Source organism: Taudactylus pleione, unplaced genomic scaffold, assembly GCF_031769625.1.
Source record: "Taudactylus pleione unplaced genomic scaffold, aTauple2 ptg000009l, whole genome shotgun sequence".
Lineage (NCBI taxonomy): Eukaryota > Metazoa > Chordata > Amphibia > Anura > Myobatrachidae > Taudactylus > Taudactylus pleione.
The window spans coordinates 10,726,061-10,798,149 of record NW_028284412.1 but is presented as its reverse complement, the minus strand read 5'-3'; the positions used below and the strand labels follow the sequence as shown (position 1 = coordinate 10,798,149).

General features: G+C 43.6%; 2 protein-coding genes across 8 annotated transcripts; one reads left to right on the top strand and one right to left on the bottom strand.

The window, feature by feature from the left end:
* Nucleotides 1-16,155: 16,155 nt before the first annotated feature.
* On the bottom strand, nt 16,156-36,618 carry RBM18 (RNA binding motif protein 18). 3 transcript variants are annotated; one of them, XM_088467208.1, is made up of 6 exons: nt 36,490-36,618; nt 28,923-29,051; nt 27,275-27,401; nt 26,956-27,042; nt 24,885-24,970; nt 16,156-17,409 (listed from the first exon to the last, which is right to left on the bottom strand). In XM_088467208.1, the coding sequence occupies exons 2-6, from the start codon at nt 29,033-29,035 to the stop codon at nt 17,250-17,252; spliced, it is 573 nt and encodes a 190-aa protein (XP_088323334.1). In that variant the 5' UTR covers nt 29,036-29,051; nt 36,490-36,618; the 3' UTR covers nt 16,156-17,249. The 3 variants fall into 3 exon arrangements, with proteins under 3 accessions (XP_088323334.1, XP_088323327.1, XP_088323344.1); XM_088467201.1 differs by lacking the exon at nt 36,490-36,618 and adding an exon at nt 36,257-36,461; XM_088467218.1 differs by lacking the exon at nt 36,490-36,618 and adding an exon at nt 29,510-29,527.
* MRRF (mitochondrial ribosome recycling factor) lies at nt 35,953-61,135 on the top strand. Of its 5 annotated transcripts, none has more exons than XM_088467181.1 (7): nt 35,953-36,110; nt 38,040-38,198; nt 41,306-41,461; nt 45,314-45,432; nt 55,368-55,459; nt 55,912-56,071; nt 59,474-61,135. In XM_088467181.1, exons 1-7 carry the CDS (start codon nt 36,059-36,061, stop codon nt 59,549-59,551), a joined length of 816 nt encoding a protein of 271 aa, XP_088323307.1. In that variant the 5' UTR covers nt 35,953-36,058; the 3' UTR covers nt 59,552-61,135. The 5 variants fall into 5 exon arrangements, with proteins under 5 accessions (XP_088323307.1, XP_088323311.1, XP_088323320.1 ...); XM_088467185.1 differs by lacking the exon at nt 35,953-36,110 and adding an exon at nt 36,543-36,647; XM_088467194.1 differs by lacking the exon at nt 35,953-36,110 and adding an exon at nt 36,589-36,676.
* The last annotated feature ends 10,954 nt before the right edge of the window (nt 61,136-72,089 follow it).

Below are 72,089 nucleotides of genomic sequence, written 5' to 3'. Positions count from 1 at the left end.
GTACTGGGCAAATTGAAGAAGTTGACCTCTTACTCTGGGGTCAAGCTGAAGGTTTGTCCTCAGATTTGGAAGCAGGACGTCGGGTGGTCCAGGTCTGCTTGGTCCTTGGCTTGGGGGCCGTTGTGGAAGCCGATTGCCGAAGAAAGTACTGGCCCTTAGGCTTTCCGTGGGGACGAAAAGGACCTGTAGGACGTTGTCCGAGGCTTTGCAGTAGTTGCTGAGGGCAGAAAAGTAGTTTTTGATGCTGCCAAAGTGGCCACAATCTTGTCTAGATCTAGATTTAAGGTGTTTCAATCTTTCTATCCATAGGGTCCTTTAATGAGGAAGCTGTAGGGATAGGTAATGTGGAGCTTTTAATCAATTGCGTAACATGGGAATCTACTGCTGGGGGAGCCTCCCGTTTTGTACAATGAGCTGCAGGAAAGGGGTAACAATAGGTCAGGCGTTTTTGCAGCTGAAACCTCTTACCAGGCATCTGCCAAGTGCGGCTAGCTGATCCGAGAGAGAAAACTCTGCTGAAGCCACTTTTTGTCATTTAAATAGTGGGTGCTTTGATTTGGAGGCGGGCTCATCGTCTTCTATTTGGAGGATATTTCTGACAGTTCGCACCAAAGCAGGTATATTAATTTTAGATTGATGCTCTCCTTCCCAAGGGAGATTCAGTATCTGACAGATCATCGTCTTCTGCCTCAGATGATATCACAGATTCTGTAAGTTGCATAGACTGTGAAGACAACACAGTACGCTTGGTAGGTTTACTAGGTAGGGGCTTTGCACCTTGCAACATATTTTGAAAGGCTGTAGAGGAAGTTGCTAGACTCTGTACCAAAGTAGAGAGGACATCTACCCATGGAACTACCAGTACTGCCTGTACCTGTTGAAGCAACCCCATAGGGGGAATTACTGCCGTCTCTGTCAGGCGGTCCGCAATAGTAGCTAGCACCTGAGTCAGGGACGCCCAAGGAGGCTCCTGCGCAAGGGCAGTAGATGTACCTGGTGTAATATAGCATGTTGTACATAGTCCGTCCTGGACAACATCCTCCTCATTTAAGCTTGCTGCACAGGATTTGCATGAGAGCAATGTAGGTGCAGTCGCTTGCTTGCTACTTTTGCCTTTGTTAGACATAGTCGCAGAGTATACACTAATATGCGTCAGAATATACCAAATACAAATGGGTATGCAAACGCTATTATGCGACAGAATACACCAAATACAAATGGGTATGGAGACATGCTTACATTATATAGTTAACGATGTAAGCCCTATCACCTGATCGTCCGGTAGTGCATACAAACTGCACGATCTGAGATCTGAGGGGAATAGTTAACGAGATTGACAGATCCTGCATGTACAAAAGATCTGAAGATGAGACGAACGGCGAAGCGGGAGTACACATAATGCGTACACACCTTACGATTTGTCGTTCCAATGAGTTGGAATCAGACAAATTGTTCAAAATATCGTCTAGTGTGTAGGGGCCTTTAGAGACTCTATGTAGTTACAAAAACAGTTGGGTACTAATGCTTGAGAGACATTTTTATCAAAATGTTAATGCACTAAGCTCTCACTTAGGTAGGCTTCAGCCAGCGGGAGAGCTGAGAGGTGTAAAGGCAACCAGGCGGAGGGTTTTACTCTCAACAGAAACTCCCACCTACTTAATCATGGTCCTGAGACACAACGTGCTCACCCCCCAACTGGTTTCCTGCATACAGATGTGCCCTCATACATCTATCCTTTTTGCGCCATATGATGGATAGATGCCTGGTGCATCTTAGACACTTTCCACTCTTCACTGATTCCCGGAAGAGAGTACTTTTCCAAAGATTTTGCAACTTAATTTGTTAATAGTGTACCAAGTAGCTAGTGGTGTACTATAGCCTTAGCACTTGTGACAAATGTATTGCTATAAAGTAACATTAAGATGCATATTTTAAGAAAATTACATAGGGCCTGATTCAGACCCGGTCGCAAGCGCTGAGCGCTCGCAACCGGGTCGATGGTGGGCCAGACTGCATGCGCACGACGGAGCCGGCTCAGTCGTATGCATGCGCGAGACCCGGATAGCGACGGGCACTCGGTCGCTCCGGGTCTCGCAACAAAGGGGGCGAGCTGTCGATGTTGAGTGACAGCTCGACCCCTTTGGTGGGCGGGCGGGCCAGGGGGGGTGGCTGCCCAAACGGAGGCGTTCCCATGAGAACACCTGTCGTTTGGGGGCGGCCCCACTGACGTCACAAGTGATGTCAGTGGAGAGCTTCCGGCTCTGTTAGAGCCAAAAGCTCTCTGGGGCTTGCGGCCACGAGACCCTACCACAAGGGTCTCGTCGCAAGCCCGATGGTCTCGACCATCGCGACCATCATCCTGGCCGCTCGCTGTAGCTGGTCACCCAGGAGGTTAGGTTTAGGCTAGGAGAGGGTTAGCGTTAGGCACCCCCAGGGGGGACTTAGGTTTAGGCGGCGGGGAAGGGGGGGTTAGTATTTAGGCACTGGGGGGGAAGGTTAGGGTTAGGCACCGCTAAGGGAGGGTTATGGGGTACAAATAGGTTAGTATATACTTACCTTTGACGATCGGGATTTCCTCCTCTGTCGGGATTCCAACCGCCGGGCATGGGTCCTGCGGTAAATCATACCGATTCCGTTCAAGAGTGGTTTCATTTTTAAGGTTGACATGTGTTAGGCAAAATACATTCAGACTTAGTCAGGAGGTCACCCCATGTGTGTGCTTTATTGTCTGGATATTCCCACAAGGCTGTGCATTTTTAGAAAACAAATACAATTACTTTCTTGCATTTCATAGTCCCTGAAGAACGCAAAGAAGTGATAAACAGACTACCTAATTAAACTAACCCTAAATCATCCTATAGAAATGATGACATTCTTATACCTCTGTTCTTCAGTATTGCTATCATTTTTATAAAAATAAAAAAAATTGTATTCAACCAACTTCCAATGAAACAGCCTTTCACACTATCCAGAAATAAATATCTTGGACAGGGTGTGGTTAAAATGCAAAATTATGTAACCCTGGAGGTGTTTCGGCATTTTACAGTCATAGGATACAGTGAATAATACAGTATTTACACTTTGGAACCTAAAAATGAGGGTTATGGTAAAACTTGCCTTTATTAACGCTCTTTCTTCGAAGTCCATAGGGTCCACAAGGATACCATGGGAGGTGAAGGGGATGATAAGGACTAGACACCAAACAGTTAAGCTTTCAACTGCCAGGATGCAACGGTCCCTCCCCCCTAAGGCAAATCAGTTTGTTAACAAGCCCAAGGCAGGAGGAAGAGAAGAGGAGAGAAAGAAGACTGGTACACAGAAGAATCACATTCTCACATCAAAGAGACGGGAAACCAGTGACCAGGAAATTCAACCCAGAGAAGCCAGCAGCGTCAGGGTGGGCGCACTGTGGACCCTATGGACTTCGAAGAAAGAGTTAACAAAGGTAAGTTTTACCATAACGCTCATTTTCTTCTTCACGGTCCTTAGGGATCCACAGGAATACCATGGGGATGTCCCATAGCAGTATTCAATGGTGGGGATGCTCCTGAGCTGAGAGGAGTAGCCTGCATCCAAATGAAGCATCCTGAGGAACAAAGGTATCGAAGGCATAAAACCTAAGAAAGGTGTGGACAGAAGTCCACGTGGCTGCCTTGCAAAGCTGTTCAGCTGAGGCGCCATGGCGATCTGCCCATGAGGGTCCCACAGAGGGAGTGGAATGAGCAGAGATGGTAACAGGCACAGGAAGGCCGGTCTGCGTGTAAGCCTGTGAGATAGTCATGCGAAGCAATCTGGCCAGAGTCTGTTTGTTAGCTGGCCAGCCCTTCTTGTGGAATCCATAGAGGACAATTATGGAATCTGTTTTCCGAAGAGAACTTGTATGGTGCACATAGATCCTGAGAGCATGGACCACACCTAAGGAGGCCTCATCTGCTGAGAGGTCTAGTGATTGGAAGGCCGGGACTACGATTTCCTCATTAATATGGAAATTAAAAACAACCTTAGGAAGGAAGTCAGGACGAGTTCAAAGAACAGCCCTGTCCTGATGAAAGATCAGAAATAGGAAGCGTCAGGAAAGCGCCCTTAAATCTGACACCCTACGGGTGGACACAAGAGCCAGAAGAAAGAGTCTTTGCTGTGAGCCACTTGAGTTCTACAGCGACACTGAAGGGATGAAGGGAGGTTGAATATGGAGGACACCATGAAGGAAGGTGTGAACATCTGGCATTGGAGCAATTCTGCGCTGGAACCAGATGGACAGAGACATGCACTTATAGCGAGGCCAGGCAGAGTCCAAGGTCCAATCCTGCTTGAAGGAAGGCCAGGACTCTAGAGACCCTAAAAACTTAAGGGTCAAAATTTCTGGTAGCACACCACTGGAAGTATGTGTGCCACACTCTGTGATAGATCCGGGTGGAGGTTGGCTTACGCGCTCTGAGCACCGAGCTAGAAAATCCTTTGGACCTTAGGAGGGATGTCTCAAGAGCCACACCATCAAAGACAGACGGGCCAGGTCCGGATGTAGACATGGACCTTGAGACAACAGTAAGGACGTTGAGGAAGTAGGAGAGGAGCAACTATGGAGAAGCTGTGAAGATCAGCATACCAATGTTGTCATGGCCAGGCTGGAGCCACCAGCAGGACAGTGCCTCCATCTTGCTTGAGCTTCCGAAGGACTTGAGGAAGAAGGGAGACTGGAGGGAATAGGTATGCCAGAAGGAAGGGCTACTTCACCGACAAGGCGTCTATGAAGACTGCTTCGGCGTCCCTTGTTCTGGACCCATACACTGGCAGCTTGCGATTGTGTTGGGAGGCCATCAGGTCCACCTCTGGCTTGCCCCACTTGTCCACTAGGAGTTGAAAGACCTCTGGGTGGAGAGACCATTCTCAGACATGCAGGTCGTGATGGCTGAGGAAGTCTGCTTCCCAGTTGAGAACTCCTGGAATGAACACAGTGGAGATGGCCGGGAGGTGACATTCGGCCCGTGGAAGAATGCATGACATTTCTGCCATTGCTGACCGACTTCAAGTGCCTCGTTGGTGATAGATGTAGGTCACTGCTGTGGTGTTGTCGGACTGCCCTTGTACAGGCTTGCCCTGAAGAATGTCCTAAGCCAGAGCTCTGTAGATGACTTGGAGTTCCAATACATTGATTGGCAGGGTCGACTCGACCGATATCCAACGGCCCTGGAAGGAGTGTTGACTGGTCACTGTGCCCTAGCATTGGAGGCTTGCGTCCGTTGTAAGGAGTACCCACTCCGGGATCCAAAAGGGGTGACCCTTGGTTAGGTTGGACATCTATAACCACCAGGAGAAGGACAGACGAAACTCTAGAGAGAATCATTGCCTGGGATCTGATGGGGCAACCCGTTCCATCTGGAGAGGATTAGGTGTTGCAGAGGCCTGGAATGGAACGGAACGTACTCCATCATGTTTAAGGTGGATCCCATGGATCCCAGAATATGCATTGCTTAGTGAACTGAGACTCGGCGACTGCGGAGTAATCTGCACACTCGTTGTTGATGTGTGGAGATCTTGTCCATTGTCAGGAAGATTCTCTGAGCTTGAGAATGCAAATATCCCCCGGATGAACCATCCTTTCTGAAGGGTTCAGAGAGGACTTTTTTCAGTTGATTAACCAGTCGTCTCTCTGTAGGCAGGCAATGGTTATCTGAAGATGGCAATGAATAACCTCTGGGGAGCGTGGTAAGAGCAAGAAGTTGCCAGGGATGGTAGCAGCCTGACTCCCTGACAACGCAGGTGGGCTGCCATGACCGCCATAATTTTGGTAAAGACCCGTGGAGCTGTAGAAAGTCCAAAGGGCAGAGCGTGAAATTGGAAATGTTGCTGTAGTACAGCAAACCGGAGATAACACTTATGACAGGGCATTATAGGTACATGTAGGTAAGCATCCTGAATATCCAGAGATACCATAAAGTCCCCCGGCTCCATAGCTAGTACAATAGAGCGCAGGGTTTCCATCCAAAATATGGGCACCCTGATGAATTTGTTCAGGTATTTGAGATTGAGGATAGGCCGATAAGACCCATTTGGTTTCTGCACCAGAAACAGGGTAGAATAATAACCTTTCTCTTGCTGCGATAGTGGAACTGGAACTATTACCCCCGCTTGAAGCAAGGACTGAATGGCTTTCTGGATAAGCATGGCCCTGCTCAGGTCTGATGGAGGGCCTGTGTAGAAAACTGGTGGGGTGGCTGTCTTAGGAAAGAGAGGGCGCACCCGTGAGAGACCACTTCTTGTACCCAAGCGTCTGTGATGGTTTGACACCAGTACTGGGCAAATTGAAGAAGTTGACCTCTTACTCTGGGGTCAAGCTGAAGGTTTGTCCTCAGATTTGGAAGCAGGACGTCGGGTGGTCCAGGTCTGCTTGGTCCTTGGCTTGGGGGCCGTTGTGGAAGCCGATTGCCGAAGAAAGTACTGGCCCTTAGGCTTTCCGTGGGGACGAAAAGGACCTGTAGGACTTTGTCCGAGGCTTTGCAGTAGTTGCTGAGGGCAGAAAAGTAGTTTTTGATGCTGCCAAAGTGGCCACAATCTTGTCTAGATCTAGATTTAAGGTGTTTCAATCTTTCTATCCATAGGGTCCTTTAATGAGGAAGCTGTAGGGATAGGTAATGTGGAGCTTTTAATCAATTGCGTAACATGGGAATCTACTGCTGGGGGAGCCTCCCGTTTTGTACAATGAGCTGCAGGAAAGGGGTAACAATAGGTCAGGCGTTTTTGCAGCTGAAACCTCTTACCAGGCATCTGCCAAGTGCGGCTAGCTGATCCGAGAGAGAAAACTCTGCTGAAGCCACTTTTTGTCATTTAAATAGTGGGTGCTTTGATTTGGAGGCGGGCTCATCGTCTTCTATTTGGAGGATATTTCTGACAGTTCGCACCAAAGCAGGTATATTAATTTTAGATTGATGCTCTCCTTCCCAAGGGAGATTCAGTATCTGACAGATCATCGTCTTCTGCCTCAGATGATATCACAGATTCTGTAAGTTGCATAGACTGTGAAGACAACACAGTACGCTTGGTAGGTTTACTAGGTAGGGGCTTTGCACCTTGCAACATATTTTGAAAGGCTGTAGAGGAAGTTGCTAGACTCTGTACCAAAGTAGAGAGGACATCTACCCATGGAACTACCAGTACTGCCTGTACCTGTTGAAGCAACCCCATAGGGGGAATTACTGCCGTCTCTGTCAGGCGGTCCGCAATAGTAGCTAGCACCTGAGTCAGGGACGCCCAAGGAGGCTCCTGCGCAAGGGCAGTAGATGTACCTGGTGTAATATAGCATGTTGTACATAGTCCGTCCTGGACAACATCCTCCTCATTTAAGCTTGCTGCACAGGATTTGCATGAGAGCAATGTAGGTGCAGTCGCTTGCTTGCTACTTTTGCCTTTGTTAGACATAGTCGCAGAGTATACACTAATATGCGTCAGAATATACCAAATACAAATGGGTATGCAAACGCTATTATGCGACAGAATACACCAAATACAAATGGGTATGGAGACATGCTTACATTATATAGTTAACGATGTAAGCCCTATCACCTGATCGTCCGGTAGTGCATACAAACTGCACGATCTGAGATCTGAGGGGAATAGTTAACGAGATTGACAGATCCTGCATGTACAAAAGATCTGAAGATGAGACGAACGGCGAAGCGGGAGTACACATAATGCGTACACACCTTACGATTTGTCGTTCCAATGAGTTGGAATCAGACAAATTGTTCAAAATATCGTCTAGTGTGTAGGGGCCTTTAGAGACTCTATGTAGTTACAAAAACAGTTGGGTACTAATGCTTGAGAGACATTTTTATCAAAATGTTAATGCACTAAGCTCTCACTTAGGTAGGCTTCAGCCAGCGGGAGAGCTGAGAGGTGTAAAGGCAACCAGGCGGAGGGTTTTACTCTCAACAGAAACTCCCACCTACTTAATCATGGTCCTGAGACACAACGTGCTCACCTCCCAACTGGTTTCCTGCATACAGATGTGCCCTCATACATCTATCCTTTTTGCGCCATATGATGGATAGATGCCTGGTGCATCTTAGACACTTTCCACTCTTCACTGATTCCCGGAAGAGAGTACTTTTCCAAAGATTTTGCAACTTAATTTGTTAATAGTGTACCAAGTAGCTAGTGGTGTACTATAGCCTTAGCACTTGTGACAAATGTATTGCTATAAAGTAACATTAAGATGCATATTTTAAGAAAATTACATAGGGCCTGATTCAGACCCGGTCACAAGCGCTGAGCGCTCGCAACCGGGTCGATGGTGGGCCAGACTGCATGCACACGACGGAGCCGGCTCAGTCGTATGCATGCGCGAGACCCGGATAGCGACGGGCACTCGGTCGCTCCGGGTCTCGCAACAAAGGGGGCGAGCTGTCGATGTTGAGTGACAGCTCGACCCCTTTGGTGGGCGGGCGGGCCAGGGGGGGTGGCTGCCCAAACGGAGGCGTTCCCATGAGAACACCTGTCGTTTGGGGGCGGCCCCACTGACGTCACAAGTGATGTCAGTGGAGAGCTTCCGGCTCTGTTAGAGCCAAAAGCTCTCTGGGGCTTGCGGCCACGAGACCCTACCACAAGGGTCTCGTCGCAAGCCCGATGGTCTCGACCATCGCGACCATCATCCTGGCCGCTCGCTGTAGCTGGTCACCCAGGAGGTTAGGTTTAGGCTAGGAGAGGGTTAGCGTTAGGCACCCCCAGGGGGGACTTAGGTTTAGGCGGCGGGGAAGGGGGGGTTAGTATTTAGGCACTGGGGGGGAAGGTTAGGGTTAGGCACCGCTAAGGGAGGGTTATGGGGTACAAATAGGTTAGTATATACTTACCTTTGACGATCGGGATTTCCTCCTCTGTCGGGATTCCAACCGCCGGGCATGGGTCCTGCGGTAAATCATACCGATTCCGTTCAAGAGTGGTTTCATTTTTAAGGTTGACATGTGTTAGGCAAAATACATTCAGACTTAGGCCCTCATTCAGAGCCGCTCGTTAGCGGCAGTACGCTCGTTCCGAGCGATGTTTGCACATCTGCGCATGCGTACGCTTTTTAGTACGCATGCGCGAACCAGTCAGTGCGGCCGAAAATCCTTTGTACGCTATATAGCGAGTGCCTGCTATTTTGAGTGACAGAATGAGGCGTATGTGGGTGGTAACAGGGGAAGGTGCTTGAAAATGGGGAGTGGAGATCCGAACGCAGGCGTGCTTAAAGGTCAAAACGGGCGTTTTATGGGTGTGTATATTTAAAACAGCAGCGTCATTGACCACGTCACTGGGTTATTTTATAGCCAGAACTGCACGCAAATTTGTGGTAGCAAACACCAACCACAAGAATAGCGAGCAGTTCATACGCTGGTCGATGTACTCGATTAATCTAATAAATAGCGGACATGACGTAGGATGCGTGCGGCCAGGGGGCGTTTTTAACAAATAAACGAGCGTATGTTTTGATCGTTCGTTCAGACTTAGAGGTGTGAACACACTGCAATGTGCGTACGGATCATTTAAATAGCCACCCCTTGATTTTAAACGAACGACCGCAAATAGCGTGCGGCTCTGAATGAGGGCCTTAGTCAGGAGGTCACCCCATGTGTGTGCTTTATTGTCTGGATATTCCCACAAGGCTGTGCATTTTTAGAAAACAAATACAATTACTTTCTTGCATTTCATAGTCCCTGAAGAACGCAAAGAAGTGATAAACAGACTACCTAATTAAACTAACCCTAAATCATCCTATAGAAATGATGACATTCTTATACCTCTGTTCTTCAGTATTGCTATCATTTTTATAAAAATAAAAAAAATTGTATTCAACCAACTTCCAATGAAACAGCCTTTCACACTATCCAGAAATAAATATCTTGGACAGGGTGTGGTTAAAATGCAAAATTATGTAACCCTGGAGGTGTTTCGGCATTTTACAGTCATAGGATACAGTGAATAATACAGTATTTACACTTTGGAACCTAAAAATGAGGGTTATGGTAAAACTTGCCTTTATTAACGCTCTTTCTTCGAAGTCCATAGGGTCCACAAGGATACCATGGGAGGTGAAGGGGATGATAAGGACTAGACACCAAACAGTTAAGCTTTCAACTGCCAGGATGCAACGGTCCCTCCCCCCTAAGGCAAATCAGTTTGTTAACAAGCCCAAGGCAGGAGGAAGAGAAGAGGAGAGAAAGAAGACTGGTACACAGAAGAATCACATTCTCACATCAAAGAGACGGGAAACCAGTGACCAGGAAATTCAACCCAGAGAAGCCAGCAGCGTCAGGGTGGGCGCACTGTGGACCCTATGGACTTCGAAGAAAGAGTTAACAAAGGTAAGTTTTACCATAACGCTCATTTTCTTCTTCACGGTCCTTAGGGATCCACAGGAATACCATGGGGATGTCCCATAGCAGTATTCAATGGTGGGGATGCTCCTGAGCTGAGAGGAGTAGCCTGCATCCAAATGAAGCATCCTGAGGAACAAAGGTATCGAAGGCATAAAACCTAAGAAAGGTGTGGACAGAAGTCCACGTGGCTGCCTTGCAAAGCTGTTCAGCTGAGGCGCCATGGCGATCTGCCCATGAGGGTCCCACAGAGGGAGTGGAATGAGCAGAGATGGTAACAGGCACAGGAAGGCCGGTCTGCGTGTAAGCCTGTGAGATAGTCATGCGAAGCAATCTGGCCAGAGTCTGTTTGTTAGCTGGCCAGCCCTTCTTGTGGAATCCATAGAGGACAATTATGGAATCTGTTTTCCGAAGAGAACTTGTATGGTGCACATAGATCCTGAGAGCATGGACCACACCTAAGGAGGCCTCATCTGCTGAGAGGTCTAGTGATTGGAAGGCCGGGACTACGATTTCCTCATTAATATGGAAATTAAAAACAACCTTAGGAAGGAAGTCAGGACGAGTTCAAAGAACAGCCCTGTCCTGATGAAAGATCAGAAATAGGAAGCGTCAGGAAAGCGCCCTTAAATCTGACACCCTACGGGTGGACACAAGAGCCAGAAGAAAGAGTCTTTGCTGTGAGCCACTTGAGTTCTACAGCGACACTGAAGGGATGAAGGGAGGTTGAATATGGAGGACACCATGAAGGAAGGTGTGAACATCTGGCATTGGAGCAATTCTGCGCTGGAACCAGATGGACAGAGACATGCACTTATAGCGAGGCCAGGCAGAGTCCAAGGTCCAATCCTGCTTGAAGGAAGGCCAGGACTCTAGAGACCCTAAAAACTTAAGGGTCAAAATTTCTGGTAGCACACCACTGGAAGTATGTGTGCCACACTCTGTGATAGATCCGGGAGGAGGTTGGCTTACGCGCTCTGAGCACCGAGCTAGAAAATCCTTTGGACCTTAGGAGGGATGTCTCAAGAGCCACACCATCAAAGACAGACGGGCCAGGTCCGGATGTAGACATGGATCTTGAGACAACAGTAAGGACGTTGAGGAAGTAGGAGAGGAGCAACTATGGAGAAGCTGTGAAGATCAGCATACCAATGTTGTCATGGCCAGGCTGGAGCCACCAGCAGGACAGTGCCTCCATCTTGCTTGAGCTTCCGAAGGACTTGAGGAAGAAGGGAGACTGGAGGGAATAGGTATGCCAGAAGGAAGGGCTACTTCACCGACAAGGCGTCTATGAAGACTGCTTCGGCGTCCCTTGTTCTGGACCCATACACTGGCAGCTTGCGATTGTGTTGGGAGGCCATCAGGTCCACCTCTGGCTTGCCCCACTTGTCCACTAGGAGTTGAAAGACCTCTGGGTGGAGAGACCATTCTCAGACATGCAGGTCGTGATGGCTGAGGAAGTCTGCTTCCCAGTTGAGAACTCCTGGAATGAACACAGTGGAGATGGCCGGGAGGTGACATTCGGCCCGTGGAAGAATGCATGACATTTCTGCCATTGCTGACCGACTTCAAGTGCCTCGTTGGTGATAGATGTAGGTCACTGCTGTGGTGTTGTCGGACTGCCCTTGTACAGGCTTGCCCTGAAGAATGTCCTAAGCCAGAGCTCTGTAGATGACTTGGAGTTCCAATACATTGATTGGCAGGGTCGACTCGACCGATATCCAACGGCCCTGGAAGGAGTGTTGACTGGTCACTGTGCCCTAGCATTGGAGGCTTGCGTCCGTTGTAAGGAGTACCCACTCCGGGATCCAAAAGGGGTGACCCTTGGTTAGGTTGGACATCTATAACCACCAGGAGAAGGACAGACGAAACTCTAGAGAGAATCATTGCCTGGGATCTGATGGGGCAACCCGTTCCATCTGGAGAGGATTAGGTGTTGCAGAGGCCTGGAATGGAACGGAACGTACTCCATCATGTTTAAGGTGGATCCCATGGATCCCAGAATATGCATTGCTTAGTGAACTGAGACTCGGCGACTGCGGAGTAATCTGCACACTCGTTGTTGATGTGTGGAGATCTTGTCCATTGTCAGGAAGATTCTCTGAGCTTGAGAATGCAAATATCCCCCGGATGAACCATCCTTTCTGAAGGGTTCAGAGAGGACTTTTTTCAGTTGATTAACCAGTCGTCTCTCTGTAGGCAGGCAATGGTTATCTGAAGATGGCAATGAATAACCTCTGGGGAGCGTGGTAAGAGCAAGAAGTTGCCAGGGATGGTAGCAGCCTGACTCCCTGACAACGCAGGTGGGCTGCCATGACCGCCATAATTTTGGTAAAGACCCGTGGAGCTGTAGAAAGTCCAAAGGGCAGAGCGTGAAATTGGAAATGTTGCTGTAGTACAGCAAACCGGAGATAACACTTATGACAGGGCATTATAGGTACATGTAGGTAAGCATCCTGAATATCCAGAGATACCATAAAGTCCCCCGGCTCCATAGCTAGTACAATAGAGCGCAGGGTTTCCATCCAAAATATGGGCACCCTGATGAATTTGTTCAGGTATTTGAGATTGAGGATAGGCCGATAAGACCCATTTGGTTTCTGCACCAGAAACAGGGTAGAATAATAACCTTTCTCTTGCTGCGATAGTGGAACTGGAACTATTACCCCCGCTTGAAGCAAGGACTGAATGGCTTTCTGGATAAGCATGGCCCTGCTCAGGTCTGATGGAGGGCCTGTGTAGAAAACTGGTGGGGTGGCTGTCTTAGGAAAGAGAGGGCGCACCCGTGAGAGACCACTTCTTGTACCCAAGCGTCTGTGATGGTTTGACACCAGTACTGGGCAAATTGAAGAAGTTGACCTCTTACTCTGGGGTCAAGCTGAAGGTTTGTCCTCAGATTTGGAAGCAGGACGTCGGGTGGTCCAGGTCTGCTTGGTCCTTGGCTTGGGGGCCGTTGTGGAAGCCGATTGCCGAAGAAAGTACTGGCCCTTAGGCTTTCCGTGGGGACGAAAAGGACCTGTAGGACTTTGTCCGAGGCTTTGCAGTAGTTGCTGAGGGCAGAAAAGTAGTTTTTGATGCTGCCAAAGTGGCCACAATCTTGTCTAGATCTAGATTTAAGGTGTTTCAATCTTTCTATCCATAGGGTCCTTTAATGAGGAAGCTGTAGGGATAGGTAATGTGGAGCTTTTAATCAATTGCGTAACATGGGAATCTACTGCTGGGGGAGCCTCCCGTTTTGTACAATGAGCTGCAGGAAAGGGGTAACAATAGGTCAGGCGTTTTTGCAGCTGAAACCTCTTACCAGGCATCTGCCAAGTGCGGCTAGCTGATCCGAGAGAGAAAACTCTGCTGAAGCCACTTTTTGTCATTTAAATAGTGGGTGCTTTGATTTGGAGGCGGGCTCATCGTCTTCTATTTGGAGGATATTTCTGACAGTTCGCACCAAAGCAGGTATATTAATTTTAGATTGATGCTCTCCTTCCCAAGGGAGATTCAGTATCTGACAGATCATCGTCTTCTGCCTCAGATGATATCACAGATTCTGTAAGTTGCATAGACTGTGAAGACAACACAGTACGCTTGGTAGGTTTACTAGGTAGGGGCTTTGCACCTTGCAACATATTTTGAAAGGCTGTAGAGGAAGTTGCTAGACTCTGTACCAAAGTAGAGAGGACATCTACCCATGGAACTACCAGTACTGCCTGTACCTGTTGAAGCAACCCCATAGGGGGAATTACTGCCGTCTCTGTCAGGCGGTCCGCAATAGTAGCTAGCACCTGAGTCAGGGACGCCCAAGGAGGCTCCTGTGCAAGGGCAGTAGATGTACCTGGTGTAATATAGCATGTTGTACATAGTCCGTCCTGGACAACATCCTCCTCATTTAAGCTTGCTGCACAGGATTTGCATGAGAGCAATGTAGGTGCAGTCGCTTGCTTGCTACTTTTGCCTTTGTTAGACATAGTCGCAGAGTATACACTAATATGCGTCAGAATATACCAAATACAAATGGGTATGCAAACGCTATTATGCGACAGAATACACCAAATACAAATGGGTATGGAGACATGCTTACATTATATAGTTAACGATGTAAGCCCTATCACCTGATCGTCCGGTAGTGCATACAAACTGCACGATCTGAGATCTGAGGGGAATAGTTAACGAGATTGACAGATCCTGCATGTACAAAAGATCTGAAGATGAGACGAACGGCGAAGCGGGAGTACACATAATGCGTACACACCTTACGATTTGTCGTTCCAATGAGTTGGAATCAGACAAATTGTTCAAAATATCGTCTAGTGTGTAGGGGCCTTTAGAGACTCTATGTAGTTACAAAAACAGTTGGGTACTAATGCTTGAGAGACATTTTTATCAAAATGTTAATGCACTAAGCTCTCACTTAGGTAGGCTTCAGCCAGCGGGAGAGCTGAGAGGTGTAAAGGCAACCAGGCGGAGGGTTTTACTCTCAACAGAAACTCCCACCTACTTAATCATGGTCCTGAGACACAACGTGCTCACCCCCCAACTGGTTTCCTGCATACAGATGTGCCCTCATACATCTATCCTTTTTGCGCCATATGATGGATAGATGCCTGGTGCATCTTAGACACTTTCCACTCTTCACTGATTCCCGGAAGAGAGTACTTTTCCAAAGATTTTGCAACTTAATTTGTTAATAGTGTACCAAGTAGCTAGTGGTGTACTATAGCCTTAGCACTTGTGACAAATGTATTGCTATAAAGTAACATTAAGATGCATATTTTAAGAAAATTACATAGGGCCTGATTCAGACCCGGTCGCAAGCGCTGAGCGCTCGCAACCGGGTCGATGGTGGGCCAGACTGCATGCGCACGACGGAGCCGGCTCAGTCGTATGCATGCGCGAGACCCGGATAGCGACGGGCACTCGGTCGCTCCGGGTCTCGCAACAAAGGGGGCGAGCTGTCGATGTTGAGTGACAGCTCGACCCCTTTGGTGGGCGGGCGGGCCAGGGGGGGTGGCTGCCCAAACGGAGGCGTTCCCATGAGAACACCTGTCGTTTGGGGGCGGCCCCACTGACGTCACAAGTGATGTCAGTGGAGAGCTTCCGGCTCTGTTAGAGCCGAAAGCTCTCTGGGGCTTGCGGCCACGAGACCCTACCACAAGGGTCTCGTCGCAAGCCCGATGGTCTCGACCATCGCGACCATCATCCTGGCCGCTCGCTGTAGCTGGTCACCCACAGCTATGCGAGTGGCCAGGAGGCCGTTCTAAAAAAAAAAAAGCACGGCCCTGATTCAGAGCGAGCGCTCTTTCAGAGCATCCAGCTCTGAATCAGGGCCATAGTCCATAGTAGCAAAGTCATTGGCCCGCCGCACAGTCCTATTTGGCGTAGTTTGAAGATAGGTGTATGTGGACACATCTTTACCTCTCTGCTTTCCTACTAGGTGAAGCCTGCCTAGGAGGGAGCTCAGCGCATTAACAGCATTTGAAATAAAATGTTTATTCCTAGACTTCCTGTGACATAGGGCAGAGCTCCCCTCTGTGTATTTCTGCATACTATGCCGTGCACATGACCTCATGTAGCAAAGAAAATAAAAAACATCCTGCTGACAAGTTTGCTTTAATATAAACTCATCATCATCTAGATGTAATGCCTCTCTGCTGTAATCAATCTGTGATGTGTTATATCTGCGGTCTACAAAGAGTTTCTCCATAAATAGTAAATACATAAAACTTCACACTTTGTATAATAGCAGCAAGAAATTTTGTATAAAAAAACAAACAAACACGAATAAAACAAATAAAATAACAAAAACAAATTAAAATCCGAAGTTATGGATTTATCATTTTACTAAGAAAAGCACAAATTTATCCAACAATGAAACCCTACAATACACAACTTGAAGTGTAAATGTTTATAGGATTTACACCTTTCTCGGCATATTCTGCTTTTAAATGTGTTGACTAAAATGAACATGTCAAAATTGCACAACATACAATATAAAATAAAGCCATTTAAAACATTCAGTCAACGCTACAATATATTCTCCATTCATTCAGCAAACGCTACAATATTTTCACCATTCATTTAGCAAATGCTACAATATTTTCACCATTCAAAGATTCTTCTTGAAAAAGAAAAAAGCAAGCAAGTCCATCTGCATCATTTAAAATCTATTGCTAAGTAACATTTGTTTCCCAAGTGAATATGCAGATTACATTAACAAATAATAAATTATTGTGTTTATGTCATTTAAGAAAACACAAGGCAGACTTCGTTTTGCAGTGCAAGGCTGTACAGGTACGTCATGTAATTTTAAGGGTCACTAAATATAAAATAGAAGTTGCCTACGGACCATACACAATAATAATTATTAAAAAAGTTTCAAGCACTGATCAGAGCTGGAAATATTTGAGAGGGGGGGGGATTTTTTTTCCTGTGCATATCAGACTTCCGGTTAATGATCCTATGGAAGGAGATTGCAAAGAGCTTTTCAGAATGGGAAACGGCTTATGGACAGAATAATAACACTTAGCAAGTATTACAACAATGAAACATTGTCATGACAAGGAAACATTTACAAATATATTTGTGAATATTTCAGGATGCTTTTTTCATATTAGTTCAACTTGTAATTTATATTCAAATGCCATTTAACAATGAGGGAAAAAAAAAAACACTCGAGGCAAAATATATAAGAAAAAAAAATACAAACAAACATACAAACACAAAATAACACAATTCCCAAAACAACCCCAGCAAAAGCCAAACGTTGGAGAGTTTGTAGAACTCTGTTTTTCCATTCCAGAAAATTCAAGTCTAAAAGGAAGAGATTGCTTGAGGTCTGTATTATTATTATTACAGGTTGTATACATTGTATGTGCTCAAAGTCTGTGTTGCTCCGCCAAGATAATGATATCATCTCTTAGACTTCCATGGAGCTCTGGAGTATGGGGTGCTCCTTTTCTTCTCAGACGCCTTGAAATAGGAGTATGACGGCTGTCCAGGTAGCTCATCGTCTGGATTGTCTGCCATCATTTTCAGCTTTGCCTCAATTGCTTTAATCTTCGCACTGACACTGCGCAAAGAAGGAAAAATAACTAGGTTAGAACAAAATGGCCTTTTAATGAATTCACTTCAATAATCTCTACACAGCACAGCCACACATTCAAAATATATACAGGAAAATTATTACTTATGGGGGGGTACACAGACGATATGTCGCCCGAGCTGGCCGACATATCGTCCACATCGGAAAATGTGAACCCACTATGTCGGGTTATGCGCGTTCCCGCAGGTCGTCCATCGGAGCTGCTCCGTTGGCCGACTGATCGACCCAGCTGCTGACGCCAGGCAGGTGAAGGGAGCCGATGCCTGATATATCGAGTTGGTCGGGCACCTGATAGTGTAATGTGCACCAACCGCCCAATATGTTGTCCTGTCTGCCGTCGCATCGCTGGGTACACACATCGGTATACCCAGCATTAAAGTAAATCTCAACAAACAGTGTGAAATTCAGGTTGGTTGTGAACTCTCCCTTGAATCTGGGGCCCTAGATAAATGTAGATTGTAACCAAAGCCTGACAGTAGGTACATGAAGGAGGCCTTTTGCTCAAATGAACTATGACAATTTGCATGGAAACCACCCATATAAAAACATTTTTCATTTTGGTGCTTTTTATCTACAAACAGTCATTCAGATACTTTACATAAAAATCTAGGACAAATAAAATAGTATATATAAAAGTAAAAACACAACAGATAAAGCTGTGGCTGAGTTATAAATCTGTACTTGCATAATATAAAACCATTTCATTTGAACTGTACGACCTTGGCTATGGAGGTAAAACCAGGCAGCGATTAGAGTTAGCATTTAGTCTCTCAGACTAGATAACCTTACAATATGAAACAGAGCACAGAGGGAGCAGACAGTTTGACAACATAATATTCACTTTTCTTCCTTGATTGTCGGATATCTGACCTTAATTTTTCTAAACCTAAAGTTCATAGTTGGTCCCCAGAGTAAAGGAGTTTCCTGTTGAACCAACAGCGCACAAATCAGTGCTCAATCAATCAGTTTAACCTTCCCTGGCCCAGCTTGTAGCCCCGGGCTAGTAGACTGCATTTGGCCTTCCATTTCCTGACCGCTTGGAAACACACAGGTTGTTTGATCAGCATCTTACCCATCTATCCCAAACGTTTGCATTTTCAGATTGACAGGATCAGCAAAGAGAGTGAAACTTTTGCTTGTTTAAAGACCTCAGGCTAATTAAGGAGGCTATTGATCTGGGTACACATTTTCTATGCTGGTAACAGTGATTAATAAACATGCAAACCACAATGATGACCGTTAAATCCGTGAGTAATATACACTCGTATGTCACGTTGCAGCTGGTACTGAAGAGTACTCTTCTAATATTAGGAGAAATATATGGATATGGGAGAAAGGAGAGATGTATGATGTATGATCACGTAGGGGGGCATAGAAGAGTTAAAAGTCTGTATATACAAATACATTATCACTTACTGTAATAGCCAGCATGAATCTAACTGCGTGGGGTTTGTATAGTCTCCCTGTGCTTGTGTGGGTTTCTTCCGGGTGCTCCGGTTTCCGCCCACAATTTGAAAATATACTGGTAGGTTAATTGGCTCCAAATAAAACAAATTAACCCTAGTGTGTAAGTGTGTGCATGCACATGTGGTAGGGAATTTAGAACCAGATTCACTACAGATCACAATATTGCGTACGCATGCAGTTCAACTGCGATCGCACTGCAATCTCAGCACAACATAAGGACGACCACTTTACCTTATACACATCCGTAATGTTTAGCAAGACTGTGAGAACATAGGTACAATCCAGTACCATCGCAGCCTCACGCACACTTGCACAAGCCCTGACCTTACTCAGAAATTGCTAACTTCCAGGCACGCTATGAGGCCTCAGGCTGCATAGGGCATCACAGTGGCTATTTTATGCACACCTCTGCAAACACACTAGCACGCCTGCGTACGCCCCCCCCTCCCTCGTTACCACCCACAAACAGCACTTCCTGTCAATCACTCTGCGATGGGTCTGCGTAGCCTCTGCAATCACAATGGCTAGTTCGTGCACTGCGATGCATACGCATACGCAGTACGCAACAATCATTCAATTGCTTGCGTACTAGCAGCTACGTTCCTTGCTGAATCAGGCCCTTAGATTGTAAGCTCCACTGGGGCAGGAACTGATGTGAATGGCCAAATATTCTCTGTATAGCGCTGCGGAATATGTGTACGCTATATAAATAACTGGTAATAAATAAATTCCGCAAATGATAGTCAATAACATTCTCGCTGCCTTTTGTAGAAGACTATATTAGGTTAGTTGGCTTTAGAAAAATGCCAGCGACACTGAATGTCAAACGCGTTGGTACCCAGTGCTTGTTCTTGTGTGGGAGTGGGTTCATGAGGTATACTGCCTAATAAATATAGCAGCCAATATAGAAAATATTCTGAATATGCTGCCCTTCCAATACAAGTGGGTAAGGGGCACTGGAAACAATAGGCTTATTACTCATGCTTACCTGTTGTATGATTTTGCATATTATGTTAAATTAAACATCAGACAATTCTCGCTCTTAAAAGGAGTAGTTCTATTTATAAGATGCTTTACAAACAATATCTATTAAAATGTTTCTACTCCCTTATAGTTAAAAAGACTTAACATTATTAACTTCTCTGTAAAAGTTGACTATTTTCTGCAAGAATGTAAAAGCTGGACACTCATGCTGAGAGCTACACATACTGTATGGGCAGCCCATTTGGACCAGACCTGGCAATTCAGCACTCAGACCCACCAGGACTATTTCTTGTGTCCTTGTGGTCACACACAGGCCAGCTGCAATCATCTTTCCATTTACCAACAGACCTGAACACGACTCTGCCGATTCGGATCTTAATAATAGCAGAGCAGTCATCTTAAACTCACTGATATGAGGTAAATTCAATTAGCAGCAAGTCAGCGCACAACAGGAGTGAGTGTGACCATATGCTGCACTTATGGCAGCTACAAACTCACACATTTCTGTTCACAGCACCACAACGGTGCAAACTAATATCTGTGAGATGGGTGCGAGCGGTGGTGCTGTTCCTGGTGTTTTCATGCCGTTGCAATGGCAATTCGCCCCGATGGATCCGAACTGAATCAACGCAATACAGAGTTTCCAAGGCAAATGCACGATATGACATGATGTAGCAGGGCCTCTGGCCAGCATAAGATTTCTCCTTGTTGTCTGCCAAGTTCTATTGTAATGAAAAATGAAGCAAGGGGGAGTGAGGGCCCTGATTACACTCTTTTCATACTGGATTGATAGATGTCATGTAAATTCTCCATCTTAAGTCATTAGATATAAAATGTTAAAATATTTTTTTTCTTCCAGACTGTAGCATTGAAGTTAATTACAATAATTAGTAATTTGCCTCTATGAGAGTTGATCTCAAAAACTCACTTTTAAAAAAAAAAAAGAAAAGAAAAAGAATCATCGATGATTTATGGCCAATGTCGAATGTTTACCATCGATGGGGAAGAACCAGATGGTTTCCGTCAATGGATGGAACAGAATAACCAAATAGTTTTTTTTTTCTTTTGTACTAGGTGCTGGGGTACCCACGAAAGCCCTGCCCTCAGTTCTGATTGGCCCACAGGCCAGTCAGTCAAAGAACAGGGATGACTATCGGGTGGTGAAACCATCGATGGCCATCCATTCCATAGTTGGTAACCATCGATGGCCACTTGCTATTTCACCACCGATGGTAACCACATCAATGGCCATCCCTAGCGTTAACCGGATTAAATGGTGCTTAAACTCCATACGCTATATAAAATGCCACCAACTTAACTCAAGTCTGGTATCTGTGATCATTTTGGTGACTGCATAATGTGAAAACTAGTTTGTGAAAATTGAGAACTTTTACCACCACTGTCTGCTGCTGGTAATTGGATGTATTTTCTTGCTAGGACCATCTAGTCGGAGCATGCATAGGTAATTTGAGCAACTACATACTTCTCTCAGCCACAGGTATGTGCTTATAGTGATGACGGGTACTCTCACAAGCTGATAGATGGGGGTATATTTACTGTGTAATAGAGGCGTTGCCTATTTTTCTCCCAAGCATCCCATGCATCCGTAGTTGGAGACGAATTGCATGCAACTCTGAATTAAGCCCAGAATAGCCAATAAAGCAAAAGCATCGCAAGTGGGGAATAATGTGGACCACTCCCTGATCAGACTAGTGCATCGGTGAAGAAGGCGCACATAATAATACAATTATCACAAGTAATAATAATAATATTAGAATTGTACTATCATTTAGATAGCCAAAATACATGCATATTTCTATTATTCAATATATGTGCCTCTGAAGTGACCATTAAACAATTCTTACAGCTTTGCATAAAATAAGCCATATTGTTGAAGAAATTACACAGTAGCAATTCTGAATTTACGGTGATAGTCTTTTTATATTATAAAGGTCTTATAAGGCGACATTAGTCATTTTTAGTCCTGACGTCAACACGTAAAAAAATTTAGTTTTGATGTGAAAAAGGGCCACGTAAAGTTGTCCATGATCAAAACAGTCTCCACCTAGGTCAACACCAACCACGTTAAGTGCCTGTCCCTGTACTTTATTTATTGCCGTGCCAAAGCAGACTTCTACCGGGAATTGGACTAGTTTGATATTAAAGAAACGTATTTCACATAAATGAAATAGGACCAGTAAAAAAAGGGAAAAGCTGAAATTTTGTATTAGTGAACAGGGACTACATGATTTTTTCTGGAGAAACCACATAATACATATCAATCTCTACATGATATAAAACATAGTCCATCATTGTGATATATCTTTAACAGTTTAGGCAGCGTAAGCAAAGAAAGCCCTCGGACGTCCATTTTTTTAATTGACTTGCTTCACTAAAATCTCCACTGCTCGGCTCACTTTTGTCACAGATGAATGGTTCATACACCTAAACGTTCCTCGACAAATGCTTTATAGAACAGTGAAAACTATCAAAATCTGTCCAGTAGTTCTCGAAATTACCCGAACAAATAGACAGATGCCTACCAGCGACTTTATTTTTTACTATGTATAGATAGATATAGTGTGTGGAATATTAATATATTTTAACTTTAAGGAAAGTAAACTTGTATAAATTATACTACTTTTTTTTATAAGCACGTCGGCATTTTCTCTTTATTATTTAAACCATGTAATAAATTGGCCACAGTGCATCTCAGCCGGTGTGGTCTGCATACGACTCTGAGGCAGCTTACATAATAGGCAGATAGTGAAGGCGGCCTTGTCCTTTGGTAATCCAGTAAGGTCATATTGAATTGGATAGCTGTAGGAAATCATTTTGCAGCACTGGGGAGCCCCAAATTGGAATGATATTAACCTATAGTGTAGCCAGTGCAATACTTGGAATCCAGATAACACTAGTAGCCTCCGTGTGCAGAAAAGAACCATTAGACCCATGCCTTTGTCTAAAGGGTCCCTCCAATGAAAAAACAAAATATCACACGCTCACGCACAAATGTACAGAATGATGGTCACCCGTAACTTCCAAACAGTTACCAGACTTCCAGATATTTGTCCTGGTTCAGCTCCCACTCGAAAGAATCTTGGACACATGTACACCCATGTGTAGAGGAAGCAAGGTATTAGGATACAAAACAGAAATATTTGATATAAAACAGAAACAGTTAAACCATTTGTCCTGGATCCTATAACAATGTCAGACTCTGTATAAGACAGGGAAATTTTGTTTTGGTAAATGTTTCAGGCATCACTAGTTGCGTAAATGTTACTATAGGAAGAATCAAGCTAAGATATTATTCACTTAATAATACCCATAAAATAAAGTTGTTTTTTTTTATCCTTCTGCTCTACTAATATGAAGCTCTATCAGTCCCAAAATAACAAAAAAAGATAAATTAATGTAAGATAAAGAAAATTATTTCATGTTAAATATAGCTTGGTCTTGAAGGAGACAAAACATGTAGTCATGAAATGTTTAAGCTTGCATTTGTTTGATTTTTTTCTTTCCTTACAGGTGCATGATAATGTCACCCCACCTGCCATGCTATATCACACCAGCAGCGATCCATCCAGTTTATATAAGCTTTAATCAGGGATGTCCCTATATTATTTTCAAGACCCCCGAGTGCTGAAAAACAGAGGGAGTAAGTATGCACTAAGTTTTTTGAGGAGGACACCTGGGCATCTGTCTCTGGATTAATGAGAGCTGTGGATGGATGGATGGATAGATGGAATAAATATACAGATGTGTCCTCAAATTGTGGCTTTAGTTGCTTCAGTTGCGCCAAGTTCCAGATGACTACGCTGCATCAAGAGTCTTTATCGTTCGAAACATGAGTCTTATTCGCACACATAAAACAACTGGTAGCAACTAAACTACTTTGCTAGAATGATCAATTTGATGTGTGACATGTGTACATTTAAGTGTGAATGAGCCTGAATCTGTATACAAAGTGCTATTATGCAGCGGCCGTTATTGAGGCTAAGTGTATGAGGACAAATCTGTGTATTATTATAAATGAGTGCTAAAGCATTCGGCCATGACAATTCTATAAGTATATAAATTTACATTTGCTATTGTATGTAATTCTGAAATTAATGATAACTAAGAATCAAGCTGCTGCCAAGTGCCCATGCACACCCCGACTATTGGCACTCTGAGGTACAGTAGCAGCCTACCAATTAGCTACATAACATTCCATCCAGGGGGGAGCAGTCCGACATTGATCATCTCTCTCCTCCGCATCATGCACTGAGCAGGCTGTGTGCCCTCCCCTTACCCTCATTCAGCCTGTGCTGTGATCGGAGCTGTGTAAGTGCATTCCTGTCCGGGGTGTGTGTCAGTGACAGGCTATCACCAGGGAGGGGAGATCACAGTCAGCTCCCCGCACAAGACTGATCGGAGACGGTCATCCCTGCACAATGGTGCTGTCTATGCGCTACTGACACTGTGCAGGGAGATGTTACAGCCTCTGTCCTACCCCGCTGCTGCTGCCCCCGGACACAGAGGAGGGAGGGGAGCAGGGAGATGGCTGCTTCTACCTCCGCACAGAGGAGAGGGTGGCTTCTGCTGCCCTCGGACAGAGGGAGGGGGTTCTGGGAGAGAGCAGGGACATGGCTGCTGGTGCTAAAACTGTATATTCACACATAGTGAATACATAAACCTATATAAATTGTAATCATTGTGGCCACTAAAAAAAACCCTGTGATGGGGAGGAGTTGGGACAAGAAAGGAGAGGTGCCAGTACAGCAGTACAGTACAGTGTAGATCCGCCCCTATAACAACCTTTCTAAAGAACTGCAAGTCACTGATCAACACAAGATCTAAAGGGGGATAGTTACCTTATGATCTCACAACAGAGTGATTATACAGGTATTTTGCACAGAAATGTACATATGTATACCTGACATATTAATTATGTGAATCTCTTCTATCACAAAAAAACCCAATAAAAATGTCCACATTTAACTGACCTTAGTGTGGATTGTGTTGGTTCTGTGCTTGAAGATGGTTCCAGACTTATCGGTAAAACCTTTTCACTTTTATAATTATCATATCTCTGAAAAAAAAAAAATGGATCTTATTGAACTTTGCTTTACGTTACACACAGAAATTAGAGAAACCATAAGGATTTTGTGTTCAGGAAAACATCATGTAACAGTGCATACTTCCCAAGGCTAAAATAAATCTGCAAAGTGATTTATGTGGGTCCAAACCTCACCAGTTCCAGTGACATGGGATGCCTAGGGAACCCATAGCAGCCACACCAGCTGTCTGAATCTCACCAGACCCTGTTCCAGTGACATGGGATGCCTAGGGAACCCATAGCAGCCACACCAGCTGTCTGAATCTCACCAGACCCTGTTCCAGTGACATGGGATGCCTAGGGAACCCATAGCAGCCACACCAGCTTATTATTACTCCCCCTGATACATACATATTATGTTCATCTAAGATTTGGTCACTCATCTTTCACATTCTAAGGAACACATATACGGATATATCTTACTCAGCGTTTTACTACAAATATTATTTCCCTGTAATGAAAGTGGCACAGATTTACAGTAAAAGGGAAGGCAGAGGCAGCAGATATTATTCTTAATTAAATATAAATATTTAGCTATTTCTTTTGGAAAAGTAAGGTGGAGGTAAGACACAAAAGTTCATTTGGTGGGCCGGGCATCTTGGTTGTTTTCATACTCTGTAATGCCTGTGTCTTCCTGTAAGAAATCCCTCCTGAAGCCTATGAATAATGCTGTTAGGGCCATACTGCTCACACACCCCTTCCCCCCCACGTCAGCTGCGGAATGGTGTGCTAGACTCTACTTTTATATGGCAATGGACAATATATACCTCACTGCTGCAGATAAATATCACAGCTTCACAGCCACATGGTTTAGTTCAATAGACTTTAAAGATCCCCCTTCCCCCTCTTCTCTACCGTGATCTGTCTAAGACCTTCCTGCCTCCATACCAGCTGAGGCTCTCTTCTTTATTTATCCTGGCGCCTTTTTCTCATGACAGGGACTTTACTCACGTATGGGATTGGCACCCCCCATCCCTTCCCCTTTTCTTCCTTTCTAATTATCTTCTATTTTTATTAATATATTTTATTTATTTTCTCTCTCATAAAAGTGTGTTTTCCTTGTGTACCAAGACTCTGTAACAACTCCTGATATACTATTGATATCTTACACCTCTTAGTAAATTGTTATCTGCTATTTTTACTTTGTATATACATTTCATATCCTCTGGCGTATGTTTCCCTGCAATGTATTGCTTGCTTTGATATATATATATATATATATATACACACACACACGCCTTTCGATAAATAAAGAATGTATTAAAAGAAGAAATTATTTTGCTTTTCAGGAAACAATTTTCTTTATTTCTCTATAACAGTGGTTCCCAAACTGTGCACCACAGCACCCTGGGGTGCCTCAGGACACTTGCTGGGGTGCCTCAGGTTGGTCAGCACCAAATTCAATTATTTATGATCAATGTAATGTAAATATGTGGACAGACAGAAGCGCAATCCTGTCACCTACTACATAACTGAGACTAAGGATGACAGGTAAGCACAATTTACTTCACTACATTTTTTTCTGAATTTCTCAACAACAAACGTTTGGCTTAGGGGTGCCGTGAAAACAATGCTGATACTCTAGGGCGCCGTGATTCAAAAAAGTTTGGGAACCACTGATGTATAATGACATTGTAATAAAATCACCGGATAGGTAAGGTATGATGCTACTTCCCAAACCTTAGTGAAACTACTGTCCTTAACCAATCAGTGAGTCCTGTAATGATGAAATGCTTATTCCATCTGTAGTAGACTCTGCTCACCCTTAGACCTAGGCTGTAATATTCAACTGAACAAAGCTTAAACTAACTACATACAGCAGAATGTAACAATTCAGGTGCCAGTAATGTATGACATACAAGGCCTGTTTGGGGCAATCTTAATTAGACTATTATAAAACTTCTACAAAGACATCATATCCATGTAAGAGTAGCTGCCAATGTATGTAGTAATGTTACCTTAATTTGTGCATGTGCCCATCTAACGACCAATTTCTTGGACAGGGCGAGCTTTCCATTGAGACACTGAATAGCATTTTCTGCTTCCTAATAGAAACAAAATATAACGTTAATCTTTACAAAATTACAGACATGTACTATACAGAAAGAGACACAGGGATACATACAATATGCCAAATACTTGAAACCAAATGCTCATGGTAAGGAAAGCAAATGCTCATGGTAAGGCTATTGGATGTGTGTATAATTCTGGCTAGCTGTGGATATGTTCTATGCTGCACAATGCATGGCGAGAGAGGAATTGTAGTAATAGACTTACCGCCTTTGTCTCGAAATTCACAAAGCAATACCCCCGGGGCTGCCCTTCTAGTGGCCCGGATTTGTGGAATAGGAAATCAAATTGCTTTACTTTCCCAAATTTCTGCAGTAGTTTTAACAGATGGTACCTGAAAAAATGAATTTATACATAAATATGAATAATTCTAATTATCTTAAATATATCATATTTATTGTTAAGTCACAGACAGTCATTTTAAATAGTAATTGAAATAGTAATGCTTGGCCTACATGGGACCATTCCTGACTCTTGCCAATTGAGCTATCACTACATAAATAGACACAATGCTTCAGATCAGTGTTTATCAACCTCAGTCCTCAGAGAACCCTAGCAGTGTAGCGTTCCCGCTAGGCTGTTTCAGCGGGGCACCGCGCCCTGCCCTATTTCTGAAAGGCAGAAAGCACCCTGCCCTCCAGGGCGGCGCCCCGCTGAGACAGCCTGTGGGTTCTGTCTCCACCGTCGGTGAATGGATGCTGGGAGCATGCGCCTGGTATCCATTCCCAGTGACCACAGGGCTTGGGGGCTGCCCGGCATGTCCGTAAGTGCTGGACACGCCCCCAGGAGTGACTAAAAGGAGACGCGTCAAAGACACCCCCCCTTTTATTTGACCACGCCCCCTTTTCGACCGCGCATGCGCACGTCAAAGTGCTTTAACTCTAGGTCCGGATCCCTGCCTGCTGCCAATCCTAGAGTGAACACTAGCAGTGCATGTTTTCCAAATCTCCTTGCTGGAGCACAGGTGTATTCATTACTGCCTGACACATTCTAACATATCCACAGGTTGTTTCTATTCACTTGTCATTCTGTGAGGAGACCTGGAAAACATGCATTGTTAGGGTTCCCTAAGGACTGGAGTTGTGAGACACTGTTTAGATCTTCCTGTCCAACTCTACACAGAGGTAGCAGCCATTTTGTGGGCTGCAGCTATATTTCTAATGGTACGTACACACGGAATGATCAGTCATCGATAACGATATTGCTGACTGATCTCCCTGCACCTTCCCGGTGTGCTGGATGATCGATATCGATCAACCAGCACACCACCAACGACGGGCCTTATGTAACCTGGTCGATATCGACCAGGTTGGCCTGCATGCATGGCCGATGGATGATATCGTTATTTATACGTGCCCGCGCATCGCTGGTCGTTTCAGGGTTGGAAGGCACCAAAAATTGAATGATCTGAGCGATAGCGGTATCGTTCATTTTTATCGTACAGTGTGTACGCCCCATAAGAATGCAGCTAATAAGACATGTATATGAAATAACATATGCGCTGGATTCTCGTATATGGTGGTTGAGCCCACACAATTAGCTGCCTTCATTGTATGAAGGTGGAATGCATTGTTTAAAAGAAAAGAGCAGACAATTTATTTGGCATTAAAGAAATAATAATAGATCTAATTAAGTTTATATAGCTTTGCCCAAGACAGAAATTCCCAAACTCCGCAATTATAGTCCACGTTTTAAATGATATCCATTATAATCATATGGACTCAAGCATGGATAACCTTAAAACCTGGACTGTAATGGCGGAGTTTGGGAACCTCTTGAATAATATTCCAAATTCTTCAAACAGGGTATATATTGTATTTCAAGTGAAGACCTGCTTATGAAAGTCATCACTCACTCAGTAATCTTAGGATCCAAATTGCCGATCCATAACCGATGCCCATCCTGCAAGGAGCCCTCGGACAGGATCGACGCATTCTCCAGAGGCAATGTTTTGAATTCTTCCCCCATCGATTCGTCTTTAGCTCTAAATCAAGTAAATTCATGTTATTAAGATCCATAAGCATGTTACCCCTTTGTGGTTAGACCAATTTACACATCTATACAATTCGTTGGTTAAACCAAAAATGACTTTCTTGTTAAATAGCCTGTCTTAGTAAATGTTCTATTATTTGGAGCAATTTTGGTTACATTTAGGAAGAAACTGAAAATAAAATCAGCTCTGAAGAATTGTTTAGCTCATTGTTATTTTATGCACCGTATATAAAAATGTATAGAAATAAAATGGACCTTTATGGGACGTGCAGCTGAGTGCAGGACATTACCTCCCTCTGATATATGGAATATCCCCCCAAAACGAAAAAAAGATTTAGTATCTCGCTAATATACTTATACATACAGCAATGCACTGATATTACGATGTGGAGCAGTTCTGCCATTTTTCCCAATGCTGGGTTATAGCTCAGCCTAGTGCTGGGTACATACTAGACCCAGTGATGGCAGAGGCGACGACACGATATACTGGGCGTTCCAAACATACTGCATGATCTGTTGTACGACTGCCTGATTTATCGTTCCCCCACCAAATCCAGAAGCATGGTATCGGCCGCCAGATGTTCTGATCTATGTGTGTCCAATGTGATACTCTGCAGATGCTATACGCACACAACAGCTTCCAACACTGGCTTCAAAAACAGAAATAGGTCTCTCAGTTAAAAGTGCTGTTAATCATGAGAACATACTACTCTGTACTGATGTAAAACAATAAATAAAGCATGAAGATATAGTAAGTGCATAAATATCATCTGATACAAATGGAGAAAAAGAAAAAAAGAAGGAATAGCACATGCTACATTTATGAACAAATACAAAACAAAAAACAAGCTCTATTTTTGTGTATGCCTGAAGTTGGGTACACACCTAAAAGGCATATCTGCAGATCGAGTGATATATTGACAAAAGTGCATATTCAATTTGGAGCAACTTTTCGCCGTCATCGAAGGTTTTGCCATCGAAAACTTATCGCGCGCGTCCCCGCTTATCCCCGTTTTCAATTCCAAATCGGCGAAAACGGGACCTGTCATTTTTGGGGAAATCAGTCTGACACCCCCCAAAAGATGCTCTGACATGGGGGTTCACTATGGGTACCCCCGAATAGCCCTGCTAAAGGTATGTGGGGTCTTTAAACGGTCTCAATATGTGCTGTTTTGCGTTTTTCAGAAGGTGGTGAAGAATAGCATTTAGGAAGGTTTTTTTTGCAAAATAAGTAGTTACATCAAATTTGGGGTACATGAAAATGGGTGTAAGCATATTTTAAAGCTGCTAATATGAAGTTTTAAAAAACTGTGAAAAATCCACCTTCCGCAACTACCTGCAATAAAAAAAAAACATCTGGGGCATACTTGGGGACCCCCCCAGAGTCTATTTCGCTAGGTTAGAAATTTGTCCCCAAACTTTGGATTTTTTTGGCCCCAAAATGAAAAGTACTTTTTTGGGGTGTCCTAAGGTACTTTTAAATGTTTTTTTACACAGATTACCTTTGGGGGCCTGTAAAAGGGGTGCAGGGTGGTTTTTGGAAGTCTGCACCACAAAACCCCAATTCTGCACTTTATCTCGTCACCTATTCATAGCTTTTTCGCCAGGTCTGATGCATTGACTTTTTGCACCGGCGAAAGGTCGGACAAATTGAATACGGGGATAAGTGGAACCGGCGAAAATGACGTCATTGGCTAAAAAGAGAACAGCTTTTCACTCCAAATTGAATACGGCCCTAAACAGGGTACACATCTAACAGATATATCAGCAGATGATGGTTGTTCATACACACTGAACAACCATCTGCTGTCACTTGGCTGCGGGTCTCGGTGGCCGGGGTTTGTTTCACCCACCCGCCTCCCTGCGGTCTCTGCCCGTACACACAGCATGATGCCCCAAATTATATCTGCAGAGATATCTGCCACTGGCTGTGCAGCACAGCTGTTGCGATATGTCTGTAAACGCCGCCGTTCAGACATATCACTGGTACACACTGGCCGATGGGCACTCAATATATTGGCCGATCAACTAATCGGCCAATATATCTGCCAGTGTGTCATCATCTGCTAACTAAATGATCCATGTAATCCGGATCACATTTTATTTTTGCTCATGAACGTGGGTGGTCAACTTTATACAGTATATCTGGACAACATGTGCTCCGAGTGGCCAAATTACTAGGGAACCTGCGAGTGTGGCCAGTTTATGACCACACATAAATGAGTCGGATTTAGGGACATGCTCTATTGGGTAAATTAGCAGATACCGACACAAGTGGCCTTGTCTAACATGTGCACATCAAGTTGGAACACTGCATAATCAGCCACAATTAAATTATATGTAATCTTTCCTCTTGCAGCTCTGTTATGTATCAGTGTCTTTCCATGAATCTCGCTGTTAGGCTGCAAATGATCCCTGTGAGACAGTGAAGTAGGAATCACAGCCAAGGAATGGTCAGGGAGACCAAGAATGAGCTTCCAACTTAAATCATTAAAGATTCACTGCAGAAGTTCTTTTAGAAACACCAATGACTGCACTGTGCTTGTAAAGTGTCAGGAAATATCTGAATGAGGTATCATCAGGACACTGACACAGTGGGGCCTGAATCTGTCTCACACGCAAAGTGGCTGCTTCTGTAATTATGCACACTGCGCATGCGTCAAAGACGAGCATATGCGCCTCTGTGGATCTGCAGGGCTAGTGTCGCACAAATGGCCTGATTCATCATGGATCGCAATTGTAACCGCATACGCAGATCGGTCGATGGTGCGTACAGCGAATGCACCGCAGTGCGCGAGCGTGAGTTTGCGTAGGTAATCACAGAGCAATCGCAATGCTGATACAAATCCATCGCAGAGTGAGTGACGTCAGGTCCGTGTTTGGGGGTGATGACAGGGGAGTGGTCGGAGAAACGCAAGTGTGCCTGTCCGCTTGAACGCCGTTACTTGGGCGTGCATAAATTAGCCACTGTGACGGCATACGCAGCTTGTGTACTCACTGCGTGCGCTGAGGTTAGCAATTACTGAATAAGGTCAGACCTACTGTAACGGTGCGTGAGGGGCCGATGTTACCCGATGTTCCCGATGAAAACGCAGCATTACAAGGTATTACGGATGTACGAAAGCGGTAGTGAGCGTCTCTATACTAGCTTTACGATTGCAGTCATTAGCATATTTTTGCAGCATACCTGCTTGCGTAATTGCAGCTGCGATCGCAATAGTGATCCGTAGAGAATCAGGCCCAAAGTCAGCTGGAACTTCACTTGCAGCTAAGTGGGTGTAACTGGGTAGCAGCCAGGCGCTTGCACTTAGCATGCGTTTGCTGTGGGTGTGTAGACAGAAATGGGGACAATTCAAAGATAAGTGCACATTGTATTTTCTGCACCAAGAATAAGACTGGAGCAAATCTTTGCTGATCGTGATGACGGCTGATGAGGATGTAAATGGGCGGTACCGCATAGATGCAGCCAGCTCTGTATACCGGTTGGAATAGGCAGTTAATTCCGTGCAGGCATACGCGGCACTCTGTGGGCAGCACGAGCCATTTCATAGCAATAATTCTGATACAAAGATGTACTCTGGAATACAGATAGTGATTACCTGTACAAGGATTATGTAAAGCACATAGATATTTACATCCGGTGCATGGTACATCGTATTAGCCAACCAATGGTTTTCACACTCTGCTGCAGTCTAAATTTATCAAATGACAGTTTTGTTATAAATCCCCACACACGCGTGTTACTGTACCTGCTGTGGTTATAAAACCCCAAACATGCATGCTACTGTATGTGCTGCGGTTATAAAACCCCAAACATGCATGCTACTGTACGTGCTGCGGTTATAAAACCCCACACATGCATGCTACTGTACGTGCTGCGGTTATAAAACCCCACACATGCATGCTACTGTACGTGCTGCGGTTATAAAACCCCACACACGCATGCTACTGTACGTGCTGTGGTTATAAAACCTGACACACGCATGCTACTGTACGTGCTGTGGTTATAAAACCTGACACACGCATGCTACTGTACGTGCTGTGGTTATAAAACCTGACACACGCATGCTACTGTACGTGCTGTGGTTATAAAACCTGACACACGCATGCTACTGTACGTGCTGTGGTTATAAAACCTGACACACGCATGCTACTGTACGTGCTGTGGTTATAAAACCTGACACACGCATGCTACTGTACGTGCTGTGGTTATAAAACCTGACACACGCATGCTACTGTACGTGCTGTGGTTATAAACCTGACACACGCATGCTACTGTACGTGCTGTGGTTATAAAACCTGACACACGCATGCTACTGTACGTGCTGTGGTTATAAAACCTGACACACGCATGCTACTGTACGTGCTGTGGTTATAAAACCTGACACATGCATGCTACTGTATAGAAGAAAGGCAGCAGAGGGATTACAGAAGGAATAAAATAAAATACAACAACAGAGAACACGCCACGGAGAGGAGAGAGAAAACAGAGCAGTTGATAAAGCAGAGGGAAAGCTGGGAGAGAATAGAGAACTGGAGAAGCGATACAACAAAAGAGAGAAACTATAAAGGACCCAACTTTTCAACTTCAAAATGTTCCCCTCTGGTAAAGTAGTTGGAGGGGAGATGCAGCTGATCACTATGGGGAGCACAAGGCTGCAAATAGCGGGTCGATGAAGAGGTGGCGTAGCCAAGATGATTACCTAGTAGCCTTCAGGTTAGTGTGTGAATGTGTAGAGGAATGTAAATTGATTTATAAAAATAAATATATTGTTAGTGTAATTTTGTGTTTATTACATACTACTCTTTGGGGCTGATTCAGAGCTATAAGGTATTATACAGACGCGGCGATACGGCTGTGCCATATGTTAATGCAGCAGAAGGCATCTGGTGTAAATATTACGCCTCCTGACAGTATCGCAAATCTCAGTGCTGTGACCTAAGATGGCAGCATCAGATAATCTACCAGACCATCGGCTACCTGAGTATCCATGAGATTACTCCGATTGGCCATCGAAGCTCCGTAGCCGAAGCCAGCGTTGGAAAACAAAGAATCTGGCCTCGACATTCCCTGAAAACGGAGGGGACGTGCGGAGGCTCGCCCCGTCCCCAAACGATCTCGCAGTAGAAGGCCGGCACATGTGCATTACAGAGCCTGCGCTGATCTTCTAACATCGGAGTAGTACACAAACCATCGGGTTTGCGTAATACTCTGAATCAGGTCCTAAGTGCATAAGCGGCACTTTCTGACTGCAATGTAATGTATGGTAAAACAATGACAGGAGAATAATGTCTGTTGATGGCCTATGTTTTTTTTCTCTTGGTTTCATCCCAAAATCCAGCATTTGGAGATCTTCCCTCTATAAATCCTGCATGATATGGTGTGTGCATCAGTACAGAGAGACACAAGCATTTATGAGAAGGAAAGGGTCAGGTGGTACAAGGTGTGACATGCTCCCTGTATTATTTGGGACTATATTATATTGCAGGCAACAGGACGCCCTCTGTATTACATGTCAATTACTAGAAAGCTCTCTTTATTACATACTGTACGTACCACTATCACTGCCCAAATGTCCAGCAAAACTATTTTTAGACCTGCTTGGTCTTGCAGTACATTTTCCATGCGTATACATGGGAGGATTTTTGTTTAATTTGAACAAAAAAGCATTTTTTGAATAGTTGAATACAATGTTAACAAACAATCACAGTTCTACCATATCATAACAATGTGTTGTTGCTTTTTATCCTTGCAACCACCGTCCCAATACCCCTCCATAGGGGAACAGGGCAAACCACCCAAAACATTTGGAACACCAACATTTTTTGCATACACATAGGCAGAGGCAATATGATTTTTCGTTCTTTTATACATCTAGGGGTATATTTACTAAGATGCGGGTTTTAAGAAGTGGAGAGGTTGCCCATAGCAACCAATCAGATTGTAGCCATTCTCTTCTAGAAGGTGCTAGAAAAATGTTAAGTAGAATCTGATTAATTGCTATGGGCAACATCTCCACTTCTAAAAACCCGCACTTTAGTAAATATACTCCCTATGGACACATTGGAACCTGTAAGAGACTAACAGTGGATAAAACCAAAGTTAGAATGATCTGTGTTATGCTGGGCAAACGCTGATAGATAAAATGTGTGTCAGACCGACAGACATTTTATCTGGCAACCGGACACCTGTTAAGGTGCGTACACACGGGATGAATTTCTCCCCGAACGAAAATCGTCCTGTGTGTCCCCGACAGGGGTGTGCTCAGTATTGTTAACAACACTGAGCACAAACACTGAACAAAATCAATAACGATTTCGGTCAGTGCCGGGCTCCCTCCCTCATCTCCGAACATGTTCAACCTGACAATATCGTCAGGTTGGACAGGAAGTTCAGATGATGAACGAAAACTACAAACGGGAGCGTTCATTTGTAGTTTTCATTCATCATTTTACCTCAGAAACTGAACGATAATCGTTAAAAAAAATCGTCCCGTGTGTATGCACCTTTATACACTGAGAGATATGTCACAGTCTATGGCTAGTGTTTCTGCTAGCTTGTTTTAGCGGGGCAACGCGCCCTGCCTGCACCCCGCTAAAATAGCGTGTCCTGAACCTTCTCCGCCCTCGAGCCACAGTGTCACACGGGTGGGAAAAGTTGCTGTGACCGATCACCGCGGAGTGAATACGCGTCGTGCGCATGTGCACAGCAACTATTCACTGTGAGGGGTCTAATTATCAAGCAGTGAAAAGTGTGGAGAAGTGAACCAGTGGAGAAGTTGCCCATCTCATCTCTAGGGTTAAGCATGACGGTTTGGTCTAGACTTGGGTGGTGCAAGGGACCTCTGACGTCACACCCACGTGACCCGCAACCAAAGGGGGAGTGGCAAGGATCCAAATGGAGGGCCAAAAGTGTCCCCTCGCAGGCTCGCTTCACTCGCCACGCTTCGGGCACATTGGTTTGCTACAAAAATATATTCCCCCTCTATGCCCACGTGAATGGTAACACTGGAGCTGTCCGGACCTTCTGCAGCGGTCACGTTGTTGCGAGGTCAGAGAGGTCCCTTCTCCAACTAGGATCTAGCAGCAACCCAAGCATGACCTGTGATGTGGGGCAGTGCTGGTGTTAACTAAATATTATAATAGCAGTGGTGACATGGCATGCTGAGATTTGTAGTTTAACAACTGAAAACTCACTGGTCACTTATGTTTTGTAGATTCCTGCTCTTCACGCTGACAACAATTAAAACTCCAACTATGATTCCAAAGGAACAGCAGAGATGCCTCATCAGCACTGCTGCCCAGTCTATGGCCCGTTATCTATCTGTTCAGCATAAAGAGTCCATCAATCACATATATACATGTGACTCTACTCATAAACGTATTCCGCTATGCGCCGCATATAACGCGATTTATATATTACTCCTTACCCGGAAATGTCCTTTTAACTTCAGACGCCCGATCATCCTACTTCACTACTAGGGCCGGTAGTGCTCTGAGTCTGACGTAGTAGGCGTCCGACGTTAGGGTCTGGTGTCGCGCTGGAATGACGTAGGGCCGCATGAAGCCCTGCAGAGACTGGCAGCAGGTGAGGGCATCAGGGCAGCTTTGTTAGATGTAAGATAATTAGGGCCTTATTGCTGAACTATGCTGCTTCTATGGGGGAAGGGGACTGTCACTATCTGTTGTCAGTCAGCGTGTAAGTCCGTGGGGGAGCTCCCTTCATGTGTTGGTCAGTGGCTACTAATGTGCTGTCCCTTTTGTAGTTCTTAAGCTATGTACATAGAGTCGATGTAGGATACAAGGTCATAGATACCAACTGTCTCTAATTTCTTATATTTTGGAGATTTGTCTGGAAATATCTGTTTTTGTGCAGTGACCAAAAGCACTTTGAAGTTCTTATTTTTCTGTATGTAGGATGCAGTTCTTGCCATTTATTCTTATTGTCAAAGTTTGGTAAGTTAGCATGTATACTAAGGGGGGGGGGGGGGGTGTATTATCATGCCACTTACCTCTGCACTGAGAGATCATTCATCGCCACTTATTGCAGCAATGCAGGATGTCTCAGCACAGCAGGGTATTAGTCTCAGGTAGATGGTACGGTAACACCCGACACACAATCTCTATCTGGCCACATTGCATCTGCTGATGTGGTACATAAAGACTCCTAGGCAGCTGCGGGGCGCATGCAGGATATCTTCCAAATCTGCAAGATGTCATTGTGAGCATGTGCAGGGAATAGATGTCATAGGGACATGCAGAGCTATTTATCTTCAGTACCTGAACCTCTCATTAACTATGATCTAATGTCGTGGGCCAAAAAAATGTATTTTCCATAAGTCAAGTTTACTTTCAAAGTTCCCTTTGAGTGCCTTCTTTTCTAAATAATAAATATATATATATATATATAGTGTGTGTGTGTATATATATATATATATATATATATATATATATATATATATATATGTGTGTGTGTTTTTCTATAGTTCCACCCCTAGTTCCTGAATCTCTTTTTCCAGAAGAATAGCCCTGGGGATATGATTGTAGGCAGTAGCACCATCATCAGGTGGCTCTATGTGTAAGGAGACTAGTGACACAAAGATCACCTTTTTGTTGCTTAGTAAGTGGCTATCACGCTTTGGAGGCTGCCTTTTAATACATTTTGGAGAAGCAATAATAACCAATTATCGCCCCAAAATATTTAAAATGCAAACAAGTACAGTGTCAGAATATTCAGTGAAGAAGACATGCTCAGCCATTTTATGGTAATATGCTGGTGCTCTCACAGAGCGATCTGCCCCCTGCATAAGTATAGCTGAGTGGTTTTAAAAGCCTATATGCAGTCACCTCATATTTAATGAAGCCAGGTAGCAAAGTGTTGTATTGCAGTAACACACATTCATTAGCAATAATAATGCCCAAATCGATCCTTTTCCCCACATTTTTTTAATACATTTTCATTCTTCATCTGGTAACCCAGCTATGGCACTAAAATGTCTGGGAAAGTTCCGGCCTGTTCTGCAACAACTCAAATCCACGACGACGACAAGATGCACGTGGAACGCGTTGTTAGTGGTTCAACAGCAAGACCATCGCATGAATCTGCAGAGCAGACAATTTGCCACGAAAAGTAGCAAAGGTACATATGATGTGTTTGTTTTGTCCTCTTTCTATTTATTTTTCTTATTTAAAACATTTCAAAAAATATACAGCTTGTGAATACTGGTAATTGTTTGCACTGCATTGCTGTAGTATGGAACAACTTTTGGGCACTGTATACTGGTTTTGTTAAGCAGAAATAAATTTAACAGATGTTACTTTTAGAATAAGCAATATTTCAAGAAACATTCCCACAAAACAGGAATTATACACCAAACCTGATTCACTATTATCTGGTTCTTTTTTTTTTGACTCATTGGACCAAAATTAATTCACATATGTGGGGGTTCCTTAATTTATTTTTAGCCTTTGATTATCACAACATTAAGAGGCCCTTACCCATTCCCTTACCTTTTAAAAAACAAAACAAAAACAAATGCTAGACAAAAAACTCCAGGAGCTTACTCAAGTGCCCGATTCAAAGGGCTTCTCCACACATCCCTAATATACCTGTTTATCATCCCTCTTTATACTTGTCCCAGGGGTTCTGCCTAGTTCTCTAGACTAATTTTGTAGTTTATTCGGAGAACCTCATTATTTTACTTACCTCTTCATTAGTTTACTTGTAATGTTTGCATTTATGTTTATTATACATGTTGTTATACTGTTACTGACCTATGTATGGCCTCTAAAATAACAAAAAACATGCACAAAAATATTGGCAGTATTACGAGTCTAAGGTGTCTATATAAAAATGGAGGATGCAGAAAGTACATTTGCAGTTAGTGTAGGTCATATACTATGTTAAATCCCCACATTTTTACAGAATATGGACTGGGGTTATTATTCTGAGAAATCTACAGACTGTGGCCCTCATTCAGAGTCGATCGCTAGATACAAGCGGTCGCTCTGAATGAGGGCGGCCGCTTGTGGTGTGAAGTGCGGCCTCATGGTCGCTAGCTAAGCTCACCCACAGCTCTAGCGAGCTACCAGGTTGATTGTCACGATGGTCAGGACCATTGCGACCATTGGGGCTTGCGATGAGACCCTAAGGTTGGGTCTCGGCAAGCGCTAGTCCCAGGGAGCTTCCTGCTCTGATCGAGCAGGAAGCTCCCCACTGACATCATTGCTGATGTCAGTGGGGCCGCCCCCAAACGGCAAGCGTTCTGTCGGGAATTCCTCCGTTGGGCCGGCCACCCCCCCTGCCCGCCTCCCAAACGGGGTGAGCTGTCAATCACCATCGACAGCTCGCCCCCTTTGGTGCAAGACCTGTAGCGATGGAGCGCCCGTCGCTAGCCGGGTCTCGCGCATGCGCACGTCGGAGCCGGCTCCGACGTGCGCATGCCCAGTGGCCAAACATCAACCTGGTTGCGAACGCTCAGCGCTTGCGACCGGGTCTGAATAAGGCCCTGTGTTATCCCACAGTAGATCCAAGAGAAAAATAAAATTGTCTGGAAAATAACCCATAGGATAGGGGTAAATTACAGACATCTGTCAGGTAGTTTTCAGAACACCTGTTTCATGGGCAATTTAAAGGGCTTATATGAGCACCAACTGACATTGTACCTTGGCATGACAAGAAATTGGGGTATTTTTTAGACAATTAGACAAAAGTTTGACACTAAATTTTTTAATATATGTAGGAAACCAATGCTGCAGCAAACAGAATAGGAAAATAATTTTCCACAAAATGCATGCAGATGTCAGAAAATAACTAATCCAGCAAAAAATAAAGGTTATTTGACAAACTTTACATTCCTGTGGGAGTAGTGTGGCTGTTAATTAACCCTGAGTTCCCTATCTGGAAATTACCCCAGTCCGTCCTATGTTGTCCACCATTTTACTACTGCTCTTAAATATAAGCACCTTTTTTCCAGAACAATTGATGTAATTGGCAGGGCATACATTCTTTGCTCCCTAGCTATTGACATATTGGTGTTAAAACCATCTCACAACAGTCATTTATATCACCAAACTTACTGTCTTGTTATCAACAATCTTTAACTAGTTTTAAATAGAGGGCCTGATTCATTATGGATCGCAGCAGCGTACGCAGATTGGCCGATGGTGCGTACTTGTATGCAACGCGGTGCACTTGCGCAGGTTAGCATTGCAATCGCACTGCAATCGCGCACACAGATAGAAAGCCATCGCAGAGTGACGTGACGTCATCGTTTGGAGGTGTTGACGGGGGAGTGGTCGGAGAAACACAGGTGTGCCAGTCTATTTGAACACCGTTTCCTGGGCGTGCATAAATTAGCCACTGCGACGGCATACGCAGCTTCAGTACTCACTGCGTGCAATTTCTGAGACCGGTCAGGGCTGCTGCAAATTGTGCGTGAGGGTCCGATGTATACGCAGGACTGCGAGTTCTTACGGATGTGAGAAAGCGGTAATGGGCCTCTCTATGCTGGCCGAGCGGTTGCAAACATTAGCATATTTTCGCAGCTGAACTGCAATGCGTAATCACAGCTGCGATTGCAATAGCGATCCGTAGTAAATCGGGCTCAGAGTCTGAGCTCTGTGTTCACATTATCATGGAACTATTTGTGTCCTCAGCATATAAAGATCTGCACCACTGATCAGTGATCATTGTTGTAAATTTGTCATTGCAAATACTGAGCGTAATGAAAGTGATGTATGTATATTGTACCAATTTGCCACCAATGCTGGCTTCTAAGAGTTGCAATGAAAAATAGTAACGTGTGTGTGTGTGTGTGTGTGTGTGTGTGTGTGTGTGTGTATTACCGCCGGCGGTTCGAAGCCCGGCAGAGGTGAAGATCCCGATCGCTAATAAGATAAGTATAACTAACCCTATTTTCTCCCCTAACCCTCCCTTAGGGGTGCCTAACCCTAACCTCCCCGCAAGTGCCTAACCCTAACCCCCTCTAAGTGCCTAAGCCTGACCCAAAGTCTCCCGGGGGGGTTTGTAGCCTGACGAAGGGAAAATAAGGCCCGAAACGTTGCAGTAATCTGTGTGCAGTTATCATTTATTCAGTCCGCTGAGTGCCGCTCCTGGGGGTATATGGATACATTAGTAGCAGGCACCGCAGCATTTTGTTTACTGGAAGAAGCGTGCCAGGCCATATATATATGTATTGTACATGTTATGTGGCTGATTTTAATACATTATTATTTTGTACCTAGGCAAAATAAAAGGACAGGCTAAAGCCCGTGTAAATATAAATGCTGCTTTAGTTGAAGACATTATCAACCTGAAAGATGTTGAGCAAGATATGAAAAATGTTCTTGACAACCTTAAAGAAGACTTTAACAAAAATCTAACCATCAGAACATCTCCAGGTCAGTAAATCTCTTATTCATATGATTTAATTACAAAAATCTATAAGCAAAATGTATACAAATTTAGGTTGCTTCTAATGTGCTTACAGAGTTTTGTTTTATGTGCAAATTCGATTTCTGTCATTATTTGAAAAAAAAATTAGATATATCAACAGGGCCATAACTAGAAGTTGGCCAAGATGGCACCTGCCAGGGGCGCTGGTTGAGGAGTCGCCAACTTGATTTGCAAGCTATCCAGGCCGTTACTACTATGTTTTGCCCATTTGGTTCCAATTGTTGAAATTACAGCCTGAGCTGGCCAGTACAGTACTTAGGGGGTCATTCAGACCCGGTCGTTAGCGCCGATGCGCTCGGACCGGGTCGATGGCCCCCTACAGAGCATGCGTGCGCATGCGTGAGACCCGCTACGACCAACAGCGCCGGTCGTAGCGGGTCTCGATCCAAAGGGGGCGAGCTATCGATGTTGATTGACAGCTCGCCCCGTTTGGAAGGCGGGCCGGGGGGGTGGCAGCCCAAACTGAGGCGTTCCCATGGGAACGCCTACCGTTTGGGGGAGGCCCCACTGACATCACTAGTGATGTCAGTGGAGAGCTTCCGGCTCAGACAGAGCCAGAAGCTCTCCGGGGCTTACGACAAGGGAGACTCTATCCTAGGGTCTCGTCGTAAGCCGTGATGGTCGCTGACCATCGCGACCATCACCGGAGCAGTCGTTAGAGCTGTGGGTGTTAACCCACAGCCTAACGACCGCTACAGAGGCGGGCGGTCAGGATGCAAGCGGCCGCCCAGTTTCTGAGCGACCGCTTGCATCCTCCGACCGCCTCTGAATGAGGCCCTTAGTTCTTTCTTCTTCTAATACATAATAGCTTAATACATAACCAAACTCTCTAGTTAAGGCCCTGTGGCTTCCTAATAGTCAGCTGAGCTCCTCCTCCCTTAGCGTGGTGGGAAATACTGTGTACTACAGTCACAGGTGTGTGATAGTCTCTAATCCGTGCAGCCACTGCAGATTCCTTTATCCACCATGCCCATGACTGACAGAAAGCTGGATTCAAGGGTCTCTAGTTACAGTACTCATCGAGGGTAGTCTGTTCAACAGATTTTCAGAAATCCAGCATGCGGGTTACCGTTATTGCCTACCTGTCTGGGGCTTCCGGTATAAGGGCTTGTGTTTCGGGCGGGCAGGTGTTGCCTACCATACTGACCTGTGGTTTAGGAAAAAATGTTTAATTATTTTCAGTGCAAATTGATTCGCAACATTTTTATCCCCACACACCCAGATTGCTTGAGTATTGGGGACAAAATTGTGTACAAACGTGGCTTCCTCCTTTTGCGCCTAAGGCGCGATTCCTGTGCTGCAAATTTTTTTCCCCAGTTTTACTACTTTTTCCTCAACTTTACTATTTTTTACTTCATTTGCTACTTTTCATTTGCATATAATGCCAGCCATCCCCAAATTTCAGATAATGTCGCTACCCCATACACCCAAGCATAAGGGAAGTAACCTGCTGGCAATTCTTAAACTCTGTCTGTGATTAGAGAAAAGTTCACCAATCTATTTCTGACTGTGGGAATAAAGGAACAATATGAAAGTATTGCATCCTTATCATTTGGTAAATCTTTAAAATGTTACCCAATAAGTCACCTACAGAAACGTGCCGCTAATTTGGGGCTTAAGAATACTACAGATCTCAAAGTTTCTAAAATTGAATGTTTCCGAGGTCATGCAATGGAACTTAGTATAGTCAGCTACCTAACTGGATTTGCATATCCAGAGTGGAATCGTCTGAGGATTTTCCTGACGTTACCCGTCACAGAGGCATCCTGTGATCGTAGTTACAGCAAGCTTAAGCCGATTAAGAACAATCTTCAGTACAGTATGATAAAGGGATACAAATCTTTCAACTGTTGGTGGAAAATATCGATTTCGGTGACAAAGTCAGTAACTTTGCCTCAATAAATACTAGAAAAGTGATTTATTTATTTATTTTTTATTTAAGGGGGGGGGGGGGGAATCATTCACTTTTCCAGGGGGGGCAGGGTCCTACTTGCAGCACTCTATATTAGCACATGTCATAACATATATTGTAGACTGGATATCAATGCCATGAGATTCAAAGTTGCTGTTCACTTTAATAATAAGTTTGTGCAAATGCGTCCATGGCCATTTTCTCTCTTATCAGAGAAAGCATTTTAGGATAACCAGACCTGCAGGGTGCAATTTTCCTCAAAATGTATCTTGAATTCAGTAGAGAACACACCCAATGGGTTCAGTAAGTAACAAATAGAACTACACTAAAACACAATGGTGTGACTGAGTCATTATAGTATCTGCAGTAAGTGCCTTCTTAGGGCTCATTCACACGAGGAGTTTACACGTGTCTTATAAGCGTACAGTTAAGACATGTTGACACACACTATACAGACTTGTCCTTACACATCATTGCTGCAGTCGCGTTTAAAAGCCCCTCTCAGCACGCCAGGTCCTGAGGGACGCTGTTAGCGCCCTGGGTGTCTTCTCTGTGTCGTATTTTGCCAAAAAATCAGCAGTCCAATGTGACACGATGCGTACGCACCAGCAGACACTACTGATTAGTTTGATATGTGACACTTGTACAGCTGTGTGCGACTGAGTCTCTGAATCTGTATACAAAGTGCTACAATGTAGAGGTCGCAGCTTCTTCATTCCAAGTTCTGTTCATATGCAGACTCGGCTGCGCACACATATATACAAGTGTAACATATCAAACTAATCAGCAGAGTCTGCTGGTGCTGTGTGGCGTATTGAGGCTAGATGTATGAGGACACATCTGTATCACATGCTAAAGATCGCCACATCAATAACTGTTCCAAAATTGTTATAGTTTAAGTGGCCTTTAGCATGTTCTATGGTGTGTACAGGGGAAGTGTGCTGTGTACACGCCACGCACACATGGTCAGGGCATACAGACGGCACTGTTCGTAACTACAGGCAAAACTCTACTGTGATCTAGTCCTTCTAGATAATATACTATAGTTTATGCCATACCATGGCACAAATGAGAAAATCCCCTCTTTTCATGATACATAGCAGGTGGAAAGTACTGTTTACAGTAGGGGTGAGCGGGTTCGGTTTTACTCGGATCTTTTTATTGGCTGTCGCCGAACATGTGTTTTGGATAGCGAATCAAATCGAGCCGAATTTGCGGTAAAGTGGCGATAAGAACCGAGTAAAACCGAACCCGCTCACCCCTAGTTTACAGATGTGTCCTCAATGCATACACCTAGCCTCAATACAACATATGGCCCGAGATCCCCTGCGTGACCGAGCCGCACTAAGAGTTGTTGTATACTATCTTTTTCATTACGTTTTGTGTCTTATTCGCATAGCAGATGCAGTGCAGCACCACTCAGAGTGTACTAGAGACATTGGGCTTTGACTTTATCCACACAGGAATTAGTTTTAAACGCATATAAAGTCGCAGGTGAAGCAAAACGGAACTTGGCCTGAGAAAAATCAGTGGCTGCTGCATCGTAGCAATTCATATACAGGTTCAGACTCAGTCGCACACAGATGTAGAAATGTCGCACATCAAATTTATTCCGTGTAATCTAGCAAAGTAGTTTTGTAACTTCCAATTTTGCTCATTTTGAGCGAGAAAGATGCCCGCCCTGCACTGCAGAGTTGCCCAGGACATATCGCGCCTCGAGGGGCTGTTTGGCGGCGTGATTGATGCCACAGGACACATCTGTATAACAATGCAAAACTCCCCTGGCTTTGCACATCTAAAGCGACTTGTATTTCCTAAAATCTGCTGTAAATGTTTGCTTTATGAGGGCATGTCTGCTACTTGTCCATTTCCGCTTTATTTACAGGTGCGCTTGATCATATTAATGTCAAAACAAAAGATGGTAAATTCCCATTAAGTCATTTGGGACAAGTCACCCTTAAAACTCCTCGTCTGTTCGTTATCAACATGGCAAGTTTTCCAGAGGTTAGTTCTGTATTAACAATTATACCTGATCTTAGGGACACCTAAGATCAGCAAAAGCAGTTACATAATTAGCTGTTTGTTACCAACTTATGCTAAGTACACACTTGACAGATTAGAGCACAGGTTCTCAAACTCTGTCCTCAGGACCCCCAAACAGTGCATGTTTTCCATGTCTCCACACTGCATCAAGTGAAATAATTAGCTCCACCTGTGGACCTTTTAAAATGTGTCATTGAGTAATGATTACACCTGTGCACCTGCTGGGTGACCTGCAAAATGTGAACTGTGTGGCATCCTGAGGACCGAGTTTGAGAACCACTGGATTAGAGAAATGATCCAAGGTTTTTCTGAGATCTGAAACTATAATGCGAACATCCGCTTTCCAGTGTACACACTACTCCATTATCATTCCTATCAGAACAATAAAAGTCCCCCTAGAGCCTAGATGATTAAGGTGCTCTATGTCGGACCGATAATGTACACACTACATTTTTGGCACAATGTTGGCCTATCGGGACCGACAAATGTCTCTAGTATCAGGAGAAGATACACGTTTTGGAATGACTGTCAGCCCCGGGTGCTGTGTACACACTGTGCAAAAATTGGACTGGGCTGCCAAGAATTGGCTATTTGGGCCAATGATTGTATTATTGTATTTGGTACCCAGCTTATTAAGACACTCACGCACACTTCTTCCTACTTCCGGACACTAATTTGTGACAAACAGTAATAATTATAATATACAATTCTAAAAATAGCATAAAGGGAAGAAACTGACTCAAAATGAACTAGATAGATCCAGCATAATTGTGTTGAATTGACGGACAGACTTATAGAGCAGGGAAGGGTTGTGTCTCTACAGCGGACCTGCATTGTTGTACTGCTTTCTAGAAGAAAAGCATAATGCATAAAGTAATCTCACGCTAATGAATTACATGTATGGTAGCATCTGTAAGATAGCTAAAAATATTTTGAAAATGTTATTTCTAAATCTGATACCTCCGACAGGGGGTAAAGTGCTCTTATTGCGTATACACTTTCTGAGAAATAGGATCATTAAATATTTGTCTCACTATGGGAAACACATATAACAGGAACATATTGTATCCAATATTCCCAGTATAATTCCAGTACACTAGGGTACAGAAATTACAATAATGCAGCCAGTGCCATAACAGAGTGGCAGTGCATCCGATCAGATTATAGCTTTTATCTTCTACAACGTGCTAGATGATTGTTAAGTAGGATCTAATAGGTTGCTATGGGCAACATCTCCACTTCTAAAAACCTGCACTTTTTAGTAAATATAACCCCAGGACTCCACTGGTGTGTGTCCCACTTGGTCTTATTTCAGATGGCTGAGCTTGGAAGGCTCAGAGAAGCAGTTATTCGTGTGCAGAAGACACAGGGGGCACTAGCAGGAGTTTCTGACTGCCATACCTACCTCTTGGAGACTAGGTTGTGGCTAAGATGCACTACAATACTGCACTGTAGAAGCCTTTATTTCATATCTTGAACTGATAATGGCTATATGCTTAAAACAATTGTAAGCAAATTAGATATAAGACTTCTATTTATTGGCTGTGTCTCTGCTACAAACCAATCTTTGTGGATGCATGGTTATCCTTCAGAGTTACATGTTATATATCTTCCCTCTCTTGCCTAGCCTCACATCCTTTATCTGCTTACATTCTATGTTATTATTCAAATTCTGCACACATTAGATCCCCACTTTTTATCCACTCAATAACAAACTTGTTAATCTGCATACATATTTACCAACACTGTTCTTTCACTTGCATTTATACAAATCTCTTGCACTCATATTTAATTTATATTTCTAATTTTCATCCATCTAGTTTACTTATCAACACCATGACAAGGTTTTCTTCAACTCCCTCCTTCAGTCAGTCTCTACCTAATCCTCTGTTCTGCCCCCTGCTTCCACCTTTATCCTTTCCCCCTTGTCTCTTCCACCTCCTCCCCTTCTCCCCCTCCTCTGTCTGCCTACTTTCCCCTCCTCTGCCATTACTCCACTTTCATCCTGTTCTACCCCCCCCCCTTTGTCCTACTACCCCACCACTAATCCCTCCTCCTACACTCCTCACCCTGTCACTTCACCCCACTGCCATTCACATCTCACTCCCTGTCCACCACCTACAGGTTTCCTCTAGCTCAGATGCCCGCACCATCACTAAACTATTCATATCGGTCCACCAAAGTAATCTCACCTCCACGCTACAGCAACCCTGATAATCTTATTCACATCTCCCCCACAAACGCTATCTCTCTATCTTGTGCCCTCTGGAATTCCAGGTGAGTCTGTAATAAACTAGCCCCCACCCATGACCTTTTCATCTCCAACTCCCTACATTTCCTAGCCATTACTGAAACCTGGATTTCACCCTCTGATAGCACTTATCCTGCTGCTCTCTCCTCTGGGGGCCTCACCTTCTCCCATACACCTCGGCCTGGGGGTCGCCATGGTGGTGGTGTTGGGGTCCTTCTGTCCACCAGTTATTACTACCAGCTAATACCCTATGAACTATCCCTTACATTCCCCACATTTGAGATTCATGCTAGACACCTCTTCCAACCAGTAAACCTCAGAGTAGCTGTCATTTACCGTCCCCCTGGCTCTCCCTTCAAATTCCTTGACAATTTACTTCCTGGCTCCCCCCACTTTCTCTCCTCAGATCTTCCCTCCATTATCCTAGGTGATTTTAATATTCCTAATGACATTCCTGCAGAATCCTCTGCCGTTAAACTCCTTATCCTCACCTCTTAATTTGGTCTCGCCCAATGGACCTCATCACCCTCCGACGTGAGTGGGCACTCGCTTGACCTTGTCTTTACTCACTGTTGTGATATTTCGGATTATTCCAATTCCCCATTCCCCCTCTCTGACCATCACTTTCTCTCTTTTAACTTATCCCTCTCTCCTTCCCCCCTTTACCGCCTAAGGCTACCATTACTAAGTGTAACATTGAGGCTTTTTCCTCCCTGCTGGACTCGCTTCTTTCACCTATCAAGCCACTTCCCTGTACAATGCCTCCCTGACTTCTGCTCTTGACTTTGTTGCTCCGGCAATAACTACTCACCCTCACAGATCCACACCACAACCCTGCCATTCCAAATGCACCAGATACCTGCAAAAGTGTTCAAGAATTACCGAGCGTCAGTGGAAGAAATCACGCTCAAAGGATGTCTTCCTCCATTTAAAATTTATTCTCTCATCCTACAGTGCTGCCCTGTCCCTCTCCAAACAATCATATTTCAAGAACCTCATCTCCTTCCAGTCCTCATACCCCCGGCATCTCTTTGCCACTTTCAACTTCCTCCTCTGCATCCCCTCCTCACCTCCCCTCCTCGCTCTCTGCCCTTGACTTTGCCACCTACTTTACATCAGACCCCCAGCACTCCAGCCCCTCCTTTCCCTGACCACCCCTCCGCTTCTGTCTCACCAACTCTGACATCCTTCTCCTGTTTCTGGAGAGGAAGTCATGGCCTTCATCCGGTCCTCCCCTCCTTTCACCTTCACCCTTGATCCTATTCCTTCCCGTATCTTCTGTTACCTGTCTCCTTCTGTCTGTTCCCATCTTGCCCACCTCCTCAATCTCTCCCTAACATCTGACACTGTCCCTTCTGCATTCAAACGTGCCCTTGTCTCCCCATTCTTAAAAAACCTACCCTTGATCCTATCATACTCTCCAACTACCGACCCATCTCCTCCCTTTTGCTTCCAAACTCCTTGAGCGTATTATTTACAACCACCTTAACACCTTTCTTTCCTCCCACTCTCTCCTTGACTCATTTAAATCTGGCTTCCATGCTCTCCACTCCACTGAAACTGCCCTCATGAAAGTCAGCAATGAACTCCTTGCTGCCAAATCCAAGGGCCACTACTCTCTGCTCATTCTCTTTGACCTCTCTGCTGCATTTGACACTAGACCACCCTCTCCTCCTGCAAATCCTTAACTCTCTTGGTTTACGTGGCACTGCCCTCTCCTGACTGTCCTCCTACCTCTCTGATCGTTCCTTCTCTGTCTCCTTTCATGACTCCTCTTCCCCCCCCCCCCACTAACACTAACAGTATGAGTTCCCCAAGGTTCTTGGACCTCTCCTTTTATCCCTATATAAGTCCTCTTTAGGTGAACTCATTAACTCTTTTGACCTCCAATATCATCTCTGTGCTGATGATACTCAAATTTACCTTTCCACCCCTGACCTCTCCCCCCTCACTCCTTACCTGTATCTCCAACTGTCTCTCTGCTTTCTCTTCATGGATGTCCCAGCGCTTTCTTAAACTTAACATGGCTAAGACTGAGCTGATCATCTTCCATTACCTCACTTCCCACAATTTCATTATCTATTGATGGCACGACTATCTCCTCTAGCCCCAAAGTGCACTGTTTTGGAGTTATACTAGACTCCTCCCTCTCCTTTAAACCACACATTCAGCACCTCTCGCTGTCCTGCCGTTTCCACCTAAAAATTATCTCCAGAATTAGACCCTTCCTCACCCAGGATGCCACTAAAACCCTCATCCACTCGCTGATCATCTCCAGATTGGACTACTGTAACTTTCTCAAAGCTGGCCTCCCATGCACCCACCTCTCTCCACTACAATCGGTCCTCAATGCTGCTGCTCGGCTCATCTTCCTCTCCAGATGTTCTACATCTGCTACCCCTCTCCTTCAAGCCCTACACTGGCTCCCCTTCAGATGCCAATTCAAGGTTCTTACACTCGCCTACAAAGCCCTCACCAAATCCTTTCCCACATATATTTCTGACCTTCTCTCCCTTCACACTCCCACCCATCCGCTTCGCTCAACAAATGCATGCAGCCTCTCTTGCCAACTGATTATATCCTCCAAGATTTTACCTGTGCTGCTCCCTATCTTTGGAACTCTCTCCCTCTCCCTATCAGACTCTCCACCTCTCTACAAGTCTTCAAACGGGCTCACAAGACCCACTACTTCATCAAGGCCTTCCACCTCTCATCCTAACCCACTTCATGCTCTTTCCTCCCTAACTTCCCCCTTCTGTGACACGCCTGTCTGTCTAGAATGTAAGCTCTCACGAGCAGGGACCTCTTCCCTCATGTGCTTCTCTTTCCATTTTCTTCTACTCCTTACTCCCCATAAGGGCACCTAACACTTAACTGACAACTCCCTGCTGCTTATTGTTTTAATCGCTATTGCAGCAATGTATATAAATCATGTCTTTGTCCTGTACTGTAAGTTACTTGTTTCTTGTTCACTAATTAGTTTTATGTACTATGTAAGGCGCTGCAGAACACTTGTGGCACCATATAAATAAAGGATGATAATAATATGTCCAAATAAGTATTTGCGTGTTTGTGATCAAAGGCCCTGATTCAGAGCCGGACGCTCTGATAGAGCGCTCGCTCTGAATCAGGGGCTATAGCGGGCGGCCAGGAAGATGGTCGCGATGGTCAAGACCATCATGACCATCAGGCTTACGACGAGACCCTTGTGGTAGGGTCTTGTTGTGGCAAGCCTATTTCTAACAGAGCCGAAATCTCTTCCACTGACATCACTCGTGATGTCAGTGGGGCCGGCCCCAAATGGAGGCATTCACATGGGAACGCCTCCGTTTGGGCAGCCACTCCCCTGGCCCGCCCACCAAAGGGGGCGTGATGTCACTCAACATCGACAGCACGCCCCCTTTGGTATGAGACACGGAGCGACGGGTTCCCCGTCGCTATCTGGGTCTCGCGCATGCGCACGACTGAGCCGGCTCCGTCATGCGCTGTGGGCCACCATCGACCCAGTTGCGAGCGCTCAGCGCTTGCAACCGGGTCTGAATTAGGCCCACAATTCCATACCTTCTGTTTTATAGCTGTAATTTGCTTACAATGGAGGGCTGTTTGGCCCATCTCATCCTAGCTTTAATGGTTATTCTAGGTAGAAGAGAGAAAAAATCTTAGATGGATTAAGATCAGTCCAAAATGATGATTGAAATGTAATTGCTTCTTACTAAATTAGTCCTATGCATGTGTTTTGTATGCATCTTGTAGGGAACTACATTGTAAGCTCCAGTGAGGCAGGAAATCATATTCTTAAATAGACATAATTTGATTGTAAAGCAAAAATACATAATACATTGGCACTATATAAAGAGTCTAATTATTATTGACATTGATGATATCCTGCTCTAAAGTTACCTAATTGGCCATGAAAATGTAACGCTGACCATATGCTGCACAAATAATTGTGCAAACCCGCCAACTATATGACTGGTTTGAACTATTATCGCTCAGTGTATGGTTCTAAATGATTGTTCACAGCCTGAATATGTCTGAAATGTCTTGATTGTTTGGTTTGATTTTCAAACCTGACCGATCCACCTGACCATCGATCAGCCAAATTCAGGCTGTAAATGGAGATCGCCTTCATACATTGAATAGTGTGAGTGGCAATTTATGAAACAATTCTCACTTATTTTAGGCTGTGTAGTCAGTACAGCTATGCACCCTCCACTACCTCGGTCTGTCCCACCCTAGCTTGGTTTTTAGTGTTCTATCAGTTAAACCAGATAAATCCAGCCAGTGATGTCAGGGAGTCTGGAAAAGAAAAACATTTTCAGTACATTTAAAAAGATATAATCTTCAGTAGGTATGGCTGTGTAATAAAATGTACATATTTTTTTTTTAAATTTTTTATTGAAGCATAACAAATATATGACAGAAAATCAAGCTGGCACCAATTTGATAGATAATTTAAATGATCGTAGTATTTCTGTGGTTAGAGAAGAAAGTAATCCCTCCATTGCAGAAAAACCAACTTTCTGGTTATCGTATTGTATGGGGGTGTGTAGGAATGAATAATGTACTAAGATGGCCTTATATTGGGGATTTTCTCCCAGTAACAGATCGTCTAGTCGATTATTATGATCCTCTGGAGAGAGTTTCCTAGAAAGATTGGCTACATAGTGTTGGGCCTGTAGGTACGCCAAAGGCGAAGATCCGAGTATTGGATATTTTTCTACCACTTGTATGAACATCAGCGTTTTGTTTTTTTTAATTACAGTCTATAAATTGTCGAACTGTAGTAAGTCCCTGTCTGTGCCATACAGTAAAAGGTTTTCCTGCGATCCCATTTTGAAAATTTGGATTGCGTGTGAGTGGGAGATGTAGGGATATATGTGGGTTTAGTGAATGTTTGTGGCGTAAGTAGTGCCACGTTCTTCTAGTGAACAAATAACGGATTAGCGCTAATTGCTACAGGTATTTCATCATCGTGTAAATGTAAAGAGGGGATAATGCCAATGTTCTCTAGGAAAGCCTTTTCCAACCTGGTATTTGCATATTGGTCTTTATTGTGTATCCAGTCTGTCAGGTAACGTAGATGAGCAGAATGATTATATGCACTAATGTTGGGTAGATTAATGCCACCGTTAGACCGGTGTTGTTGAAGTTTTACAAGTCCAATTCTTGCTCTCCTACCATTCCAAATAAATGTGCGCATTATCCTCTCAATCTCCATTGTGTCTTTTTTAGTTCATAAAATAGGGAGTGACTGAAGAGGGTATAAAAGTCTAGGAAACAGGATAATTTTAACCAAGTTTGCTCGGCCTAAATATGAAATATTAAGATGTCGCCATTTCTCAGTATCCTCCCTAATACTACGTAAAATACTCTTTATGTTAATCTTATATAGATTATCGAGATATTTGGGTAATTGTATTCCCAGATATGAGATTGATTGATTTAGTCGTCCACTCAATGGGGATCTCCCTAAACCAGGCCGGGCGTGCAAATCCTATTTTCAAATATAGTACTGTTGATTTCTCAAAATTGACTTCAAACCCCGAAACTGATCCTATTTCTTTTATACGCATCATCAACGGTCCAAGAGTCCTCCTCGGGTCCGATATGAATAAAAGAACATCGTCTACAAAAGCAGATATTTTCACAGTTTCTTCACCAATCCCAATTCCCTTAAACTGTGACCAATTTTGTAAGATCCTAAGCATAGGATCTAGTGTTAATTTAAAGAGCAGAGGGGAGAGTGGACAACCCTGTCTTGTTCCCCTGGTTATTGTAAGACCCTCTCCTACAGACCCATTTACCAATAATGAGGTAGTCAGGAGGGTATAAAAGAATTTAATTAGAGACTGGAAAGTTGATCCAAATCCTCGTCTATCCAGTATCTCATAAAGATGGGGTCATGAGACCATGTCAAATGCCTTGGTGGCGTCTAGGCTTAAAAGCATGGTTGAGGAGTCAGGATGGAGATTAGCCGCCATTACAGCTGCAATAGCTGAGCGAATACCTTTTACTGAATGCCTGCCTTTAGTGAAACCCAGCTGGTGAGTTGGAAACAGGGAGGTAGAAAATGTCTGTAAACGGTCTGCTAATATTTTGGCCAATATTTTAAAATCGATATTCAGTAGAGTAATAGGGCGATACGATGAAGGTTTCGGGATTAGGGAGGTGAGTGCTTGATTAAAGCTAGGGTAGTGGGGAGTGTCTATTTGTATTTTGCCATAGAGAGCACAAAGTGTCGGTATTATGTCAAGTTGTAAAATTTTATAGTATTCGATTGAATAACCATCAGGGCCTAGGGATTTATTAAGGTGCATGGAAGTTATAGCTTTGGCAATTTCTTCTTCAGTGATATTATCTTCCAGCATCTCCCGTTGTAAAGGAGTGAGACATGGAAGTGCTGCCTCTTCCACTATTTTGGACATTAAAGTGGGGTCGCCTGGAGTGGCCGTATAGATTTGCATGAAATATTCCTGGAGTTTCTGAGCTATATCTGAAGTTCTGGTGAGCAAAGTTTGTGTATGAGGATCCTGTAGTGCAGCTATGTGGTGTCGTTTCTTGAAACTTTTTGTCATATTTGGAAGTAAGGTGCCAGTTTTGTTGCCCCACCGAAAGTATTTTTGTTTAGTGTAATCCAGCTTCAGCAGGGCCTTGGCTAATAAGAAACTGTCTAGCAGTTTCTTTGAGTCCATATATATGACATGGTTCTCTACAGTAGGGTTTCTAATATATTCCACCAAGGAGGATTGCATGGTGTGTTGTAAGTCAGTATATTGAGTCCTAATATGCTTATTTCTTTTAGCAACATATGAGAGAATGTGTCCCCGCATAACTACTTTAGAGGTTTCCCAAAACAAGACAGGGTTGTCCCAATGTTCTAAATTGTCATCCATAAATTCCGTCCATTTCAACATCAGGAATTTTCTAAACTGTTCAGAATGGTAACGATATGATGGGAAACGGCAAAAAAAAAGGGCATTTGTGAGTCGATTGGGATTGGAGAGTTACGGATTCGGAGCGTGGTCGGATACTAAAATGTCTCCTAGTGAGGTTGATACAATTTCCGAGAGAAGTGTTGTGGAGAGAAGGATGTAATCTATACGTGAGAAGGACCCATGGACCGCCGAGTGGAACTTGTAGGACCGGTCAGTGGTGTTTAGATATCTCCAGGGGTCTGTTAAATAAAATTTACATTTTTAAAGATTAATTTGATCTTCACACAGTTCAATATATAGTGACATATATCATTGTTTTCTTCTTGTTACCCATTGGGCAGCACAGATGGTGTAATGGTTAGCGTTACTGCCTCACAGCACTGAGGTCGTGGGTTCGATTCCCACCACGGCCCTAACTGTGTGGAGTTTGTGTATTCTCCCTGTGCTTGCATGGGTTTCCTCCGGGTACTCCGGTTTCCTCCCGCACTCCAAAAATATATTGGTAGGTTAATTGGCTCCAAACATAAAATTAACCCTTGTGTGTATGTGTATGAGCATGTGATAGGAAACATATATTGTAAGCTGCACTGGGGCAGGGACTGATGTGAATGGCCAACTATTCTCTGTACAGCGTTGTGGAATATGTGTACGCTATATAAATAACTGGTAATAATAATAGTAATATTGTCGTTGATGTTTGGTTTTAGAGTGCGGATGCAGTTGTTAATGCCTTAAGGCAGAGTCAGATGAACCTGAACCCAGAGCTAGATGGCACATTAATCCATGTACCAGTCCCTCCGTGAGTAATTAACATTTTCACTTGTTTATGAAACACTGATTCATCTGTATACAATATGTATATATCATGGAGACGTATTGTACTGTATCCCATTATAATTTGTCTACTAAGTGATTGTATTATGTTATTGTTTTAGGATATAAGTGCTCCAATGTGTGCAAAATAACATATACTCTATATGGTGTACTATTAAAGATTTGTAGTTAAAATAAAAACTGCAATAGAGAATTACGACTAAATTCCAAAGGTATTAATGTTGATGTTACTGTACATTAGATTCAATGTTGATATCCTCTTATACATAATGTGATGATTCTGGTACTAAGGCTGGTGTGATTCAGCTCCACTGTGACCTATCATAAGGTCGAGAATTTTGGGGTGACGGAAGTGCTTGAGCTTCCAGTTACTTGTTGTTAGACACATTGTATATTTCATGTTACTTCTTCTTTAAGGGTAACTCGAGAGTACAGAGAGAATTTGATAAAGGTAGCGAAACAGCTGACAAACAAGGCAAAGGATTCTTTACGAAAGATCCGATCCGTGGCGATTGTGGAGGTCAAAAAAGTCAAGGATACAGTTTCAGAGGACACAATAAAACTGATAGAAAAACAGGTAATGCAATAAAATATAAGCAGCAGTGTGATTTATTTTAAGATGTTTAAGGATCTTCTGAAGTACAGTAGCTTAAATATGTAGGTAGATACATTTTATACATAGACATTTTTTATTGATTATACTTTGGTGTTTTTTAAAAATGTAATAACCAAGATTTATATATATTATTCTAAAATATTATATTATCATCCAATATGAACAGACCTAGGTTGAAAAGATCTTAGTGTCCTTAAATGTTCAAAATTGTATAGGTATTTGTGGTATTGGAAGACATGTATCAAACTGTCTAAGAAGAAAAAGTGAAGCTGCCCATAGCAGCCAATCAGCTACAAGCTATCATTTCTCTAGTACAGTCTTAAAAATGACAGAATCTGATTGGTTGCTGTGGTCAACTACTCTACATTTTCACAGAGTGCTGCATGGCCTAGTCTCTCTGTACTTAATTGATTCAGGGATGTATGTTCATCCGATGTTTCCTGGTCTGCACCTTCACAGGACCCGTTCTGCGCTGGAAGACCCCCCAAAGCCACAGCATGATTGACATGCTACGGCATTTGTGGGGCAGAGTAGGGCTGTGGCTGGGCACCGTTCCTGGAAATGGGTGCGTGTTGCCCCCATTTTCCGGGAGGGACGAGACCGGGGTCTCGTCCAGTGGCCAGCACGCGGGGAGGCTGTGGGAAGCTTTTGTTCCCGCAGCCTGACTAAAGGAGCAACCATCGCGACCACCAGTCCCAATGGTTGTGATTGTGCTCGCTACCACCTGGCAAATGCAGGAGGAGGTCTGACACCACCTGCTGCATTTGCATTAAGATGGACGGAACTGCACAGCTGCTTGTGTGCGGCTCTGAAATTCCGTCCATCTCAGAATCAGGCCCCATGTCTTTAACTTTCTACCTATAGTTGGCTTAAATAACACAATTGACTTTTTATTTTCACCAATTTTTTTTTTTTTAACTAGCATTTCATAAAACCCATTCTATTCATTCATACTCTGCCATGTGCTGTTGTGCTGCAGATGTTTTTGGTTTTTTTGAGGCACTGCTTGTACAATTTCACTGCATTCACAGCATGTAACCTCACATGGAAAAGTCCATTTATCTCTGAATGCAATGAGTACATACCAGCTAGCAACTAGCAAGAAAGCATACACCAGCAATGTATATTTTCCCCCATTCATGCAGTACTTGTAGAGACCCCATTAACCACATGCCCGGCACGATCGCATCTGTGCAGCCACGCCAGGGTGGGCTTTCCCTGGCATGATCACATCTGATGCGACCATGTCAGGGGAACCTGCAGGCAGCTGCTGGAAGCTAATCTTCCTGCAGCTGGCGAGCTCAGCCCACCCGGCCGGCATCTCGTTTGCCACGGCACCTTCTCCTCAGCCCCCCTCCTGTCGGCTGGGCTTCTCCCCTGGATACAGTCACTGCTAGAGGGCGGATACGATAGGATCGCCCTCCAACCTGGGCTGCTGACTGCACTGTAGCACCCCGCCTCCCCATGCCCTCTCCCGTTTCCATTAAGCAGTCATGGGCGATCCACGGGATTGCCGCCTGATGCTGGCTGCTCTTCTTGTAGGTCTGTGGAGTCCTGCCGGAAGTGAAACAAAATTATATTTATTAAAACAGTTTTAATAAGGATTAAATAGCTTGATTATTAATATTTTTCTTTTAACTTTATGTGGTTTAAATTTTATTCAAAATCTTAATTTAATAAAATTATACTGAATCTGGTTTATAAAGCTATATTTTACATAATCTGATGGGTTGTTGTGGTCAATTTAATAATCTAATAAAAAAATCAAAATTTTTGGAAAAAATACTAGCAATTAAGTGGTTAAAAATGAAAGTCCAGTAACATGAATGGAGCCCTGCAGCATTGTTAATTGGGATTTTTCCCAACCATCAATAGATATTCAGTTCAGTCTCTCTTGATGTCTGATGACAGCAGGAAGTCCTACAGAATTTACCACCTGACACAAATATGCAGTATCAGTGATTGGCATCTAATGCCCTCCTGCAATTAATTCTCCAGATGGGGGGGGCCACTAGTGTGCAGTTTGTGCGGGCTCTTGGCCAGCAGTTTGTTTGAGTTTGTCTCATAGTTCAACCATAGTTCATTATTTTTATTTCTCAGAATGCTAGAACAGATTTTTTTTCCTTGTGGATCACAATTTCCAACCAATTTACATTAAGTGATCGAGGGGCCTAATAGCCGCTGCAATGGCGTAGACTGTATGCGGTCAGGAAGCCGGCGGTCGAAATGCTGACCGCCGGCTTCTCGTTTGTGAAATTCCGGCATGGGACTAATGATAGGTGTCGAAATCCCGACTCCTATCATTATCCACCCGCCGAAATACCGACGCACGGCATACAGCGGACAGCCGCGCGAGGAGGGAGGGTTAGGCGCTCCTGGGGGGATTTGGGATTAGGCAGCCCCCCGGTAGGGTTAGGCTAGCTGAATGGGGGGACTTAGGGTTAGGGGCTCCCGGGGGATTTAGGTTTAGGCACCCACCCGGGAGGGTTAGGCTTAGGCTAGGGGGGGGAAGGGGGAGTTAGGGTTAGGCACCCCCAGGGGGAGGTTAGGATTAGGCCCCCCCCCCCCCCCGGAGGGTTAGGGTGCGAGGAGGGGGGGTTAGGTTTAGGCATCCCTGAGGGGAGGTTAGGGTTAGGCACTAGGGGGGTAGGTTAGGGTTAGGCACCCCTTAGGGAGGGGTAGGGATAACGTACGTATTTGCCCTGTCGGGATCTGTGCTGTTCGGGCTGCCAGCGTCAGGATTTCAACCGCCCTGCTCATGTCCGGCGGTCATTCATACCGATCCTGCATAGACAACTCTCCCTCCGAGGCCCTGTCCTGCCTCGTATATAGCCATACTGCAAGCCAGCTCGTGGCTAATAGGATCGAGCCCTAAAGATAAAGATTTTCCATGTATTACATATTCCAGGGAAATGCAATTATAGATGAAGAGTTTCTGTGAAGCACAGATGAAACTTTCCTGTGGAATAAATTTGCAGTTGAAGTTTCCATGCAAATAAATATTTATTTAATAAGGTGGAGAATACTGTACATGTATATGGGAAATTCTTTATTTGCATATTCTCTAATAATTTAGTCTAATGGAATAGGATCTTGGGGACCATTTACCTTTTATACTCACTACCCCAACACTTGGAGTCTGGGGTGGAGGAGGGCTGGCACTTTTAAACACTGGGCTGGTAGTCTCAGGAAGGAATAAGCTACGGTCTTTCTGTAAATTGGTGACACAAGCCTGGGTCTACTGGTGGGACAGGTTGAAGGATTTGGGAGCGGGGATACCATATTTCTTTTACATGATATGTTCAGAACTTTCCTATCCCTTTCTAATGGTGAAATGTGTATGCATTACTGTATTTGTTTTAGATCCAGCAGATGGCAGATGATACAGCAGCAGCATTGGATAAGCAGTTGGCATCAAAGACCAAGGAACTTTTGGAATAAGGCCTATCAATGGAGTGCAGATTATGTGATCTCTGATGAGTAGTACTTGGATTTGCCCAGTGCAGAAGAACTTTTCCGCTGTGTATCTTGCAAACAACAAGAAGATTACCTTTCATCAGATTTACAAGTGAAATGAATGAGGTTGTCTTTAAGATGTAGTCCATAGCGTGTTGTGGATGCATTTGCTGAATTTGAACAACACACGTCATTGTAAGTCCTGATGATGATTGATAGGGTACAAGTCCTGATTGGTGAAGTGTTGCCAGAGTTTCAGGAAAAGCTCACTCGCAGTTGATACAATCTATGTGTCAGTGAGATTGGCCACTGCCACAAGTAATGGCGTATAGTGGATATTGCATGCAGAGGTGCCCTGACCAGCAGAATAAATGAGCATTGCCATCATAGAGAATTTACTGTACTTAATAGGACAGTAAAGAAATATTACTGTAATACAAAGGTTCTTCCTAGTATAAGAATTACTGTGCTTTCCTTTGAGTATATTGCTATATCGAATACCTCAGTTTTCCATTATTCTTTTTTTTTTTTTTCCCACTTAAGATGATTTAAACCTCTATATAGTGACTTGTATACTAAATGAGTTTTATTCAATATTTATAGTTTAATAAAGGCAAATAAAATACTAAGGTATCAGTAATACCCCTTTCAGACATACTGAGATTCCCGGGATTTTGGCCTGCCTCGGCCAAAATTCCCGGGTCTCATGTCTGTGTGAAAGGTACCTACCCGGGCACACGTTCCCGGGTAGCCGCCCCTGCAATCGACCAGGGTTTTTCCCGGGACTTAAGTCCCGGGAAATTACCCTGCTTCTGTCTGAATGGTGCTAACCGGGAATTTACTACTCCCGGGCAGCACCAAGCAGCTTTTGCATGTAGCGGACAGCGCAGAGCGTCCTATAGGACGCTCAGCGCTGCTGCTTTGAGCTGACAGTGCAGAGCGTCCTATAGGACTCTTAGCGCTGCTGCTTTGAGCTGACAGCGCAGAGCGTCCTGTAGGACGCTCAGTGCTGCTGCTTTGAGCTGACAGCGCAGAGCGTCCTATAGGACGCTCAGCGCTGCTGCTTTGTTTGAGCTGACAGCGCAGAGCGTCCTATAGGACGCTCAGCGCTGCTGCTCACCACCCCCAGCACCGGCCGGCTGTGCCACAGCGGGCCGCCCGCACTCCCGCTGGACCACCAGGGAATTAAAATAAATGTTCAAAAAATTATAATAATAATAAAAAAAAAAAAAACTGCATTACGATTGGCCGGCTTTTGGCTGGGAGGAGCAGACGGCAGAGAAGAGGCAGGTAAGGAGGAAAACCCTGCTCTTGTCTGAAAGGGGTCTACCTGGGAATTTCCCGAGTAGACACTGTATTGTGAAAGGGGGGTCTCGACCAAATACCCGGGAATTTGAACTGGAGAAATTCTCAGGTCTGAGCAGGAAATTTCCCGGGTTGTATGTCTAAAAGGGGTATAAGTGGATAAGGATATTTAGCACCCAAGGACATGTGTAGCTATACTTCCTGGAAGCATTTATTAAATCACTATAATGTATTTCATGAATTTAAATAAAGCTATTTCTCATATACCTTTTACATGGATTTTATTTTTTTATTAGTCTGTTATTTGAATGTAACTTATTGGTAGTTTTACATTTGGCTGCACGTCTTATATTTTGTTCTGCCTTCATCTGTAAGGTTCATCACGAACTTGTTACTTGATATATGATTGATTACCAGTTTAGTAGTATGGCTGTATGGCAGGGACCTCTGCAGTTTTGGAGTACTCATCCCTGCCAGCACTGGACCGGATCTTCTCACTGCAAGGGAGATTTAAAACACAATTAAAGCTTCTTGAAATGAGCCGAGGAGTGCACTGCTTTCATCTTCTGTCCCTTAGTTGTTGATGCAGGACTAAAATCCACTGTTGCACCAGTAGTGGTGAGTATTCCAGAACAGGAGGGGAGCTGGTGGCTTTAAATAGAAAATGTAATGTTTGTGGGTTAATATTCTTTGGAACCCATGGGAGCAAAGCACTGATCTGGAGTAACTCCTTTCCACTAGTAATGTTACATTTATTAATTACTGACCAGAAACATAACAACGTTACACATACAGACCCCCACATATAGTACATAGTATATAACCTGATTACAATAGAAGCAAATCTAAATCTAGAAATCCTTACCAGGTATTCGCAAGGTAAAATACATAAACCATTTATTAAAAATGTATATGGATAAAAAGTAATGGTATCGGCCTAAAGGTGAAGGGCTGGAGGGTGCCGTGGAGTAGGTGGCAATACTGGTGCAGACTCGTGTCCGTGTTGTAAAGCTGTCAGCTGGTGGTTCCCGACAGCGCGGCGGAGTCACCGCTAATGTTTACTGGCTCGTAGCTGTGGCTGTCTACCTCCCAGCGGTGTGGATGACACACTCCAGAGATGTGATGCGGCGTCGGCCTTGCTATGCAAGGCTGAGTCGCAGCTGGAGGATACCGTGGGATGGATGCAGTCCCGGTAAAAACTCAAGCCAAATGTGAAACGGGTAATCTGTGTAATGGGGTCAATCCAAATGGCTGGGTGAGCCGTGTAACAATGTAGCAAACTGGTGGGGAATGGTCTCTGTAATCCTTAACGCGTTTCACCACATACAGCAGCTTTTTCAAAAAGGCAGAATAGATGATTTTAACATGAGTGGCTTTATATACCCTTTCTCATTAGTTAGAGACCTGTAGATCAACACCTGTCACGCATCAGTTGATAATGGGTGAAATATTGGAGTTTTGTTATTTTGCAGTCACAATTCAAATACTTCACATGTAGAGAATATTAAATCAAATAAAAATATACAAATCAACATACTTATACAACACTGTTTAAAATTTAAGAAACATAATAGAAAAAAAAAGTATTTTGTGAATAGTGAAAGTTTGGCATATTACAGAGAATAGATTGAGTACAAATTCCTAAGTAGTCGTATCTACATTATCTGATAAGTTTTATATTACACAGTGACATAGACTTCCATATAGTGGATATAGCAAATAGATCGAAATACCATATAAGAGAACTGTTCCAAAAGTCACAGTGACAGCGGCAATATGTCACATGTCAATGAACGCAATAATTGTCAATATCAAAAATTTAATATAGTGTGTGAATGTGTAAATGAGCAAACACATCCATTAAACACATGTAAAAAGAAAAAAATTATAAAATAAAAAAAAATTATATATATAATATATATATATATATATGGACAATGAGCAAACAAATACAATTATAAATATGTAAATATATATAATAAATACAAGCAAAAAGATAAATCAATGTGCAATTGTTGCTGGCAAAAGAGAGTATACAAACAATTGAACAAGGGAAATCAAGCAAAAGGACACATGATGTATCATTTTTAAATTAATAAAGAGCTGCTCTATTCATGATATTGGGCAGGACAATACAACAGCTGTGTTGATGGCAGAATGCGAAGATGGCATGAAGACTGGGGCTAAATGAATTCTAAATCAATATTTTCATTCAAGCCCTGAGGGCTTAAAGTCTGCATATTCAAGATCCAGGCTGCTTCTTGTTTGCATAAATTCCTGAATCTGTTGTCCCCTCTAATCATGTGTGGGATCTGCTCTACACCGACCACTTTAAGACCACTGGGATCACTGTTGTGGTATTCCAAAAAGTGTCTGGAGACACTATGTTTAATGGATTTGTTCACGATATTATGTCTATGCTCCACAAACCTCTGTTTGAGTGGACGTATTGTGCGGCCGATGTAGGACAGATCACACGGACATCACAATAAATATATTACATATTGCGAAGTGCAATTAATGAAAGAATTAATAGTAAACCTTTTGTGGGCTACAGATGAAAACACAGGTTGAGTTTTCTTCAAAATGTGTGCACAGGTGGTGCCTTTATTGTGGTTGCATCCAGTGATCTTAAGGCCACTCAGGGTCTTCTGAGCAAGATGACTTGAATCTCCCATGTGAGTTTTAAAAAAATGGGAGCCAAAATTTTACCCAGATTTTTAGCTTTCCTAAAAACTAGCCGGGGGTTTTGGACCTAAATGAGTTTTCAAGATGGAGTCAGTAAATAGTCATTTGTAATTATTTCTCATAATTCCAGAAATTATCTCCAGATATAATTTATCTGCAAATAAAAAGGTTGGTCGTCCTTCTTTATAATCATTCAGTTTTTTTGTATGACTGGTTTTATTTTTATTTAGTTTTTTTGTATCAAGGATCGAGGCTCTGTCTAATGCTGTAGAGGTATGAAGTGCCTCGTCCAAAATATGTGAAGGATAGTATTTCTCAGAAAAATCATTGATCAGCTCCAGAGCTTGTTCCTCAAATTTACTCACAGATGTGCAGTTTCTGCGAATGCAGAATAATTGACTTTTGGGAACATTATTCAGACACTTTCTTTTATGGTTGCTGGAATAGGGTATGAAGCTACAAATATCTACAGTTTTCCAAAAGTTGGAAACGGAAACACAGGTGTCTACAATGTCTAAAGAAATATCCAAAAAATGTATGTGATTCTTGTGACATATGTGTGTGAAAGTGAGTCCATAAGTGTTAGTGTTTAAATAGTTGATAAAGTGCAAAACCGAAGATTCATCACCCTCCCAAATAAAAAATAAATCATCTATGTATCGTCAGAAAAGGACCAGATTCGCAGCGAACTCCCCACCCCAAATGAGCTCATCCTCGAGGCGGCCCATATAAAGGTTTGCGAAGCTCGGTGCGAATCTGATCCACATCGCCGTATCAAGTGTTTGTAAAAAGTGACAGTGATTAAACAAAAAATAATTGTGCTGTAGAATAAAATCGATGATAAAATAAATGCATGCTGCCCCTCTAGGATCGCACACAAAAACCACTCCACAGCTTCTACTCCCTTAGCATGTGGGATGTTGGTGTACAGGGATTGTACATCACATGTTACAAATAAATAATTGGATTTCCATACTTTACCTTAAACCAGTTGGATGAATTGTGTGGTGTCCCGGATGTGCGACCTAAGAGCGGCAGCGTGCGGTTGTAAAAAGTGATCGATGTGAGACCCCCAATCCCAGAAATAATAGGACGCCCTGGTGGTGCGTGAAGGGTTTTGTGAATTTTGGGAAGGGGATAATAAATAGGAGTGACCCGGGTGCAAGGGATAAAGAAAAGTGAATTGTTCTTTAGATATGATCTTATTGTCCAATGCAGACCCAAGGAGATGTTTGAGCTTTTGCTGATAAAATAAAGTGGGATCAGATGGAGTTTCTGATAGAAAGACTGATCCAACAGCTGTCTATTGGCTCCTGTGAGGGGTTCGATTCCCACTGCGGCCCTAACTGTGTGGAGTTTGTATATTCTCCCTGTGCTTGCGTGGGTTTCCTCCGGGTGCTCCGGTTTCCTCCCACACTCCAAAAATATACTGGTAGGTTAATTGGCTCCCAACACAAATTAACCCTAGTGTGTATGTGTGTGCGCATGTGATAGGGAATATAGATTGTAAGCTCCACTGGGGCAGGGACAGATGTGAATGGTAAGATATTCTCTGTAAAGCGCTGCGGAATATGTGTGCGCTATATAAATAACTGGTAATAATAATAATAATAGTCTATAGTGTCTTGAATGACTACCCCACCTCCCTTATCAGCCATCTTGATAGTGATAGATGAGTCATTATACAGATTTTTAAGAGCTAAACATTCCTGTGAAGTAAGACTAAGAGAACACGGATGTGGTTTAGTATCACATAGTGATTTGAATTATTCCAATCTAGTGTAGTAAAAGGTTTTATGTTGTATTGGAAAGAAATTGGATTTGGCTTTAAATTTATGTTTCTGATGGGACACTATATCAAAGAGAAAAATCTCTTCCTGAGATGTATTACTAGCTATATCCGTACTTTCCAACAGTAATTCATTAAGAATGTTTAAGCTTGTTTGATCATCTTCATCAAGTGTGATAATACTGCCATTTATATTATTCCTGTCCATCTTCTTAGCAGCAAAATACTGTTAACTTGCCAGAAATGTACTTTTATCCACTCATTAGCTTTTGCTGAGTAGTTCAAAGGTATAGGAGATATATAAAAAAGCAAACACAACGTAGAGTCGTAGTCACTTTCCACATTCCAGCTCATAATACTAGTTATATGGTGTAGTGGGGTGTAAACCACCAGCTGCAGGAACTTTCAAATATAGTATATAATAATAATGATAATAATAATAATAATAATGAAGGTGGCAGACCTTTATTGTGTAATTCAATTTATTTGCCAGCTGCAGAGTGCAGGTGGATAGCAGTTCTGGCTTTTGGGACAGAGGGCCTGATTCTTTAAGGATCGCAACTGCAATAGCATACGCAGTTGGGCGATTGTTGCGTACTGTGCATGTGCATGGATCGCAGTGCGCGAAGGCACCACTGCGATCACACAGACCACATAGAGCCATCGCACAGTAAGAGTTTGAGGGTGGTGACGGGGGGTGGTCGGCGAAAAGCAGGAATGTCTGTACATTTGAACGCCGTTACATGGGCATGCATATATTAGCCAGTGCGATTGCATACGCAGCTTGAGTACTCACTGCGTGCAATGAGGTTAGCAATTTCTAAGTAGGGTCAGGGCTGCTGTAATTCTGCATAGGGGGCCGATGGTACTCTGTTACAGATGTTTACAGAGATTTGCAAGGTATTACAGATGTGAGATAGCGGAAGTGGGAGTGAGTGGGGTGTCTCTATGCTGGCAGTGCGACAGCATTGCGATCGCATTCATTAGCATATTTTCGCAGCAAACCTGCATGCGATTACGGAGCTGCAATAGCAATCCTTAATGAATCAGTCCCAGAGTTCCAAAGAAGAGGCATCATTCTCTGTGCCATAAACGCATCATGTGGCCACTTCATCAGAGAGGAAGATGATGGTGGTGAGTTGTTAAGAGCAATTGTTTCCATTCTGAAACTGTGCTTAACTCTAGTGATAGTAATTTATATAACAGGTTAAAAGCTTGATCTTCCTACCACTGTGCAATAGGAACTCTTGTGATCGTATATGGAGTATATTGCATGATATGTATCTGTTCTATGAGCGGGTAGAAGGTACTGGTGAAGGGGTATTAGCATTGGGAGTGACATAAAGTGTGAACCTTGAATATTGATATATTTCTTACACGGGGGGGCCCAAAGATGAAATGGAGAAATACATAGTGTGTGCCATATGTACAAAATATAAGTAGTTGATAAGCTTCCAACCCCCCCCCCCCACACACACCCCCCCCACCCTTCTAAGGCCATTCCGGCAGGTGTAAAATATCCATGGAATGATGTTGGTGACAGATCTCCATTATTTCAGCCCCATTATGGGATGGGTAGATTTTTAAGATATTGTGGCTAATCCCAATTTTTGATGAATCCTTCACATGAACCACCTCAGATAATGGATCCCAGGAATGTGTATGTGAAATACAAGAAAGACAATAGTATTCACTGTATAATCTGGTAAAATAGATAAAACTATGTATAAATTTACTCATCCGGCCTCAGTGAGTTAACGGCATGTAAATGGGGGGCCCCAAAATAAAAGTATTTTATTTTACAATTATTTATAAAAGGTAAAAAATGGGTTCTTATAAATCCAGGTAAAAAAATGTTTCCTCACTTCTACTGCAATGCGTTTCTTAGAGAATGCCTGCCTCCTCAGGCAATTGGAAAGCTTTCTATACTATCTCTATGCTTTCCCATCTCATTGTTCTCTGTACTTTCTGTAGGACATTTTGCCATGCGCCTCCTTCTTTCCTTTTATGCTTTCCCTCATACATGTTCTTTTATGCTCTCTCTCTACACATAAAAACCACTAATTTCACACACAAGTATACATACATATGTGCACACATTAAAGCAAACCCAGTTTTTAATATACACAACAGAGGCTCTCCAAGTTGTCTTTGTGAAGTAAAATATGTTGTACCATATGTTTTCTGTAAATTTATGATAACTGAGTGAAAGGATGAATAAACGTTGTGGATATGTTTAATGCATTATAGTGGAGGTGATGTCAAACTTGTATTAGTTTGCAATTGACACATATAGGGGTTCCGGTTGATATGGAGGTTAGGAGATGTGTGAACGGGACTGTCAGGATGCCGTTGGTCAGAATACCGACAGCGACATCCCGACACCCATAGGGAAGATAGTAAGTATTTTTCTAACCTCTACTCTAACCCCTCCCCGGTGCCTAACCCTAACCACCCCCCCAGTGCCTAAACCTAACACCCTTCCCCGATGCCTAAACCTAACCTCCCCCCCCTAGAGCCTAAACCTAACCCCGCTACCTAACCCTAACCTCTTCCTCCCCACACCATAGTCCTAACCCTCCCCCCACATGCCTAACCCTAACCCCGCTACCTAACCCTAACCTCCCCCAAACACCCCGATCCTTACCTTCGGGATGCCGGCAGTCGGGATACTGGTGCCAGGATCTCGATTTTCTCAGGATTTTGACGCCGGTATTCAGACAGTCGGCATCATACACGCCGGGATGCCAACTACATGATCATGGGTCTCTCTAGAATTCCAACTCAAAAGATGTGCGGTGAAACACTGGAAAGTATTATCCCTTTTCCCATGATACCTTGCAGGATAATGATAAATACAGATATAAATAAATGAAGGATTCAATATTGTATTGTGTATATTTACAATATTTATTTAATATATATTTATAAAACCACCAAATAGGTTCACGAAATATAATGTATACATTATATTTATACATTTATATTTATAAATATATTTATTTATATTATTATATTTATACAAATATCATTAAAAGCATGTGCAAAATGCTTACTACACTCTCAGACATACTGGGGCTGATGCAGAGCAATTTCTGCGACAGGTTGTAAAGCATATCTTGTATAAACACGCACTGCACATGCCCAATGAGGAAGATATGCTAATTACCATTTAGAAACTTTATAACTAATATAATTAATTAACCTCTCAGAAAGGTAAAGTCCAATTTAACCAATAAATACAATTGCATAACATGAAACCAGGGCTTACAGCCTACTAAGAGCACGTGATGCATGACGTAGCAGAATAGCAATTGTAGCTGCTGTTGGGGAAGGTGCAGATGGCTACTACAAGGCAGAAGCAGTATCAGTCACCAGTATTAAAGCAGCCATTATTGATTGGCTTTTATGGTGTTGCAGTGCAGTTGGAATAATGTGGGATGATGGAAACATGAGAGATAAATTAGTCGTTAGTCAGCTGTTGGTAATGGGAGAGTGTCACATCACATGGTCAACAGTTACCATGTTGACAGGCAACATGTCGACATCCTCAGAATGTCAACATCTGAAATGTCACCATGTGAAATGTCCACAATTTGAATTTCGTTAGGGGAAGGATTAGGGATAGGGGTAAAATACTCATCAGAATGCTGCTCTGTCAGACTCTCAGTTGGAAAAGCTGGTCAAATGGCCATTGGGAAAAGAGAATAGATCCAGGCACTTTTTGAGTTTGAACACACCGGGGTGGTTCAACAAAGCTGAATGGGATAGTCAGTCCCATTATAAAAAGAAAGCCAATCTAAATAAAAGAGCAGCGGATGAATCAGGGGGTGCATACAACTGACATAAGTAAATAGGTTTGTATCTATAAAAAAGGTTATTTTTTTTACTGAATTGCAGAATAAAATAACATGTAATCTCATTAGAATACACATATATCATAAATTGTATACAGTGTGCCACATATTAATAATGCAGTCTCCTCTAAATACAGCGTAGTAACCTGCACACCTCATTTCTAACAGACAGCTGTCTGATTAATTTACTTTGTCCGACAAATAATGTTAAAGAGTTCAGTTTATAATTGCTACCAAAATGAAGGGTTTATAGGTGGATATTCCTCTTTGTAGTAACGGATGTTTAGAATAGTATTAATGAGCCCAGGTATCCTGCAATGAAAGTGAGCGGCCCAGTGCATGTGTTCACAATGAAATAGCTCTACCTATTTCTAGGGAGCTTGGATCTCCGTGTGGCGGCTCTTTCTGACAGCAACAGAAGAAGCACGTCTCCAGATGGTGATCTCCCTTGATTGAATAAGGGACTTGCATGGTGCCAAGGTAGTTTAGCCTGATCAGCGGGCAGTAGATGTGTGTCTGGAAGCTGCAATCGGAGCGGCTCTACCCGTGATACGGGAGCCCAATTCTTTCCTGTGCGGCTTACCCGGCAATATTTCCTGTTCTGTTTATGGCTTTGAGCCGGACAGGAGCAGCGGCTGGGTTAGCAAGCGTTGTAGCAATGAGTGTCCGGATGGTGCAGCAGGTGTCTGAGGACCGTCGGGAGTATTGCATAGAAATCACCTACGCGTTTCAACGCTTCTCCAGCATCTTTGTCAAGTATAAACTGAACTCTTTAACATTATTTACCGGACAAAGTAAATTAATCAGACAGCTGTCTGTTAGAAATGAGGTGTGCAGGTTACTACGCTGTATTTAGAGGAGACTGCATTATTAATATGTGTCACATTGTATACAATTTATGATGTGTGTATTCTAATGAGATTAAATGTTATTTTATTCTGCAACTCAGTAAATACTACCTGCCTACATGTGGTCAACAAGACGTAATCAGTGTTTTCAAGTGTTTCAAAGAAAGAATATCCATTAGAGTAATTTATCAACTGTAATCTGAGTTATGTTATCTACATGCTATGCTGCCCATGCAACATGTATTATGTGGGTCGCACTATAAGGAAACTCAAATGTAGGTTTATGGAGCATAGGAGAAATGTTTGGAACAAATGTACCAACCATAGTGTCGCCAGAAACTTTTTAGAATTTCATGGGGGGGACCCTGCGGGTCTACATTTGATTGAATTAGAACACATATCCAGCACTGCTAGGGGAGGGGATAGATATAGAACATTGGCCCTCATTCAGACCCGGACGCAAGTGGCCGTTCGTACGTTCGGCGTACGTACAGAAATATGTTAATTCAAGCGCTCGCTCGTAATTTCGAATGCAGCTAAACTTCCTCCCCAAACTCTACCGACCCCTCCTCTAACTAACGAGCGTGCCAAATAGTGAGCGTACATCCCCAATGTGGCTTGCAGGGAACGCACGCACAAGTCCAACCCGGAAGTGGGCCTGTCAGATTCCGATTACCTGCTCCTTTATTCTGCCTACCTCCCTCAATCGTATCAGGCCAATCAATATATCAATTATCTTAATTGCTCGTCAATTTTTTTTTTTTTTTTTTGAAATGCAATAAACTTTACTCTTGTCCGTGTTTGTGTTTACCCGCAGAATACGTACGGGTTAAACATTCGCTTTTATTTGTCAAAATACACGTTTGAGGCAATTATCCATTTGTTTTCTTTGTTTTTAACCACGCATATTTTACTGGGTTAATTTCTTTATTTAAATGAGCTTACTCATGTCACTGCATCAAGCCTATCATAACTCGCAATAGATTTGTGGCCCTGTCGAACACATGACTCATACACTAACCAATAGAATTTGTCCTGTTAATTACCCAAATACATTAGCCAATCAAATTTTTTTTCGGGTCTTGATTAAAATTGTTTTTTTTAAAATACACCATTGCCATCATGAGAGCCTCGGCATTTACCAGGCGCGAGGTGATGGACAGGCGGATCACCAGCCAGCCTCCCCCCATCACCAATAGGGAAAAGCGTTCCGCATATGCGGAGGTACGTGGCCGCCTGCGTTCCTTCGGCTCACGCCGCCAGATCGGCCAGCTGGAGCGCAGGTGGTCCGACCTGCAATGGCGGACGCCCCGCTTGCTGGCATGCTTTCGCATGCAGATAGCGGAAAGTAAGTTTTTTTGACTGTGGTTTTCATGTTTATCTTTGTGGCCCTAACTGCATGTGCATGTTTTCATGTATGGCCTATTTATTCTTTGTACTCATATCTGCATGTGCATGTTTTCATGTATGGCCTATTTATTCTTTGTACTCATATCTGTATTTGCATGTTTTCATGTATGGCCTATTTATTCTATGTACTCATATCTGCATGTGCATGTTTTCATGTATGGCCTATTTATTCTTTGTACTCATATCTGCATGGGCATGTTTTCATGTATGGCCTATTTATTCTTTGTACTCATATCTGCATGGGCATGTTTACATATTTTGGGCGTAAAAAATTTGCGTTTAACAAGGTGATGTTCTAAAATAACCACAATTTGTTTTCCATCATTTAGGGGCAGAGCGAAGACTACAGCGTCATCGCCGTCAAAGACGGCGCTCTCTGCCCCTCTCCCCAACCCCCAGCCAAACATCCTCACCCCAAAATAACCGAAATTCCCCCTCCTCCCCAGCCCCCCAGCCTGCACAGACCCTGTGGTACATCCGTCTGGGCTCCTTCCCCTCCATCCCAATTCCCCCTCCCCTCCAACCACCCCTCTCGAAACTACCCCCTCCCCTGAATCCGAAATCACCCCTCCCACCTCGTTGGGGAATGTTGCCACCTCCGAGGAGGACGAGGGAGTTGGTTCTGG

Coding starts and splice junctions, on each gene's coding strand:
- MRRF (XM_088467181.1), top strand. CDS start 36,059: ATGGTAACACTGGAGCTGTCCGGACCTTCTGCAGCGGTCACGTTGTTG. Junction 36,111..38,039: donor AGCGGTCACGTTGTTGCGAG/GTCAGAGAGGTC, acceptor CTGGTAACCCAG/CTATGGCACTAAAATGTCTG. Junction 56,072..59,473: donor TAAAACTGATAGAAAAACAG/GTAATGCAATAA, acceptor TATTTGTTTTAG/ATCCAGCAGATGGCAGATGA.
- RBM18 (XM_088467201.1), bottom strand. CDS start 36,348: ATGAGGCATCTCTGCTGTTCCTTTGGAATCATAGTTGGAGTTTTAATT. Junction 27,043..27,274: donor TGAATTTCGAGACAAAGGCG/GTAAGTCTATTA, acceptor TGTTTCTATTAG/GAAGCAGAAAATGCTATTCA. Junction 24,971..26,955: donor GGGCACATGCACAAATTAAG/GTAACATTACTA, acceptor TTTTTTTTTCAG/AGATATGATAATTATAAAAG.